General features: G+C 48.4%; 3 protein-coding genes across 3 annotated transcripts; 2 read left to right on the top strand and 1 right to left on the bottom strand.

Moving 5' to 3' along the window:
* The first annotated feature begins 12,073 nt into the window (after positions 1–12,073).
* RPS23 (ribosomal protein S23) lies at positions 12,074–15,808 on the top strand. Its single transcript, XM_044293206.1, has 4 exons — positions 12,074–12,217; positions 13,734–13,893; positions 14,058–14,178; positions 15,618–15,808. The coding sequence occupies exons 1-4, from the start codon at positions 12,214–12,216 to the stop codon at positions 15,762–15,764; spliced, it is 432 nt and encodes a 143-aa protein (XP_044149141.1). The 5' UTR covers positions 12,074–12,213; the 3' UTR covers positions 15,765–15,808.
* Positions 15,809–25,382: 9,574 nt separating this feature from the next.
* On the bottom strand, positions 25,383–50,115 carry CCDC13 (coiled-coil domain containing 13). Its single transcript, XM_044294734.1, has 15 exons — positions 49,969–50,115; positions 42,866–43,075; positions 40,849–40,997; positions 39,094–39,236; positions 38,242–38,325; positions 37,363–37,479; positions 36,840–36,944; positions 35,721–35,885; positions 35,437–35,613; positions 33,584–33,790; positions 32,954–33,081; positions 27,644–27,727; positions 26,830–27,104; positions 26,543–26,639; positions 25,383–26,292 (listed from the first exon to the last, which is right to left on the bottom strand). Exons 2-15 carry the CDS (start codon positions 43,066–43,068, stop codon positions 26,127–26,129), a joined length of 2,100 nt encoding a protein of 699 aa, XP_044150669.1. The 5' UTR covers positions 43,069–43,075; positions 49,969–50,115; the 3' UTR covers positions 25,383–26,126.
* Positions 50,116–50,120: 5 nt separating this feature from the next.
* LOC122938879 (40S ribosomal protein S10) lies at positions 50,121–59,581 on the top strand. Its single transcript, XM_044294735.1, has 6 exons — positions 50,121–50,273; positions 53,333–53,482; positions 53,643–53,814; positions 57,641–57,718; positions 57,801–57,856; positions 59,490–59,581. The coding sequence occupies exons 2-6, from the start codon at positions 53,333–53,335 to the stop codon at positions 59,532–59,534; spliced, it is 501 nt and encodes a 166-aa protein (XP_044150670.1). The 5' UTR covers positions 50,121–50,273; the 3' UTR covers positions 59,535–59,581.
* Positions 59,582–71,087: the final 11,506 nt, after the last annotated feature.

The following is a 71,087-nucleotide window of genomic DNA, read 5'->3' as shown; positions in this document are numbered from 1 at the left end:
AATACACATAGACATTTAACATCCCAAAATGGCACGAATTAGACCAGGGGTTCAAGTTAGTACAAGCCCTTTGTGAGCAATGGAAGCCTGGCTGATGAGAGGGCCCATAATCCTGGGGCAAGAGGCTAGTAGCCAGGCCCCTCCAAAACCCAGTAGCGAGGTTGGTTTCGCCACACATCTCCCCCTCCCAGGGAAGATTAACCAGATACCTGACCTCACGGTCAGTACCTGAGTTAGTCTGGCCGTCCAAACACAACCCAATACTGGACCTGTTGAATTTTGGGGCCTGGCTCTGTTCTGTATGTCCCCAGCTGTTGAGTGGGCATCTGCGACTCCTTGCTTCCTTGTGGTTCTCTAGCTTGGAGCTGTAGGTACTTGGTGGGCAGAGGCCGACTGCGCTCTGCCCAGATGCCAGCTCTTCCGCTGGGGTAGCCTGTGGGAAGTCTGGCTCTGGAGAAGAGGATAGAGGAGGGCAGAGGCCAACTGCGCTCCACCCAGATGCCAGCTCTTCCGCTGGGATGGGGTCAGGGAATCCTACCCCCAGGACCTTGTTGCGGAACAGCTGGGGAGAGGAGGGATCGCTTACCTCCTCCTCCTGGCCTTCCTGCGGGGTTGGTGGGGACTCTGTACCGGCCGTCCAGCATCCCGGTAGGCCTGGTGCAGAGACGGCGGTCCCATCTGCATCATTGGAGTTAGGGGTGCTGTTCCCTGTGGTTGGGGAGAGAGACCGGTTGTCTCCTCTCCCTTCAAAGTACTCTGCCGCTGGGAAGCAGGACCAACTGTCCCTACTCCCTGAAACTCCGGCTGCCGTTGGGGATCTGGGCCGACCGCCCAGCATCCCTGTAGCGCCGGTGGAGAGATCTCGGTCCCATCTCCACCTGCCATATGGGTTTCCCCCCAGGACCAGTCTATGAGGTCCCCTACCTCTGTAGCTGGTTGTTGCAGAGGTGAGGGACCGACTAACTCCTCCCCCTGGGATGCTACCTGCCGCTGGGAAAAGAGACCGACTGTCTCCTCTCCCTGTATAGTATACTGCCGCTGGGTAGTGAGACCGACTGTCTCCACTACCAGTGATTCTGGTTGTTGCAGAGATGAGGGACCAACAATCTCCTCTCCCTGTACTCCCAGTGGCAGTTGGGGATCTGGGCCGCTTGCCCAGCCACCCTGTTGGGCCGGTGGAGTGACTACGGTCACATCTGCACCTGCCGACTGGGGTTCCTCCCAGTACCAGTCTATGAAGTCCCCTACCTCCACAGTTGGTGAGGAAGTAGGGGATACCTCAGCTGTGACTTGCCAGGGGTAGGGCTGCAGGTCTGGGCCTGGTATCCAATGTAACGGATCTCCTAGCACCCCGACCAGGTACCTCCGTCGATAGATGCTCCTAGTGCTTTCCGAGGACTTCAAGCACTCCACTTGACACCATACGCACTGCAGACCCCACGAACCGCTAAAGCTTGGTTGAGGTCTCGCCGTCTCCTACCCACCCTGGACCTACGACAAGGCTCCAGTGGGTGAACCTCTCCTACAGAGAGCAGGAACAGCTCTTACAAGAGCTAGTAGTTATGCCAGGGGAGTATAGCAAATCTTCAGCGTATAGCAATCCCCCAGTGTCGATCAGTTACCCAAACACCAGCCTCAACTTGGTAAAGGGTAAAACAGGAACTCTTTATTTGAACACACAAGCATTGTTTTATACACATTTTCCAACAAGGTTACCACCCACAGGGTTTTGTAAAAACAGCCAATAACCACGTACAATACACTCAGACACTCCCACAAAAAATCCTCCCCTCTGCCTGTGATCCAATTACCTCACACTGGGTTGATGTAATCATCGTAGGCAGGAGAATACACACTGTCTGAGACGCAATTAACTAACACACTGGCATTGTCTGAGACGCAATTAACTAACACACTGGCATTGTCTGAGACGCAATCAACAAAATACAATTACCAAACGTAATGGGCTAACTTAATAACTCACAGACAGAGAACACACATTTTTCCCAAAACACAGAGAGACAATGGAACAGACCTCACTACTCAACGTATACAATGTCCCACCCTTTTCAATACACATAGACATTTAACATCCCAAAATGGCACGAATTAGACCAGGGGTTCAAGTTAGTACAAGTCCTTTGTGAACAATGGAAGCCTGGCTGATGGGAGGGCCCATAATCCTGGGGCAAGAGGCTAGTAGCTAGGCCCCTCCAAAACCCAGTAGCGAGGTTGGCTTTGCCACATTACCCATATAGTACTGACTGATTGCGGGCTCCTCTCCCTATCACTCAAGCCCGCCCAGGGTGTAACCCCCATAGACCCGGCTCTGATAGTATGCTGGCAGTGTCAGAAGCCTGGCCACGTAAGGGCCGACTGTCCCCATCGGGGCGAACCCATGGAGACTAACTATGGATACCGCAACTCGTTGTACGCCAGGAAGCTTTGTGCATCAGACATCCCAGAGACTATAGACAATAACCATCTGTGCCAGGTAGAAGTGGGAGACACTCTGGCAGTGGCTTTGTTGGACTCAGGGAGTCTGGTGTCCCTGGTAAGAGCTACCCTGGTGCGGCCCGACGAATATACTGGCCAAAAAATCGGGGTTGTGTGCATACATGGAGATTTAAAGGACTATCCCACCGCTCCGGGTTTTTCTATCAACGGGAGGCGGCAAGTGGACCCACGAGGTGGCCGTTGCCACCACTTTACCTTATGAACTGATAATAGGGAGAGACTTTCCGGGCTTCCCGGCCCTGTGGCTGGCTGTGAGAGTTGTTGATGCCCCTGAGTCAGGGGTAACTTTAGCAGAGTGGCCTGGCTCGGACGGGAGGCCAGAACCCTGGGAACCCGAGGCCGAAGGGCCAGCGGTATGGGTGACCGCCACTTCGATGGAAGAGGGGGAGACAACCCCGCTGAGTGTGTTGGTAGGAGACGTTGAGGACTTGCCGCCGGGTCCTGAATTGGCAGACCTCAATGTCTCCGATGAAAATTTCGGAACCGCACAACACCAGGACCCAACCCTATCCCGGGCCTGAGAGAATGTGGTAATAATTGATGGTGAACCACAAAAACCGGGGGCCGAGTCGATGTTTCCCTGTTTTGTCATTCACCAGGAAATGCTGTATCGGGTAAACCAACTACGGGGGGAGCATATTGAACAGTTGGTGGTGCCCAAGGCATATCGCAAGCTCGTATTGGAGATTGCCCATCAACATGTTCTTGGGGGTCACTTGGGGTGGCAGAAAATGCAGGACCTGATACTACAGTGGTTTTACTGACCCAGTGTATTCAGAGAGGTAGAGGAGTTTTGTAAGTCTTGCCCAACCTGCCAGATAAATAGCCCCCAGCCCCATTTCCGGAGCCCCCTGGTGCCTCTCCCGATTATCGAGGTCCCGTTCGAGCAAATCGCTATGGATCTCATAGGCCCAGTACCGAAGTCCGCTAGAGGACACCAACACATCTTGGTCGTCCTAGACTACGCCACTCGGTACCCGGAGGCGGTGCCACTGCGACATACATCAGCCAAATTCATAGCTAAGTAGTTAATGGAGATGTTTTCCAGAGTGGGTCTGCCTAAGGAGGTTCCGACTGACCAAGGGACCCCTTTTATGTCCAAGGTCATGAGGGAACTCTGTAAGTTGCTCCACATAAAACAGCTACGGACGTCCGTGTATCATCCGCAAACGGATGGGCTGGTAGAGAGGTTTAATCAAACACTAAAAAACATGTTAAAAAGAGTGGTGTCTAAGTTTGGGAGGGACTAGGACCTTCTTCTGCCCTATCTCATGTTCGCAGTGCGAGAGGTGCCCCAGGCCTCTACTGGGTTCTCGCCCTTCGAACTGCTATACGGCAGACACCCTTGCGGTCTGTTGGAAGTGGCCAAAGAGGGGGAACAACAACCCACTCCACATAAAAGTGTCATTTAGTACGTTACCCAGATGCAAGGACGGATGGAGACAGTGTTGCCTCTGGTCAGGGAGCATATGGAGGCCGCTCAGCAAGCCCAGAGTAGGGTCTATAATCGGCAGGCTCGTGTCCGGAACTTTAACCCGGATGATCAGGTTTTGTTTCTGGTACCAACCGTAGACAGTAAGTTCCTAGCTAGGTGGCAGAGGCCCAACGAGGTACTCGAGAAAGTGGGAGAGCAGGTGTACCATGTGAATTTACTTAAACCATGGAAAGATAGGGAGTCCTCTACTGAAGACAGCCCAAGGCCAGGTTTTGTAGGAGAAAAGGTTCAGGCTCCTCAGTCCGATGCAAAAAAAGCAGTTGCCACAGTAAAAATTGCTGACAGCCTCTCCTCTAAACAGGCTCAGGAGGCCAGGGAGTTCGCTAGACGGAACACGGATGTGTTCTCGGACCTCCCTGGATCTACTTCCATAATCCAGCATGACATTGTCACTGAGCCTCAGGCAAAAGTCTGATTAAAACTGTACCGGGTACCCGAGGCTTGGCGACAGGCCATATCGGAGGAAGTGCAGCTAATGCTGCAACTAGACATCATTGAGGAGTCCAAAAGTGAATGGGCCAGTCCGATAGTCTTAATACCCAAGCCAGACGGTACGTTACGGTTCTGTAACGATTTTCGCAAACTAAAAGAAATCTCCAAGTTTAATGCGTATCCCATGCCCCGGGTAGATGAGCTTATCAAGAGGTTAGGAGAAGCCCGATATTTTTTTTGGACCTCACGAAGGGCTACTGGCAGGTGCCCTTAACGGAGGCTGCCAAAGAGAGAACTGTCTTTGTCAGCCCTGAGGGGCTGTATCAGTATAAAGTGTTACCCGTTGGTCTGCATGGCGTCTCCGCCACGTTCCAATGACTCATGGACATTGTACTTCATCCACATCGTTGGTACGCGTCGGCTTACCTGGACCATATCGTCATCCACAGTACCGACTGGGAGAGTCACCTACCCAAAGTACAGGCCGTGGTGGACTCCCTTAGGAAGGCTGGACTGGTCGGTCCTGTGCGGGTCACTGGTTTTGGTGACGCCCGACATCAAGAGGGAGTTTGTGGTACAGACCGATGCCTCTGAAGTAGGCCTCGGAGCTGTACTCTCTCAGGAAGTCAATGGGGAGGAACATCCCGTTGTTTTCCTGAGCCGCAAACTCACCCCAGCCGAGACTAGGTACAGTATAGTGGAGAGAGAGTGCTTGGCCATCAAGTGGGCAGTCGAGTCTCTCCGCTATTATCTGTTGGGGAGAAAGTTCCGCCTGGTGACCGACCACTCCCCTCTCAAGTGGATGAGCCAGGCCAAGGAGAGGAATGCTCGGGTCACCAGATGGTTCTTGTCATTACAGAACTTCAAGTTCTCAGTGGAACACAGGGCAGGCCGGTTACAGGGAAACGCGGATGCCCTGTCCTGAGTACACTGCCTTGTGTTCACCCCCCCTTAGGGTTGAACAAAGGGGGGAGGTATGTAGGAAGGCGCAAGGGTTCATCGTGGAATGAAGGTATGTGTCACCGAGGTTCCTGGCCTCGGTGACGTAAGAGCCGGTATTTTTAGGTGTCAGCGGCAGCTATTGCTGATTGACACTTTGATATAAAAAAAAAAAAGAGTAAATGTGACGCACTGGACTGGCTATTGACCTAGGAGGTGCACTCAGTCGAGTGGACTCACCCAGTCCACTCAAAAAGAGAAATATAATAGAACAAAGATAACTGGGCACTCTCAGGATATCTGGACCATTTGAAATGTATTAACATATAATAGCATGAATAACTGTACTTACTGACAATGATAATATAAAAATGTAATATGAAATACCTATCCACTACACCATAAAACACAACATGCAGTAATACAATATGGCAAATGGAAAATGGTAGACTAAAAATATAAATACTAAAATTTGAGGAATAAAATAGAATGTTCGATAATAACTCGTATGAATATTCAGCAAATATTTGTATGGGAAAGTCTTGTATTTAAAAGGTTGCAATAAACCAATGTCCTTTATGTACGTCCCTTTCGGTATATATCAGGGATAGCCGAAAATAAGCAAAGTCCCAATGCGCAATGAAAGAACAAACTCAAGCGGCGTCCAGCTGATAGCATCCACCAGCGGCGTCCAACTGGAATAATAATGCAGTTTTTAAATAGCTGGATAATAATCGCTGGATAAAATCGAACGGTCTTACCGTCTCCTTTGATAAGTCGACAAAGATGCAGTTATGGTCCTCTAAGTTTGCAGACCAATATTTCGTAATAAACTCGCGCATCGGCAATTGTTTGGCACATGTAGTCAGGCCTTGCACGTTCTTTTCCAAGTATGCTTTTCGTGTGACAAATGGTTCTTTCTTTGCGACTCTCCAGTCAAATCTCCAGCTTCCCAAGTGGTCCAAATGTTGGGGTCCTGTCTAGGCTAGACGCGTTTCGGGGTTTAGCAGTACCCCTACTTTGATATTTTAGTATAGCTGATCCAGGATGGCTCCTCCTAGCAGTAGTCAAAGTGCTGTGTGGGTGACTACTCCCCACGTTCCAGGCTGGGTCTTGACTGGCCTATAAAAAACCCAGCCATTACCTCTCTCTGACAGAGGAGCCCTGGCAATCGCTGGTGTGGGCACTGAGCCCTGCACTGGGCTGAAAAGCTGAGACCTGTGTGTTGGGAGAGCAGGCCACCTAAAGCCTGCAATTGGACTGCTGGAGGCAGAACCGCCGACAAGGTGACATTTTTTTGTTACGCACAAACTTTCTACTCGGTGTGAACAAACACCGACCCTGCAAACAGTGTTTTTTGTTTGACCTTATGTGTGAATAAACACGGACATTTGAATTACGAACTTGTACTTTGCCTCTGTACTGCACCCGCTTATCCCAACTACCAGAGGGAATCCCCACATACCCTAGACCTCCAAGTGTCAACAAAATGTGAACCAATTTTTTATCCAGATATTAAAGGGGTTCTCCGGGAATTAAGAAAGGGGTACACCTGTAACATCCCAGAGTTATGTTACGAAACTCTTTTACCCCGCTACAACCTGTTCAGTGTATCTGCATTGTCATCCTGTGTAATTTAACATCACATTCTCACAAATGTGCATATTGAAACCCTTGTTAAATGTATTTGCTGTATAGAGCTGCACCATCTTCCTCTCTTACTTGTCAGGGATTATGATCCTGAATACAGGTGATAAGATCTTCAGATGAATCTCTGTAGTAATGGAGTTCATGAGGAGACATGAAGTACAGAGAGGAGGGTGAGGTGTGGTAATGAGCAGCAGCTCTTGTGTGCAGTCTCCATTACCACAGTCTGTCCTGTCCCTCCTCTGTACTTCATGTCTCCTCATGAACTCCATTACTACAGAGATTCAGCTGAAGATCTTATCATCTGTATTCAGGATGATAATTCTCGACAAGCAGAACAGAGAGGAGGATGAGGCGGCTCTTTACCTCAGTGTTGCGAAGTAACTTGTCCTCCTGTGTGATTAGGACGGATTTTGTGTGCACTAATAGGACGACGGCCATTTCATTTCTCCTAATGATTACTCCCTAGAAAAAATGAACCATTATAGCTAATGAAATGTATTTGGGAATATATTTATACTAAAGTAATATTTACGTGTTTTTATTTTCTTAATTCCCGGAGAACCCCTTTAACCACTTCTTCTACCCTACGCTACCAAAAAAAGGGGCATTAAACAGCACCACAGTGAAGAAAGTACTATCTTCTTATCAACCTTACAGCACCAGGTATCACACCTCTCTTCTACACTAGACCATCCAGGAATAAAATGTGAACCCTTCTTGTACCATAGACTACCAGGTATTTACCTGCTTCTTCTCGACCACCAGGATTAAACCTCTCTTCTACCCCAGACCTGAAGAATATAACAAATAAACCCCTCTTCTGCCTTAGATTGCCAAAGAAGGAGGCCACTATCCTAGACCACCTGGGAAGGGGGGGGGGGGGGGGGGTCATCCTATTATTTTCTGCTGGTGCGTCTTATGGTCTGAAAAATGTGGTAGCCCAGTTTAATGCAACACACATATTTATGTCATATAAAATATGTGAAATGAATATGAATGTTACATATAGTCCTTACACCTCCTTGATGATGATCAAGGGAACCGTCATGGGTGCTCCTACTACCCAATGATTATAAGAAGTCATTTTAAAGTCCTTCAGTGTCAGTCATCTCCCTCTAGATATACTGAAAAGCCCTTTTAAAGGGGACAATATCATCTTACATTGTGGGTCCCCTTATGGGAACATGACTGGCCTCTCTGCTGTGGGTTATGGCAGAAGGACCACAATGGGTGCTGACCATGGGGTCCTTTTTGGAATCACTGGGAAACAGATTAACCCTTGATAATCAGGTAACGCCAGTCATGTGGTACTGAGTAATGAGAGTGACACAGGACAGTGGGAACACAAGCGAACACCGGGTGTAAAGTCACAAGTGCGAACAGGACGTTAAAGCATTGTCGTGCTTCCCCTTCTCCAGCAGCATCACCATCTGCATCTTCAGGTCATTAGACAATGACTTTTTGAGCCCTCAAATTTATTTTTCAATTCCTCGTATTCTTTTTTAAAGGGGGTTGTGTTCTCCTTTCAACCTCTAGGATGATGTAGAACATAAGTCACTGTACATGGCGGCCATTTTTACAAAAGCGAAGTGCCACCCCATTGGTTGTCACTTCTGGATTGTCATACAAGGCAGAAGACGCTTCACCTCTAAGGTTTCTTTCTTCTCCTTCTCCAGGTTGCGGATCCTAAATAAGTTCTTGTCTTGAGCAGCGAGTCTCTTTGGTGCAGAAATGCCCAACATCTCCTCTTCTAGGCTGAGCTCGGAGGCCGGACTCCTCGCCTGTCCCAGCTGACTCTCCAGCTCCCGCACTTGGAGGAAAGACCAAGAACAAGGCTGCTAAAAGACGATGGACTCCTCGAAATGTTCTCGCCTCGGTGTACACTTCAGTATGAGCAAGCAGAAGGGTGGGGAACCGGACAGAGGGTGATGCTGCCCCTCTTCTATTAGAAGGAGGATGTGATCTGGTGATATGGACACGTGGTGCTCCAGCGTATGACTATGGGATTCGAGGAGCCCGAAGCCGCTCCCGGCCCACTGTTATGCAGAGGGCACAGCCCCCTTTTGTGAGTGAAGCACTGGCTCAGGGCTCGGTCGGGGGTGGTCCAGGCCTTTACTGGGGGAAATCTTTACATCTATGGCCAATGTGAAGCTACCATGTGTGATAATACATGAATACTATACAGATACAGCGCCATCTAGAGGCATCCTACAGATATGCAGGGGGTTCTGGATCTCCTGGTTTTGTTAGGTCCACAGGGCCCATATCACATCCCACAGGACGCTGTGTACTCCCTGTACTTACAGTAGGTGTCACTGTTCACCCGGGTACCCATGAGTAAGATGGCACTGTCCATCCTCCAGGTATCTAGTAAGCTGCTCGTTACTATGGCAACAACTATGACATATCATTGGCCCATGAACACCATGGCCTCCTAGATTCACTGGCTAGTTGTCATATAAATCCGCCATCTCCAGGAATGCGTGATATTCTGCGAACTGGCAGGAAAGGTTACTGAAGATGTGCACCTAACAGGATGAACGTGTGTGGTTGTCACTGGCTGTCTCTGTTATGGGGGTCCTGTGGTTGTCACTGGCTGTCTCTGTTATGGGGGCCTGTGGTTGTCACTGGCTGTCTCTGTTATGGGGGCCCTGTGGTTGTCACTGGCTGTCTGTTATGGGGGTCCTGTGGTTGTCACTGGCTGTCTCTGTTATGGGGGCCTGTGGTTGTCACTGGCTGTCTCTGTTATGGGGGTTCTGTGGTTGTCACTGGCTGTCTGTTATGGGGGCCCTGTGGTTGTCACTGTTATGGGGGCCCTGTGGTTGTCACTGGCTGTCTGTTATGGGGGTCCTGTGGTTGTCACTGTCTGTCTCTGTTATGGGGGCCCTGTGGTTGTCACCGACTGCCTCTGTTATGGGGGCCCTGTGGTTGTCACTGGCTGTCTGTTATGGGGGCCCTGTGGTTGTCACTGGCTGTCTCTGTTATGGGGGCCCTGTGGTTGTCACTGGCTGTCTGTTATGGGGGCCCTGTGGTTGTTACTGGCTGTCTCTCTTATGGGGGCCCTGTGGTTGTCACTGGCTGTCTCTCTTATGGGGGGCCCTGTGGTTGTCACTGGCTGTCTGTTATGGGGGCCCTGTGGTTGTCACTGACTGCCTCTCTTATGGGGGCCCTGTGGTTGTCACTGGCTGTCTCTGTTATGGGGGCCCTGTGGTTGTCACTGGCTGTCTGTTATGGGGGCCATGTGGTTGTCACTGGCTGTCTGTTATGGGGGGCCCTGTGGTTGTCACTGGCTGTCTGTTATGGGGGGCCCTGTGGTTGTCACTGGCTGTCTGTTATAGGGGCCCTGTGGTTGTCACTGGCTGTCTCTCCTCTGGGGGCCCTGTGGTTGTCACTGGCTGTCTCTCCTCTGGGGGCCCTGTGGTTGTCACTGGCTGTCTCTGTTATGGGGGCCCTGTGGTTGTCACTGGCTGTCTGTTATGGGGGCCCTGTGGTTGTCACTGACTGTCTCTGTTATGGGGGCCCTGTGGTTGTCACTGGCTGTCTGTTATGGGGGCCCTGTGGTTGTCACTGACTGCCTCTGTTATGGGGGCCCTGTGGTTGTCACTGTCTGTCTCTGTTATGGGGGCCCTGTGGTTGTCACTGGCTGTCTCTGTTATGGGGGCCCTGTGGTTGTCACTGGCTGTCTCTGTTATGGGGGCCCTGTGGTTGTCACTGGCTGTCTGTTATGGGGGCCCTGTGGTTGTCACTGGTTGTCTGTTATGGGGGCCCTGTGGTTGTCACTGACTGCCTCTGTTATGGGGGCCCTGTGGTTGTCACTGACTGCCTCTGTTATGGGGGCCCTGTGGTTGTCACTGGCTGTCTCTGTTATGGGGGCCCTGTGGTTGTCACTGGCTGTCTGTTATGGGGGCCCTGTGGTTGTCACTGACTGCCTCTGTTATGGGGGCCCTGTGGTTGTCACTGGCTGTCTCTGTTATGGGGGCCCTGTGGTTGTCACTGGCTGTCTCTCCTCTGGGGGCCCTGTGGTTGTCACTGGCTGTTTCTCCTCTGGGGGCCCTGTGGTTGGCACTGGCTGTCTCTGTTATGGGGGCCCTGTGGTTGTCACTGGCTGTCTCTGTTATGGGGGCCCTGTGGTTGTCACTGGCTGTCTCTGTTATGGGGGCCCTGTGGTTGTCACTGACTGCCTCTGTTATGGGGGCCCTGTGGTTGTCACTGTCTGTCTCTGTTATGGGGGCCCTGTGGTTGTCACTGGCTGTCTCTGTTATGGGGGCCCTGTGGTTGTCACTGGCTGTCTCTGTTATGGGGGCCCTGTGGTTGTCACTGGCTGTCTGTTATGGGGGCCCTGTGGTTGTCACTGGTTGTCTGTTATGGGGGCCCTGTGGTTGTCACTGACTGCCTCTGTTATGGGGGCCCTGTGGTTGTCACTGGCTGTCTCTGTTATGGGGGCCCTGTGGTTGTCACTGGCTGTCTGTTATGGGGGCCCTGTGGTTGTCACTGGCTGCCTCTGTTATGGGGGCCCTGTGGTTGTCACTGGCTGCCTCTGTTATGGGGGCCCTGTGGTTGTCACTGGCTGCCTCTGTTATGGGGGCCCTGTGGTTGTCACTGGCTGCCTCTGTTATGGGGGCCCTGTGGTTGTCACTGGCTGTCTGTTATTGGGCCCTGTGGTTGTCACTGGCTGTCTCTCTTATGGGGGCACTGTGGTTGTCACTGGCTGCCTCTGTTATGGGGGCCCTGTGGTTGTCACTGACTGTCTCTGTTATGGGCCCCTTACAACAAGCAGAAATATTATGTCTGATCTGAACATGTTGCACCGCTTTACACACAACCAACCCCAGTGGGCGGGGTCACAAGTGGGCGGGGTCAGCTCTAGGCCGCTACAGACGCCAAGCATCATGGGATTCGTAGTTTACTGCCGGCGCCAGGCACCTATTGCCGGTGTCGTGACAATGAAATCTCATTATTTTAGGGATAACATCATCCGCTATTCATCTGCGTGTAATATTATCATTATACTGCGGATATCTCACATCCAGGGTTCACCTAACGAGAACTGCCGGCCGTAACCTCTGTATTACGGGGACAGGCACACTGCAGGACAGCCTTCGTGGGGTCCTCTCGGCGCCTGGGTTTCTCGGTGGCTTCTGGGAATCGATCTTTCCGTAGTCGGCCCTGGGACAGACAAGATGGGTGAGTGCGGCTCTGCGGCGTGGCGCGGGACCTGGGCGGCTGGAGAGCGGGCTGGGAGGTACCAAGGGCTCCGGTGGGGCCCGGCATCTTTCCGGCTGGTCGTCAGCAGCGCGGCCGGTGTGAGGAGAGACGTGACGGCGTGTCTGGTACACCATGAGGCCGCGGTGTGAGGAGCGGGCGCCATGACAGGCGGGACTCCCACAGCAGGCGTCTGTCCTGTCGTGCTGCAGAGCCCCCCCAGGATCGTGTGGTCTGTCCCGAGTCCTCCCGCGCTCCTCTCTGTGGTCTCTCCCGTGTACCCCTGCGCCCTGCACAGTGGTTTCTCCCATGGCATTGTAGAAGCTGCGGTCTACTACTAATGTGAACGGCTCCTACAGAGCGGAAGGCGTTATTAACCCGTTCTGACATTTTCTGCAGCTGTTTGTGCAAATTTGAGGGTTGAATATAGACGTTTTCTTTGCCCTTGTCTTTAGTTTTGCTACTTTTTATGTTCAGGTTATTATAGATGTGTACATACTGAGTACATAGCTTATGTTCTAGAAGGCCCAAAAACTAGTAATTCTCTATTTTTACATTAATCTTGCTATATTTTTATTTTTATTTTTTTTCACCTAGTAAATTAGGCTAGGCCTTTTTTTTTTTTTTTTTTTAAGAATTATTTTATCTCCCCCCCTCCTACCGGGGGAATTGAACCTGCGACCTCTGATGCGGTGCGTTATGGCTGTCGGTGTAACGCTAGCGGGCATCCTTTCAGTTGGACTATGATGGGGGGCATCGTCCGGCCTCCAGCTGATGGGGTGACAGGGGCTGAATGGCAGGTGTACGTCACCTCTGGTGCTAGCTGGAGCCTGGCTGTGTATTATGACCAGCTCCTGGTGCGGATGATGGTGGTTCTCCTCCTCCGCTCCGTAGCAGATTGCAGGGATCCTGTATTATGGTGGTTGCTAGGATCCTGGCGGAGAGCCTTCTATCTGAAGCTGGCCCATCTCCGGGGTTAGGCTGCCTGCACACGACCGTATTCTGGGCCCATGTCAGATCTGCACTTTTTGGGTGGGGATTGCACACAAACCCCATTCCTTTCTATTGCGGCCGTTCCCCAAAATCTAGAACATGTCCCGTGTCTGTTTTGTGGATCTGTGGTTTTTGGGTGCAAAATGGATACCTGTGTGGGTATTTGTCCTTAGGGGAAAAAAAAACAATGGCTATTCTTCTAAAAACAGCACCACGGTTGTCTGGTATTGTAGCTTGGTACCATTAGTCAATGGAACAGAGATGCAGTACTGCATGCAACCTGTGGACAGGGGTGGTGCAGTTTTAGGAAGCAAGCCCCATGTTCTAAGTCTAAACAACCCCTGTAAAAATAGTTGACGGCCCCGTACCAGTCAGTCAGCTGTAGAGGGTCACTGATTCCTGGTGGACGTAGTGCCTGGGATTGTTCCGTCGTTAGTGTTTGGGGCCCACGGATGAACCTCGGTGCAGACACTTACCTCCTCTAATCTCTTATTTCTCCTCTCAGGCAAGTGCCGAGGTCTTCGTACAGCAAGAAAGCTGCGCAACCACCGGCGTGAGCAGAAGTGGCACGACAAGCAGTACAAGAAGGCCAACTTGGGGACCGCTCTCAAGGCCAACCCCTTCGGAGGCGCTTCCCACGCCAAAGGAATCGTCCTGGAAAAAGTGTAAGTGGGTGGGGGGAGTCTATGACTTTCCTGTCGCTGTAGATACTGTGCAGTGTGTGACCACTATCCTGATGGGGAGCAGTGGACATGTGAAGGTGCGGTCCGTGCTGATGCGTTGTATACGGGGTGATCTGGAGTCTTATGGAACCCGTCTTGTCTTCCAGAGGTGTTGAGGCTAAGCAGCCCAATTCTGCCATCAGGAAATGTGTCCGAGTGCAGCTGATCAAGAACGGCAAGAAGATCACCGCCTTCGTCCCAAACGACGGCTGCTTGAACTTTATTGAGGTAACTATAATGCAATATTTATCCGCTTAGGCCTAGTTCACTCTGGGCAGATTTGATGCAGAAAGTTTGACATTTGATCTTGGGGGGACGAAAAAATTATTTGCTTCTTGGTGCTCTCGTGCTGAGGCTTCCCTGCTCGCTGCCTGTGTCTTTAGCGCATGTTGATGCGTGACTTCAGAAGCCTGTGATTGGTTGCAGTGGTCACGTGTTGATGCCGGAAGGGGCCAGGATGAGCCAGGCCTCTCCATGGGAGCAGCAGGAGACTGGGGAGGTGAGGTATACAGAGCTACTCCATCTCCCCTGCCCCTGTGGATGTTCACTTCTCTATTGAAGGTGGTTGGGAGGATCCACAACAAGTCCTTGCATGGACCACGGCAAACGTCAGGTGGCAGATCCGTTCCCTGAATCGGTTTCCGTGTGGATGAGGTTTTACCTAGTGGATGCTGTCATCCGCTGTGGATTTTCTGTCTCAAGATCCAGACCAAAAATCTGCCTCAGTTCCTACCAATGACGGGTCCGTAGCGATGGCCGATCTTTTTCCTATATGACGGAGGGAGTCTTGGGGGTCTGTCTGATTACACGTCGGTGGGTTGTACAGGATAAGAAAAGAGAACTTGCGGTTTTCACTGGTGCAGCCCATGGACAGAATTGTTTTACAGCTATTGATGGGGTTGTCCTCTTAAACTTTGGTGTTAATAAATTAGTGCACTTTGGGGGGGGGCGGGGTAAAAAAGGGACTCTCACCACTTGAATGGTAACACTCACTCTGCACTGATGGCGGCAGGGCCTGACGCTCCCAGTGTTATGACCTCATGTCTTCATGTAGAGAACGTCAGGCCCTACTGCTTCCAGTGCAGATAGCGCTCCTGTAAGTCCTGGGGAGGTTTATGTATAATGAGGACACTGCAGTGGTTGGGATATTGGGGGGGGGAAAACAAAAAATAAAAATGAATTTCCTTATGGCCATTTTTGTACCCCCCCCCCCCCCACTTGTGTGTACGTACCCTTATAAATCAAATTTGATTCCAAATCTGGCTTCTGGAGCTACGTCCCCTTCCTTCGATTTGACTATCGCACAACTTGCCTTGCTTTGGCAATCTCGCCCCTTTGCCATTGCTCTGGGTATAGTGCGTGCACAGGCCATGTCGGGGTATATTTGGGAGCTGAGGTGGTGTTCCTCTGTCTGAACCCATTCCCATATGTCTGCATTTGCTCATCTCTACTGATGACTGAAATGTCCAAAGCACAACGCGCTTATGGTTCCTGTATTGCATTTTAGAAGACATTTGTTTGGTTACGGCGTTCTGCGTTAGTGAGCGGCGCCCGTGTGTCTTCACTGGCCGCCTGTAGCCTCTGCTCTGTGCTGGGCCTACAGCTCTCCCTGATGTACAGCGACCGATTCTGTCACTCTAACAAGTCTCCTTTTTTCTTCTACTAAGGAAAACGATGAAGTTTTGGTTGCTGGATTTGGTCGGGCTGGCCATGCCGTTGGTGACATTCCCGGTGTCAGGTTCAAGGTCGTAAAAGTAGCCAACGTTTCTCTGCTGGCCTTGTACAAAGGCAAGAAGGAGAGACCAAGATCCTAGACGTCTTCTGCCCTCCCCTCCTTCAATAAACAACTTTCACAAACTCGGGCCTGTCTGCTGTGGTTTACTGCTCCTGTCTGTCATGGAATACAGTCCACGTGGCTGTGAGGTCATCCCTGGATATTGGTAATAGATTGGGCAACATGGCTGCCCCCATGATGTGCAGAGAAATGTAAAAACATAGGTGCTAATAATGCCATTAAGTAAAGACCTCAAAGGTGTGCATTACCTTCAAGTATTTGGTGTCACACAGCTACGAGACCCTGGTGTATTTAAATCTCATTTAGCCTGTCTTTCAGAAAAGTTTCTCCTGGGATTCGAACTCGCATCCTTTCACATCAGAGGCAAGGCATTTACCCACACAGCTGTGAAAGCTGTATTGCCTGTAACTTAAAAAAAAATATAAGACTTCTACTCTAGGTAACTTTGATACCTAGTGTACATCCATACACATGACAGCTGCCCCAATGCACCCAGCTCTGCTACATCCATAGTGTAGTGTACTGGGGCAGCTGTCATGTGTGTGGATGTACACTAGGTATCAAAGTTATCTACAGTAGAAGTGCATATACATACACACACTTTTTTATGTATGTATGTATGTATGTAGCAACACATACATAGCTGTGTGGGTAAATGCCTTGCCTCTGATGTTAGGTCATGAGTTTGAATCCCAGAAGAAACTTTTCTGAAAGTTTAGTTTTATTTTATTTTTTTAAATATTGGACTGTTACTTTACTTTTTAAAAGGGGTGGGTAAAAGGGTGTGGTCAAGGGGGCGGCAAAATTGGCTTTTGCCTAGGGTGGCAAAAATCCTTGCACCAGCCCCGAGGTTGGTGATGATGGCATCCCAGCTGGTCTCATAAATGCTGGATTGGCAATAAATCCGGTGACTGGGCAGCCCAGGAAGTGTTGTAATCTGAAGGAGACATCCCTGGGAAATTCTTGCTGTGTGCGGGCGAGCATTTCCCGGCCATGAGAGGAACCCGTGTGGCAGCAGGACCTCCTGCACGTATCGCTGAGCTGTTAGTGTCCCTCGTATCACTACTAGGGGTGACTTATATCATGGTTCCTCAGATCATCACCAGCAGAGTGTTGCTCTACAGGCAGGATTAAAGTTCTCGCCGCGAGGTCTCCATACTCCAACCCGACCATTGTTGGATCCCAAACAACCTGCGTTTATCACTAAAGACCATACAGTTCCAGTCCATAGCCAGGTTTCTAATTCATCGCATTGCTGCAAACGAAGGCTGGCTGTCAATGGGCAGGACACGTAATGGGTGCTGTGGCACCAAATTTATTTCTGTTAAGCCCCTGGAAATGGCTCCAGGCACAGATGAGGGGGCTGCCTGTGTCTGGATAGTGAACAATGAAACTGGAGGCTGCTCAGGCCTGTCGGTGGAGCAAAACATCCTCTACTGCGGCCTGTTCCCCACGTGTGCGTGCCCTCACGTAACCACTGCTCCCAATATCTAATAGCAAGGTCGGAACTGCCTGGATGGCAGCAATTTATAGCAACCACCATCCTGCTTCTCTCAGTTCAGTGATGTACCCCCTCTGTGAACTGGATAGTGTGTCGTAGAGAGCCTAACAGTCTCGCCAAGAGGTACACCACCCAAACGTAGCCTCTGAGAGCCTTTTTATAGGGCACTGGAGGATGAACTCTTACACCCTCTTTTGGCGAGACTGAATGGCTAAGACCACATCTTTAACCACTTCAGCCCCGCTAGGTGAAACCCCCTTCATGACCAGGCCACTTTTTACACTTCGGCACTACACTCCTTTCACCGTTTATCGCTCGGTCATGCAACTTACCACCCAAATGAATTTTACCTCCTTTTCTTCTCACTAATGGAGCTTTCATTTGGTGGTATTTTATTGCTGCTGACATTTTTACTTTTTTTGTTATTAATCAAAATATAACGATTTTTTTGCAAAAAAATGACATTTTTCACTTTCAGCTGTGAAATTTTGCAAAAAAAACGACATCCATATATAAATTTTTCGCTAAATTTATAGTTCTACATGTCTTTGATAAAAAAAAAAATGTTTGGGCAAAAAAAAATGGTTTGGGTAAAAGTTATAGCATTTACAAACTACGGTACAAAAATGTGAATTTCCGCTTTTTGAAATGGCTCTGATTTTCTGAGCACCTGTCATGTTTCCTGAGGTTCTACAATGCCCAAACAGTAGAAAAACCCCACAAATGACCCCATTTCGGAAAGTAGACACCCTAAGGTATTCGCTGATGGGCATAGTGAGTTCATAGAACTTTTTATTTTTTGTCACAAGTTAGCGGAAAATGATGATGATTTTATATTTTTTTCTTACAAAGTCTCATATTCCACTAACTTGCGACAAAAAATAAAAAATTCTAGGAACTCGCCATGCCCCTCACGGAATACCTTGGGGTGTCTTCTTTCCAAAATGGGGTCACTTGTGGCGTAGTTATACTGCCCTGGCAATTTAGGGGCCCATATGTGTGAGAAGTACTTTGCAATCAAAATCTGTAAAAAATGACCGGTGAAATACGAAAGGTGCACTTTGGAATATGCGCCCCTTTGCCCACCTTGGCATCAAAAAAGTGCCACACATCTGGTATCGCCGTACTCAGGAGAAGTTGGGGAATGTGTTTTGGGGTGTCATTTTACATATACCCATGCTGGGTGAGAGAAATATCTTGGCAAACGACAACTTTTCCCATTTTTTTATACAAAGTTGGCATTTGACCAAGATATTTTTCTCACCCAGCATGGGTATATGTAAAATGACACCCCAAAACAAATTCCCCAACTTCTCCTGAGTACGGCGATACCAGATGTGTGACACTTTTTTGCAGCCTAGATGCGCAAAGGGGCCCAAATTCCTTTTAGGAGGGCATTTTTAGACATTTGGATCCCAGACTTCTTCTCACACTTTAGGGCCCCTAAAAAGCCAGGGCAGTATAAATACCCCACATGTGACCCCACTTTGGAAAGAAGACACCCCAAGGTATCCAATGAGGGGCCTGGCAAGTTCATAGAATTTTTTTTTTTTTTCGCATAAGTTAGCGGAAATTGATTTTTTTTTTTTTTTTTTCTTCTCACAAAGTCTCACTTTCCGCTAACTTAGGACAAAAATTTCAATCTTTCATGGACTCAATATGCCCCTCAGCAAATACCTTGGGGTGTCTTCTTTCCAAAATGGGGTCAGTTGTGGGGTGTTTGTACTGCCCTGGCATTTGAGGGTCTCCGCAATCATTACATGTATGGCCAGCATTAGGAGTTTCTGCTATTCTCCTTATATTGAGCATACAGGTAATGAGATTTTTTTTTCCGTTCAGCCTCTGGGCTGAAAGAAAAAAATGAACGGCACAGATTTCTTCATTCGCATCGATCAATGTGGATGAAAAAAATCTCTGCCAAAAAAAAAAATGGAGGGGAAAGGCGTCTGCCAGGACATAGGAGCTCCGCCCTACATCCATACCCACTTAGCTCGTATGCCCTGGCAAACCAGATTTCTCCATTCGCATCAATCGATGTGGATGAATAAATCATTGCTGGGGATTTTTTTTTATATATATACACATACATACACAAAGTGTTTGCCAAAGCATAGGAACGCCGCCTCCTCAGCTCGTATGCCTTGGCAAACGTATCTGTCACTGCAGAGTAGAAATCTCGTCTTGCAGCGCCGCATACACTGACTTGCGTGTAATCTGACAGCAGCGCAATGCTTCTGTCAGAATGCACATCGGTGCTGCAGCTGGTCGATCGGTTGGTCCACCTGGAAGGTAAAAAGACAAAAAAAAAGAAAAAACCAGGCCACAACGCAATAATTTTATTAACTTTGGAACAGAACGTGTAACTTTAACTTTTGGAACTAAACATTAACCTGTTTGCTTACCTGTTTTTTTTTTTTTTTTTTTTTTTTTACCTTTATAGAACAAACCTCTCCTTCCCCATGGGTCAATGTGCAAAGCGCAAATCGCCCAAAGATGTGGCGAAGTGCGTTATGCACTTTGTCCCATGTGAAAGGAGACGTTTGCAGCAGCAGTGAGTGAATGGGCCCTAATAGCCCTGTGTGCCTGTCCTGGTGAGATGATCCCTATGCTAATAGTGTACCTATGAGTGGTACTTCCGGAAACACTCTCCAAAGCATAGGGCAGGGTGGTCCGGACAGTCAGGACAGAAATAGCGGGTGTCACGCCTTATTCCACTCCTGCTACAGACACGACATCTTTTTCGGGGTGACGGGTGGGTTGAGGTACCAGGAACGACATTGGGGAAATGTCGCTCGTGTAGACGGCTAACTACACTGGTGGTTGGGGCCACGGAACCTCCTGGATACAGGAGGTTCTCGATGATCTCTTCCTGAAATTTGAGGAAGGATCCAGTTCTCCCAGCCTTACTGTAGAGAACAAAACTATTGTACATCGCCAATTGAATTAAATATACAGACACCTTCTTATACCAGCGTCTGGTGCGTCGGGAAACTAAATACGGAGACAACATCTGGTCATTGAAGTCCACCCCTCCCATGAGAAGGTTATAGTCGTGGACTGAGAGGGGCTTTTCAATGACACGGGTTGCTCGCTCAATTAGTATTGTCGTGTCTGCGTGAATGGAGGAGAGCATGTAAACGTCACGCTTGTCTCTCCATTTCACCGCGAGCAGTTCTTCGTTACACAGTGCGGCCCTCTGCCCCCTTGCAAGACGGGTGCTAACGAGCCGTTGGGGGAAGCCCGCGCGACTAGTTCGCGCGGTACCACAGGCGCCAATCCGTTCTAGAAACAAATGCCTAAAGAGGGCCACACTTGTGTAAAAATTGTCCACATAAAGATGGTACCCCTTGCCGAATAAGGGTGACACCAAGTCCCAAACTGTCTTCCCACTGCTCCCCAGGTAGTCAGGGCAACCGACCGGCTCCAGGGTCTGATCTTTTCCCTCATAGACCTGAAATTTGTGGGTATAGCCTGTGGCCCTTTCACAGAGCTTATACAATTTGACCCCATACCGGGCGCGCTTGCTTGGGATGTATTGTTTGAAGCCAAGGCGCCCGGTAAAATGTATCAGGGACTCGTCTACGCAGATGTTTTGCTCTGGGGTATAAATATCTGCAAATTTCTGGTTGAAATGGTCTATGAGGGGCCGAATTTTGTGGAGCCGGTCAAAAGCAGGGTGGCCCCTGGGACGGGAGGCGGTGTTGTCGCTAAAGTGCAGGAAACGCAGGATGGTCTCAAATCGTGTCCTGGACATAGCAGCAGAGAACATGGGCATGTGATGAATCGGGTTCGTGGACCAATATGACCGCAATTCATGTTTTTTTGTCAGGCCCATGTTGAGGAGGAGGCCCAGAAAAGTTTTAAGTTCGGAAACTTGGACTGGTTTCCACCGGAAAGGCTGGGCATAAAAGCTTCCCGGGTTAGCGGTGATAAATTGTGTGGCATACCGGTTTGTTTCGGCCACAACTATGTCTAAAAGCTCCGCAGTCAAGAACAGCTCAAAAAATCCCAGGGCCGAACCGATCTGAGCCGTCTCAACCCGAACTCCAGACTGGGCGGTGAAAGGGAAAACTACAGGTGCGGCTGAAGTTGGGGACTGCCAATCAGGGTTTGCCAGCACCTCTGGGATTCTAGGGGCTCTACGGGCACGTCTTTGCGGTGGCTGCGACGGGGTCACTACTGCACGTGCCACCGTACCAGCTTCAACTGCCCTTCTGGTGCTCGCTACTTCACCAGGTTGTACGGCAGTGCTGGTACTAGGTCCAGGGAGGGCTGGGCTGCTGGTGTATGCCTCACCACGTAATCCGACAGCACCAGCCCCACTCTGCTGCTCTTGAAGCGGATCCTGCGCAACCTGCGGTCTAGCGACACGGGGCCGGGTACGCCTGGTGGTATCAGGGACCTCAGCCTCCTCGTCCGAACTTTGGGTCAGAGAGCCACTGCTTTCTACAGGTTCGTATTCTGACCCGCTGGATTCATCAGATGAGGGCTCCCACTCCTCATCCGACTGGGTCAGAAGCCTGTAGGCCTCTTCAGAGGAATACCCCCTGTTAGACATGTGGGCAACTAAATTTAGGGGTATTCCCTGAGACTACCCAAGAAAAAAAAAGCAAGCCTGTCTTACAAAGGGGAGGCTAGCGAAGTACCGGAGGCCGCTGCGGTTGATAAAAAATATCAAAACTGATTTTTTTATCGCCGCAGTGCGTGTAAAGTGAATGTGCAGTGATCAAAAAAAAATTTTTTTTTTTGTCACTGCGGTGGGGCGGGCGTGGGTGAACGCACGTGTGGGCGAGCGATCAGGCCTGATCGGGCAAACACTGCGTTTTGGGTGGAGGGCGAACTAAAGTGACACTAGTACTATTATAGATCTGACCGTGATCAGTTTTGATCACTTCCAGATACTATAAAAGTACAAATGCTGATTAGCGATACGCTAATCAGCGAATAACGGACTGCGGTGCGGTGGGCTGGGCGCTAACTGATCGCTAACTACCTAACCAAGGGACCTAAACTATACCTAAAACCTAACGGTCAATAACAGTGAAAAAAAAAAGTGACAGTTTACACTGATCACTTTTTTCTTTTCACTTGTGATTGACAGGGGCGATCAAAGGGGTGATCAAAGGGTTAATTGGGGTTCAGGGGGGTGATCAGGGGCTATAGTGTAGTGTTTGGTGTACTCACTGTGAAGCCTGCTCCTCTGCTGGATCCAACCGACGAAAAGAACCAGCAGAGGAGCAGGCAGCCATATAACAGATCATATTTACAAATATGATCTGCTATCTGGCACTTTGATTGGCTTTTTTAAAAATCAGCAACCTGCCAGCCACGATCATTGGCTGGCAGGTTGCTGACGAAATACCTCTCGATGAAATGCCGGCGCGAACTGCGCACGCGCGGGCGCATACTCGCGTCATCTCGCGTCTCGCGAGATGACGCGTATATGCGTGACTGTGCGCAGCGCTGCCACCTCCGGAACGCACATGTGCGTTAGGCGGTCCGGAGGTGGTTAAAGGGAGTCTTTCACCTAAAATCATCATTATAGAACACTAACATCATGATCTCCATTATATTCCCCATATTAGAATGCTACCTTCCATATTGCTGTCCATTGCCGATTTTCTCAGAAAAACACTTATTCAATATTTAGTTTCTGAAGGGGCCCAGGCCCCTCGTCGCTTTTCATATGACCCACCCTTGGTTCTTCTGATTACGTCCTCCTCTTAGTGAGAAATTCAACGCTGTTCAACAGATTCGCCACGCCTGCGCACTTCATTCCCCCATTATGGGCAGAGGCACAAGAGCGTTTAATGCACCGGCCTTGTGCCTCCTCTGCCCATAATAGGGAATGAAGTGCGCAGGCGTGGCGAATCTGTTGAACGGCGCTGGCGTGGAATTTCTCACTGAGAGGGATGTAATCAGAAGTACCTAGGGCGGGCCAGAAGCGTTTCGTATGAAAAGTGACATGGGGCCTGGGCACTGGCCACATGAATGCCTCCCCGGGCACCTTCAGAAGCTAGTCAGGTCCATAACTATTGGGACATTGACACAATTCTAACATTTTGGGCTCTATACACCACCACAATGGATTTGAAATGAAACGAACAAGATGTGCTTTACCTGCAGACTGTCAGCTTTAAAGTGAGGTATTTACATCCAAATCAGGTGAACGGTGCAGGAATTACAGCAGTTTGCATCTGTGCCTCCCACTTGTTAAGGGACCAAAAGTAATGGGACAATTGTCTTCTCAGCTGTTCCATGGCCGGTGTGTGTTATTCCCTCATTATCCCAATTACAATGAGCAGATAAAAGGTCCAGAGGTCATTTCACGTCTGCTATTTGCATCTGGAATCTGTTGCTGTCAACTCTGAAGATGAGATCCAAAGAGCTGTCACTATCAGTGAAGCCATCATTAGGCTGAAAAACACAACAAACCCATCAGAGAGATAGCAAAAACATTAGGCCTGGCCAAAACAACTGGAACATTCTTAAAAAGAAGGAACGCACCGGTGAGCTCAGCAACACCAAAAGACCCGGAAGACCACGGAAAACAACTGTGGTGGATGAGCGAATAATTCTTTCCCTGGTGAAGAAAACACCCTTCACAACAGTTGGCCAGATCAAGAACACTCTCCAGGAGGTAGGTGTATGTGTGTCATAGTCAACAATCAAGAGAAGACTTCACCAGAGTGAATACAGAGGGTTCACCACAAGATGTAAACCATTGCTGAGCCTCAAAAACAGGAAGGCCGGATTAGAGTTTGCCAAACGACATCTAAAAAAGCCTTCACAGTTCTGGAACAACATCCTATAGACAGATGAGACCAAGATCAACTTGTACCATAGTGATGGGAAGAGAAGAATATGGAGACGGAAAGGAGCTGCTCATGATCCTAAGCATACCACCTCATCAGTGAAGCATGGTGGTGGTAGTATCATGGCGTGGGCATGTATGGCTGCCAATGGAACTGGTTCTCTTGTATTTATTGATGATGTGACTGCTGACAAAAGCAGCAGGATGAATTCTGAAGTGTTTCAGGCAATATTATCTGCTCATATTCAGCCAAATGCTTCAGAACTCATTGGACGGCGCTTCACAGTGCAGATGGAGAATGACCCAAAGCATACTGCAAAAGCAACCAAAGAGTTTTATAAGGAAGTGGAATGTTCTGCAATGGCCGAGTCAATCCCCGGACCTGAATCCGACTGAGCATTTCACTTGCTGAAGACAAAACTGAAGGGAAAATGCCCCAAGAACAAGCAGGAACTGAAGACAGTTGCAGTAGAGGCCTGGCAGAGCATCACCAGGGATGAGACCAGCGTCTGGGGATGTCTATGCGTTCCAGACTTCAGGCTGTAACTGACTGCAAAGGATTTGCAACCAAGTATTAAAAAGTGAAAGTTTGATTTATGATTATTATTCTGTCCCATTACTTTTGGTCCCTTAACACAGTGTTTCCCAACCAGTGTGCCTCCAGCTGTTGCAAAACTACAACTCCCAGCATGCCCGCACAGCAAGGCTGTGCGGGCATGCTGGGAGTTGTAGTTTTACAACAGCTGGAGGCACACTGGTTGGGAAACACTGCCTTAACAAGTGGGAGGCACATATGCAAACTGCTGTAATTCCTGCACCGTTCACCTGATTTGGATGTAAATACCTCAGATTACAGCTGACAGTCTGCAGGTAAAGCACGTCTTGTTAGTTTCATTTCAATTCCATTGTGGTGGAGTATAGAGCCAAAAATGTCAGAATTGTGTCCATGTCCCAATATTTATGGACCTGGCTGTAAATATTGAATAAGTGTTTTTCTGAGAAAATCGGCGATGGACAGCAATATGGAAGGCAGCATTCTAATATGGGGAATGGAGATCCTGATGATAGTGTTATATAATGGTGATTTCCGGTGACAGGTTCCCTTTAATGATTTACATATCTGCAGGGTGAGTTTTGCAGCAGTCCAACATTTCTATTGGTGTTGTATTTTTAACCATTCTGATGGGATCTGTCCCCATTTTTGATGGATTGTAATAATACAGCAGAGCCTGTGAGACGTAACTCCAGAGTTATACATAGAACATGCATCGGAAAGTCTCGGCCGGGTCCGTGAAGCTGCCCTTATTTATTTATTCAAGAAATTACATCAACATTAGAAATCTTGATTTCCTTCTACACAACAGATCAGAGGCTCTGGCAGTGCAAAGAAGCGTTCTGTCATCGCCATATAACTGCCACTAAGTCACATGAAGCCTCGTCAGGACTTCTATGAATGTGTCGGGTGACTTTACAGGTGCTGTTTATGGCAGCCTGTCCTCTGTCTGCAGAAGCATAGCCTGCTGACTGACGCAAAATGTCATCTCCATTGAGGGATTGATTCTGATATATTGTATATATTGTACAATTGGCAGTCATGCGATTTTCTAGCAGTCAGTCCTGTCATATAATGTAGGTCACTGACCTGTGTATTACACACCGATGATGCCAAAAAAAAAAAAACCATAAAAACACACCCAGGACCATGCAGAGCAGAACATGCCATCCCCTGGTTAGTGACCCCTCTATTCTGTGGTGTTCCCGAGTTTCAGGAGGGGGAGAGAGGATCTTGCCGCTCAGGGGTAACCAGAATAGGGCCAACCAGAGCTGGGGCCACTCATCAATCATGTGGGGACTGTGACTTATAGTTGTATCGCCCCCTTTATTGGGAACTGCCCTGTGCGAGAGGGGGCTCCCAGCAGTCAATGATGTCACACTGTCCTGTCTACGTCTAAAGCGCTTATATGGGTTCAGACACCGTACGCTGATGTGAGAGGTCCATGGATACTTCTCAGGGAACTAGACAAGTCCTGAACATCAGCATCCGGGGGCGGTCACCTTCTGGGACGCTAGAGGGCGCCGCGTTCCTGCTTGTACTGCCGCAGGGCCTGGAGAAAGATCTGCTTCACCTGGGTGATCATGTCATGGTAGAGCCTCAGGTCGTCCTCCTTGGTCTTCAGCGCGTTCTTCAGGGCCATTTTCAGAGCGTCATTTTCATCGACTTGTATGGCGAGCCTGGAATAGAGTGTGTTTAACGGCATGCCACTAGGGGACCCTCACAGTACCGTGGCACTGTGCCCCCTGGACCATGGCACCCCAGGCTATCCGCTATACAGGGACCTGAAGAACAGGCTCATTCAAGTGCATAGAGCTGGCAGCTGTTACCTGCACAATGGGGTGGCGGGAGCAGCGTCTGCAGCCCCTTCTCTCCACACGTTAGGGCACTCTCATCAGATGCTACATGGCGACTGCAGAGGGCACTTACTTGGTGCTGAGCTCCTCTATCTGTGTCTCCGGGGGGACATTAGATGATAATTCGCTCCATTCATTCAGGAAGTGTCTGGAGGTGCTTAGAGACTGAGCTGTGGAGAGAAGACAGGGTGTCAGGAGGGACACCGCAGAATATAGCAACCCTCTGAAGAGGGAAGGTATGTTATGGTATACTGTGAATCAGGGCTTCCTCAGATGACCATACTGCCCCCATAGTAACCTCTGGGGTCCCGAGGTCACTTGTATGTACTCCAGTGGAGAGCACTGATGTACTGAACGTACCGGCCTTGCCGCGAGCAGACAGCTTTTGTGTCATTCCGTTCTTGCCTGCCTCCATTTTCAGCTTCTCCAGCTGCTGCTCCAGGAGGACTGAGCGTTTCCTCTCCTCCTGAAGCTTCTTCTCGGCCTCTAGGGCTTTTTTGCTGCTTTCTTCCGCCCTCTTCTGCAGGACGGACACAAACTCCACCAGGCGGTCTCTCTCCACCTCGGCGGCCTGGCACAGCGCTCTGAACTCTGCAGCTTGTGTCTGCCAAACCCTCAGCTCCGAGCTGTCACACCTGAGAGCAAAAATTAAGTTACAGTCTGGTATGCCATCCAGTGTACTAGTAATGCCTGGTGTGCCATCCTCTGTACTAGTAATGGCTGGTATGTCATCCTGTGTACTAGTAATGCCTGATCTATCATCCTCTGTACTAGTAATGCCTGGCATGTCTTTCTGTGTACTAGTAATGCCTGCTCCGTCATCCTCTGTACTAGTAATGGCTGGTATGTCATCCTCTGTACTAGTAATGCCTGGCATGTCTTTCTGTGTACTAGTAATGCCTGGCATGTCTTTCTGTGTACTAGTAATGCCTGCTCCGTCATCCTTTGTACTAGCAATGTCTGCTCTGTCATCCTCTCTACTAGCAATGCCTGCTCTGTCATCCTGTGTACTAGTAATGCCTGGCATGTCATCCTGTGTACTAGTAATGCCTGGCATGTCATCCTGTGTACTAGTAATGCCTGGCATGTCATCCTGTGTACTAGTAATGCCTGGCATGTCATCCTGTGTACCATGCTTAGCATGTCATCATCATGGCCATTATTGATACTCTACCTGCGTGGTGAGGATCGCGTGCTGATGACCGCAGATGAGGCCGTCGCTGTCTCCACTAGTTCATGCCCCAGTTTTGATACCGTCCTGGTTTTGAGGATAAGATGAGAGAAGACATAAATAACATCAGTATCTAATAAAGAAGGGATTTGTTCATCTCCCCAGACTCCTAGTGGACACAGTTCATGACGATGCTCATCTGTGGAGTGGTGCACGCCTCCTCCGGATCGGTGTCCGGTTTTCGTCCAGCAATTGTCTCCGGTAAAAACTGCAATCTTTATTCCAAAACTCCATAACTGCATGCAGCGATGTGTAAAAAAAACTAAATGTTTTGGACATCTATCGTGGCGGCCCTACTCCGGCTTTCTATATATGACGTTCAGTAACTGAACTATCCCTTATAATCTGGAGAGTAATCAACGTCATGCCTGCAACATACACAATAAGGGCCTCGGGCACATGGCCGTACCATGTTTTGCGGTCCGCAAATTGTGGATCTGCAAAACACGAATACCAGCCGTGTGCAGCGGGAATGTCCCGTCCAATGATAGAAATGCCTATTCTTGTCCGCAAAATGGGACAGCACACGGAGTGCTGTCCGGATCTTTTGTGGCCTCATTGCAGTGAATGGATCCACATCCAAACCACAAACAACGCGGCTCGTATGCGGACCAAAACTACCGTTGTGTGCATGAGCCCTAAAGATGTGGTATAACACACGCAGAAAACATCTCACACGTAAATGAACATTTATTAGTGACGACTGAAGGTTTGCTTTTAGGGCTGTTTCATAAGATTTGCGGGAATCGCGCTTCGTGTGTGAGTGTGATCCTCCATTCTGGACTTGCAGGAGCGCATGGCATTATACTGATCTATAATGCTGTGTGCCTCTGCTTGACCTTACTTGTACAGCAGGGGTAGGCAACTTCCGGCACTCAAGCTGTTGTGAAACTTCAACTCCCAGCATGCATGCTCTGCTCTTCTCAGAACTCCCATAGAAGTGAATGGAGCATGCTGGGAATTGTAGTTTTACAACAGCTGGAGTGCCGGAGGTTGCTGATCCCTGTTGTACAGGATCATACTGACCGCTTTATGTCGCTATGATTCTGTAGAAGTAAGCTGAAGCAGAGGCACACAGCATTATAAATCAGTATAATGCCATGCACTCCTGCAAGTCCAGAACGGAGGATCACACTCACACACGGAGCGCGATTCCTGCAATGGACTTGCTTGTGTGAAACAGCCCTTAGGTTCCCTGCACACGGGTGCAGGTTTACTAACAGAAAATGTGCGCAGATTTCTGAGCATTTCTGCACCAAATGCCTTAGGCTACATGCACATGAACGTTGTTTGTTTCCGTGTCCGTTCCGTTTTTTTGCGGATAGGATGTGGACCCGTTCATTTCAGAGCGGCACACCGTGTGCTGTCCACATCAGTATGTCCGTTCCGTAGCCCCACAAAAAAAATAGAACATGTCCTATTGTTGTCCATTTTAGGCATTGTTACAATGGATCCACAATTTGCAGACCGCAAAACACATACGGTCGTGTGCATGTAGCCTTATTCACACATCAGTGATTGAGAGCTAAAACCAGGAATGTACGCTACACAGAGATAAGGTATAAGGCCTCATGCACACGACAGAAGCCGCCCGTGTGCCTTCCGCAATTTGCAGAACGGGCGGCCCATTGAAGAAATGCCTATTCTTGTCCGCAAAACAGACAAGAATAGGACATGCTATATTTTTTTTTGCGGGGCCTCGGAACGGAGCAACGGATGCGGACAGCACACGGAGCGCTGTCCACATCTTTTGCAGCCCCATTGAAGTGAATGGGTCCGCACCCGAGCAGCAAAAACTGCGGCTCGGATGTGGACCCGAAAAAACGGTCGTGTGCATGAGGCCTAAGGGAAAGATCTGCTCCTGTGTTTAGACCGACACCTGGTTTTGGCTCAAAATCACTGACCAAATAACTGAAGCGTGAACTCAGCCTCAGGGCTCATGCACACGACTGTATGTATATTGCAGTCCGCAAAAATACGGATGACATTCGTGTGCATTTCGTATTTTGCATAACGGAACAGCTGGCCCCTAACAGAACAGTACTATCTTTGTCCATATTGCGGACAATAATAGGACATGTTCTATTTTTTAGCAGAACGGAAATACGGAAACTAAATGCACACGGAGTACCTTCTGTTTTTTTTGCGGACCCATTGAAATGAATGGTTCTGTATACGGTCCGCAAAAAAAACTGAATGAAAATACGTTTGTGTGCAAGAGGCCTTAGGCATAACTTGTGTTTTTTTATGTGGACTTGCCGCATATCTCACCCTTGCATTGCGAAAGGTGAAATCTGCGAACGGAAAAAAAAAAATGACACAAACAAAATCCGGATGGCAGGTTAATTTCCACATAGAAGAAACAAGCAAAGTGCACACGAGGCTTTGTTTAATCTCATACACTTTGGCACTGTACTATGGAAAAACCATGCGTAATCTGCACTGTGTGCAGGTAGCCTAGGCCCTAATGACATGCCCATGTCCATTTTGCAGACTGCAAACCACGGATCCATAAAATACAGAAACCTGATGCGGAAAAAATATATACGGTTGTGTGAATGGGGCCTTACTCTGAGGCTGAAACATCTTCAAGATTATCTATCTGTATAAACTATATATGAGGTCACCTCCATATTCCACCTCCAGGAGCTTCTGTGACCTCCCATTCTAGATCCCCTGGAGTCGGCCCTCTGCTCTTCTGGGAAGGATTTCTACAAGATTTTGGAGGGTTTCTGTGGAAATCTTTGCCCCTTCATCCAGATGATCATTTGTGAGGTCAGACCCTGGTGGCTGGAGGAGAGGGCCGGGCTCGCAGTCTGTGTTCTGGTGTTGGATGGGGTTGAGGTCTGGACTCCACAGCCGGTCAGGTTCTCCCAGACTCCCTCATATCTTTATGGGACTTGCTGTGTGTACTGGGTGCAGTCATGGAGGAACAGAAAAGGGTCTTCCCCCAAACTGTTCCCACAAAGCTGTCGCCATATAATTCTACACAATGTCTTGTCTGCTGAAGTATTAAAAGGGTTGTCTCATCACAGACAATAGGGGCATATCGCTAGGATATGCCCCCATTGTCTTATAGGTGGGACCTCCACCTGTAACGAGAACAGAGCCCTGAAAGTGGTGGAGGGCACAGTGCACATGCGCAGTCGCTCTCTCTTTATTTTCTATGGGGCTATCGAAAATAGACGAGCACTGGATCGGCAAGTTCCATCAGGCCCATAGAAGTGAATGGGAGCTGTGGCTGGTCATGCGCGGTTCACTTCTATGGGGAGCACGCTTGGTGGTGGCCAGACTGGAGTCCTCCAGCCACCACTTTTGCGGGGCTCCGTTCCTGATCTAGGTGGGACATGGGACCTGCACCTATAAGACAATGGGGGCATATCCTAGCGATATGCCCCCCCATTGTCTGTGATGAGACAAACCCTTTACTGCATGGATGTCAAACTCATGGCCCTCCAGATGTTGCAAAACTACAACTCCCAGCATTCCCTGATAGCTGCAGTATGCCCAGGCATGATGGGAGTTGTAGTTTTGCAACAGCTGGAGGGCCACGAGTTTGACATCCCTGCTTTATTGGAACTAAGGTTTCAAGGCCGACCCCTAAAGACCCCCATAGCATTACCCTCCTCCATCAGACCTCACAGCCGGAACAATACAGTCAGGCAGGTAATGTTCTCCCGGCATTCACCAGACTCGTCCATCAGACCGCCAGATAGAGAAGTGCGATTGGTCACTGCACAGAAAACATGTCCACTTCTCCAGAGTCCAGTGGCATCATGCTTTACACTGCTCCATCCCAGGCCTGGCATTGTGCCTGATGGAAGGCTGGCATGCCACGAAGCTCCTGGCACAGCACAGTTTCTGTGCTGGTGTTAATGGCAGAGGAGGTCTGGACACCAGTTATGGAGTCTGCACAGCATTGGTGACTTTTATGCAATTTCTCCTCAGCACTTGGTGACCCCGCTCTGTAAATTTACGTGGTCATCACTTTGTGGCTGAGTTGCTGTGGTTCCTTTAAACTTTACAGTAATACCACTCACAGGTGATGGTGGAATATCTAGGATGGAAGACATGTCATGACTCCTATTAGAGGACTAAGCTCGAATTCAGGGAGCTGTTTACAACGAGCCATTTTCGTCACCAAAGTCTGTAAAGGCAATGTTATACACCTGTGGTAATGGCAGACTGCATGGCTGGGGCTGGATGTTATACACCTGTGGTAATGGCAGACTGCATGGCTGGGGCTGGATGTTATACACCTGTGGTAATGGTAGACTGCATGGCTGGACCTGGATGTTATACACCTGTGGTAATGGCAGACTGCATGGCTGGACCTGGATGTTATACACCTGTGGTAATGGCAGACTGCATGGCTGGGGCTGGATGTTATACACCTGTGGTAATGGCAGACTGCATGGCTGGGGCTGGATGTTATACACCTGTGGTAATGGCAGACTGCATGGCTGGGGCTGGATGTTATACACCTGTGGTAATGGCAGACTGCATGGCTGGGGCTGGATGTTATACACCTGTGGTAATGGCAGACTGCATGGCTGGCGCTGGATGTTATACACCTGTGGTAATGGCAGACTGCATGGCTGGCGCTGGATGTTATACACCTGTGGTAATGGCAGACTGCATGGCTGGCGCTGGATGTTATACACCTGTGGTAATGGCAGACTGCATGGCTGTGGATGGATCATATACAACTGTGGTAATGGCAGACTACATGGCTGGGGCTGGATGTTATACACCTGTGGTAATAATGGACTGCATGGCTGGGGTCTGGATGTTATACACCTGTGGTAATGGCAGACTGCATGGCTGGGGCTGGATGTTATACACCTGTGGTTATGGTAGACTGCATGGCTGGCGCTGGATGTTATACACCTGTGGTAATAGCAGACTGCATGGCTGGACCTGGATGTTATACACCTGTGGTAATGTTAGACTGCATGGCTGTGGATGGATCATATACACCTGTGGTAATGGCAGACTACATGGCTGGGGGTTATACACCTGTGGTAATAATGGACTGCATGGCTGGGGTCTGGATGTTATACACCTGTGGTAATGGCAGACTGCATGGCTGAGGTCTGGATGTTATACACCTGTGGTAATGGCAGACTACATGGCTGGGGTTTGGATGAATCACCTGAATTCGAAGATCAAAGTGTGGGGCCCGATACTGAACCCCATATAGCCAGTCTGTCTTTCTATCTATACATCCACCAGGGGTAGGTTATATGTTACCTGGCTGAGTTGAGGGAATCCCCACTGTCTGACAGTGACCGCAAAGGCCCCAGGATCTCAGATCTCCTCTCCTCTGATGCCGTTTTGGTGTCAAAACTTTTACTTCTCATTTGCTTTTCAGGAGGGCTCTGCAATAAAACATGATATATGACATATCAGACAGCATGTAAATATATTGCTCCATACTTTAAGACAGATGAGAGACAGACAGACAGACAGACAGACAGACTAGGTCCCAAGTGGTGAAGATAACTGGAGTGAGGCCTCTTTCACATGAGCGTGACGGATTAGGGCCGGACGCGTTCAGTGAAACTCGCACCATTTTACAAGCAAGTTCAGTCAGTTTTGTCTGTGATTGCGTTCAGTTTTTTCCGTGCGGGTGCATGCGTTTTTCACGCGCGTGATACGTGATAAAAAACTGAAGGTTTACAAACAACAGTGAAAAACGCATCGCACCCGCACTTGCTTCCGGATGCAATGCAAAAATTAAACGCTCATGTACACAGACCATTTGTAATGAATGGGTCCGGATTCAGTGCGGGTGCTATGCGTTCACATCACGCATTGCACCAGCGCGGGAAAACTCGCTCGTGTGAAAGGGGCCTGACAGACAAGCAGCAGACATCTCACCTTCAGCGTCAGCTGCTGCACCTCCTCCTCCAGCTCCTTCACCTTCGCCTCCCGCTCGGCCACCATCTGCTTCAGCTGGGTCACCAGGGAGTTCTGTTTCTGGCTCTCGCTGTTCAGCTGCCCGCTCAGGGTTTGCTGGGAATCCTGCTGCTTTTGCTCCTGCTGACTGAGGCGGTTTAAGATCTCCTGCAAGTTCTTCTGCTGGCCCTGGAAGGACATGACAAATGACTATTTCTAATATAAAATGCACTAAAGGGTTTCTGTGTCTTACAGACTGGAGTCAGGTGGGCACCAGATGACTGCCTCCTAAATAATCAGACACATCACTCACCAAGCGGTCTGCCTGATCATAGACATTACCGTGTAGACCCCCTTCTATCTACCATCAAGTGTTAAAGGGGCTATCCGACCCCTAAGCTAGGATGAAATAGGGGCAGAATGCCCTTAAAATTAAAAAGAAAACCACTCACCTGTTCACTGGCGCTTTGTTCCAGCACCGACAGCCTTGGTCCTGCTGCTTCTGGCCCCCTGTGGATCAGAAAGGTGAGGTCCTGTCCATGGTCATGTGCACTGCTGCAGCCACTCACTGGCCTCAGTGCTGACGTGTCCCTGAGCGTCATGTGACCACAGAAGCTCAGTGGTCACATGTGCTTGGGTATAAGTCACCACTCAGGCTAGTAAATGGCTGCAGCAGTGCACGCGATGATGGACGGGGCTTTACACTTTGGTCCAGCAGGGTTGGGATCCTGACTGCTGGAAAACAGTATGTGCTAATAGGTGAGTGACCGTCTTTTATTTTAAAGGGGTTAGCCAACCCCTGATATGCCCGGGCCCCTCACACACAATGTACTTACCTCACTCCCCGTCACTTCTGAAGCCCGCGCGGCTGCCGTTGCATCTGCCTGTCGCGTGGAAGAAAACATCTGGTGATGGGGGGCAGCCAATGGCAGGCGGTGACGGGAACGAGCCGCCCTAACGTCACCCGCGATGCTAGGGAGGCTCGTTCCCGTCACCGCCTGCTATTGGCTGCCCCCCCGACGTTGGATGTTTTCATCCGCACGACTGGGAGATGCAGAGGCGGCCATGCGGGCTTCAGAAGCAACCCGGGTGCTAGGGAGTGAGGTCAGTACATTGTGTGAGGGGCTCGGGCATAACCCCTTTAAACGCATTCGAACTCTTATTTCATTTTAGCTTGGGGGTCTGAAAACTCTTACCCTAAATAACCAGGGAATAAAATATTAACCCCTCTACTACCCCAGGACACCAGGTGTTAAGCCTCTGTTCTACTCAAAACCACCGAGGAATAGAATATGAACCACTTTTCTACCTGACCCAACCACTTCTTTTACCTTAGACCACTAGGGACTTTATTGACTCTTCTACTCCAGACTATAAAGGAAGGGAGAGTTGCCCTAGACCGCCAGGGAATATGATATTTAACCCCTCTCCTACTCTACAGCATCAGGTATTAAACCTCTTTCTTATCCTACACTACCAGGGAATAAAATATAACCCACACCTCTACCCTAGACTATCCGATATTGGGCCAAGTCTTTAAGTTATCTATTCGGAGGGGGTCCGACCAATAGGATTCCCACCAATCCTCACAAAGGGGTCCCATTTCCCCATCCTGATGGAGCAGCAGGTCTAGTGTGCCACTCCTTTCATTCCCTATGGGGCTGCCGTACAGCGCTCTAAGTACAGCGCTTGGCTATTTCCGGTTACGGGGTCCAAAACAGATTAACCCTTGATCATCAGGTAACGCAGTCATGTGGTCCTGGGTAATAAGAGTGACTCAGGACAGTAGGAACACAAGCGAATTCTAGCCGTACTAAGTGTGAACAGGATGTTACCAGTAGAGCATCGATCAGCTCGTCGTCGTGCTTCCCCTTCTCCAGCAGCGTCACCATCTGCATCTTCAGGGACTTCAGGTCATTAGACAAGGACTTGTTCCTGGCTTTTGAGCCCTCAAACTTCTTTTTCAGTTCCTCGTAGTCTTTTTTAAGAGCGTCGTGCTCTCCTGTCAGCCTCTAGAATAACACAGAGCATAAGTCACTGTACATGGCGGCCATTTTTGCAAAAGCGAAGTGCCACCCCATTGGTTGTCACTTCCGCATTGTCATACAAGACGCTTCACCTCTAAGGTTTCTTTCTTCTCCTTCTCCAGGTTGCGGATCCTAAATAAGTTCTTGTCTTGAGCAGCGAGTCTCTTTGGTACAGAAATGCCCAACATCTCCTCTTCTAGGCTGAGCTCGGCGGCCGGACTCCTCGCCTGTCCCAGCTGACTCTCCAGCTCCCGCACCTGGAGGAAAGACCAAGAAGGAGGCTGCTAAAATACGATGGACTCCTCTGAATCTTTTCATATTGCATCCCACATATTCTGCTGATGTCCTTAAAAGTAACTGCTAGCCCCCCCCCCCCCCTCCTCATTACAGGAGCTCAGGTGATGTAAGCTGGCAATATTGCTGACTGTTTCCCATAGCATTTATTTTATTCATTTATATAGTGGCAGCGCAGAGATTGCCTTCACTCACATCAGTCTCTGTCTCTTGAGGCTCCCAAGGTTTCCAGCAGAACATTGCCCAGAGCCTCACACTGCCTTCATCTTCTCCCCCAGGTAAGTCACCCCCCCCCCCGGCCATGCACATAATGTGACATGATTCATCGGACCTCGCCATCTTCTTCCATTGCCCAGTAGTCCAGTCCCGATGCTCCAGTGTCCATTGTAGGCACTTTCAGCAGTGGACCGGGGTCGGTATGGGCACTCTGACCGGTCTTTGGCTACACCGCCCCGTGTCCTGTATGTCATGACTCTTCTATGGGATTGGACCAGACTGTCTGGAATACCCCTACACATGAATGAGCCTTGGGTGCCCATGACCCTGTCACCAGTTATAATTCTTGGACCATTTTTGGCAGGTTCCAACTAGGAAGACCCCACAAGACCGTCCATTTTGGCGATCTTCTGACCAAGTCGTCTACACCATTATTGGCCATTATCGCGCTCGCCCTTGTCTCCTGACAGACGCTATTGTCACTACATAATCAGTGTTATTCACTTCACCAGCAGTAAGTACAACCCATATGGCTTTTTGACTTAGTTTATACTGAGCCATATCTGCATTGGCTATGACCACACTGACCCATACCCACGCAATGCTCGCTGGTACAGGCTGCAGTACACATTACAGCCAGCAGGCGGCCGCTCACACACAATATCCTCGTTACTTGCACGCATATTTCGGATTGTACTCACCCTGCCTTGTAACACAAGTATCTGTTGTGCTCGCCCCCTCCAGCCGCCCGCTGAAGACAGCAGCTGCAAAATGTTCACATCCTCGCCAACCTCGCTGACCAACACCTGTAGGCACATGTGATAATATAAGCCTTTCACCCTGAAGACGTGCACATATGAAGGGGGGTTGACCCAAGATTTCAACTTATCCTCAGGAGGGAGTCCGACTGCTGGGACCCCCACAATCATGAGAAGGGGGTTCCCGTGCCTCTCCCCTTTAACGCTTGACTGCTGCTTCGTTCATCTCTATGGGAATGGGTGCTGTACTGAGCTTCTTTTTGGTAATTTCATAGAAATAAATGAGGCCTCTCCGTTCCTATGGGGGACACAGGAGCCCTGTTCTGGCGATCAGTGGGGGACTCACAGGTCGGACCCTCCAAATGATCAGACACTAAACCTCTACTCTGTGGAACGGTGATAAGTTTAAATCTTGGAATAACCCCTTTCAGTGACATAACGCATCTCTACATTGCGGGGTCAGAACCTTGTGCGCCATCTTCATCTCCTGCCGTGTGGTCTGGATTTGGTTGCGATATTCGGTCAGTTTAAGGTTGGCAGCCGCCAGCCTGTCCTGTAACGCTTTCATCTCTGCGCCGTCCGTCTGCAGACGTATAAAGTTAGACTATGTATTGCATTATACATAGAGAATACAGTTGCCCCCCCATTTCTCTTTTTTAGTTTTTCTGTTACAGAGCTCCAAATCCCCTGCTTGACCTAAGTCATAAACTAAAGTGAAGAAATTGTGCCTTTTTTACAGCCACCTCTAGGGGGAGCTCACTGCATACAGATTCATATGGGTACTAATAGGAGATGTAAAAATCTCTGTGCAGGGAGCTCCCCCTAGTGGTGGCTTCAAATAAATGCTGTGACTACAAAGTACAGGGGGAGCAGTTCAGTACCTGCCCCTATTTCAACACTGGTCCCACAACAGTCGTGTGAACAACCTCTATGGTAATGACTAACTGATCACTGAGCTCCCCCTAGTGGTGGCTGCTGGAAGCCAGAATTGTATGCTTTAAATCTATGCCTAGGCAGGGGATTTGGATCTCCATATCAGAAAAACTAATCTCTGACCACTATGAAGATATATTTTAAGAAACTAATCAGGAAAGAATGATGAGAAAAAAACTAAATGGTGTTCAAGGGCGGACATTCAATGGCAATGTAATGTATATGAAGTCTTGGCAGATGTTGGACCCATGGTGTAGTTGGCTTGGTTGACCAGACATCTCATCTGTATGGGGAACGCTGTAGTTTGTGATCACCACTGAGTAGTGCCAAAGGGGTATAAACTCTCTAAAGGACCCTTGACCCTGAGATCACAGATTGATCTCTAACATATGAGCAGATCCTGTAAACTCACCGGGGTTCCTTCTGCAGAGCGGGAGACTTTCGGCTCAGATCCCGAGTCTTTCCCGGAGTATTCAGGATCATGCGAGTTCTGAAGCTGCAAAACAAATTCACAAAGGCCAAGTGAAATCCCCCGTATGTGTTCTCCCCTCATCGCCCTCTGTTTTGTGGGGGTTAGATATTTGGGGAATACTGCACAGGATAAAACAGCACAATGTGCACCCCCCGCCGGACAAATCAAAGGGCAAGTACAATATTGTTTATCACTCTACAACTCTTCTGCCGTTTGTGTACGCAGCTCCAATGCAGACCGATGTTTCTTCACACGTGCAGATTACAAGTACCTTATACCGTCTGATCCTGCAGTTGTCTTACTCTGCTCCCTCTGATATCACAGATAGAGGAAGTAAAGCACAGGAGCGGTACACACAATACGGTAGAGTCATATAGATTGCCTACAACCGTGTCCTGTGATTTACTGCCTACTGCAGGTCCGGCCAGGCGCACAAATCCCCCCCCCAATGGTCTTTGCTTAATTAAATGACAACTTATCGCCGATCCACAAGATAGGTGGTGTCTGATTGATGGGGGTCCAACCACTGGGACCCTCACCAATCACAAGCGCAATGTCCTCCACTGGAATGGAGGGGCTGTCAAGCAATATGGCACTGAATGGGGCGACAGTGAATATCCTTGGCAACCACTCCATTCAAATGGGGCACATTTGAAACGGCTCTTGTGATCTGTTGGGACCCCCACTGATCAGACACTTATCCCCTAAGATGTCACTCAGGGACAACCCCTTTAACTGTGACTGGACAATGGTCTCCCTGTGTGACGCCATGCCTCTGTCTCCATCCGTTACCTCTCTCTCCAGCTCCTTCACTCTGTTTCCCAGCTGACGCACTTTGCTTTTCTCCCTCTCCATTTCAGCAGTCAGCTCCCGATTCTTTTTGGACAATTCTACGATTTTTGTGGCTGCCACATCTCCAGACAGGCCAGCCGTCCCTGCAGAGATACAAAGGTGTATTACGGCACAGCTCCTAAGGACAACTACTCGTTTAATCTACTTTCTACATGTACTACATCACCTACTTTACATACAGAGGTTTTGGGGTAGTAGTCCTGGTAATATCCCTGGTGGTCTAGAGAGGTGTATGGGCTATTACCAATACTACTGGTGGTCCCGGGTGGTAAAGGAGTTAACAGCAGTAGATGTGGTGCTTTAGGGTGGTTTTAGGTTAATATTCCAAGAGATCTACGATGGGTTAGAAGTTCAGGATGTTGTGGTCTAGATTAAATGGTTACTGCTTAACGTTGCTGTACTGCAGCTCCCAGCCACCCACAGCAAGGGGGCCACGGCTCTAAATCAATGCTTCAGCCACTTCATTCTCAAGATGAAGGGGGCATCTCACAGGGTCTCCCCAGCCCGATATAGAATACACTCCTCACACTGAAATCACAACACCAGGAAGGAAGTATCAGGTGCCACTAAGATCTGCAGATGATGAAATTTTCAGCACCTAGCTCCAATCTGTGAAATGTATGTGAGACATAAAGCCAGATTGAAAGTAAAAGTTTATTAGCCACATGAAACCTCAAAAATCTGATCAATTTGTGTGGGATGATTGTGTGAAGCCTCCTGTTCATCGACACGCCAATTATCACAGAATGAGACGTTCTGAATCCTTGAGCTGAGAGACCTTGGTTTATCACTCCGGCAGATCGCTATGTTCCTCGACCAAGATGTCAGCGATGTTCAAAGTTGCCTGTCTGGTGGTTGGGAGAACAATGACAAGACAGCAAGAGGAGCACAGAGGAGAACCTCTGCCCGGACGGATCGCCTGATTAAAAGAATGGTGCGTAGTCATCCATTCTGTACTGCAAGGGAAAGGGTCATATCCCAAGCCTAGGGCGGCAAACGTGTACTATCATGAGGCGTCGCGCGACACTGGGCTATGAGCCACATGTCTAGTACAGGTGTTCCACTGACCTCGCGCCACTCTCAAAGGCTATCATGGTGCACAGCAAGACAGCAATAGAGGCTGGAATGAAGGTCTGTCCTCTCCAGCGATGAGTCCTGCTTTTGTCACAGACACAATGATAGCTGGAGGTTGGTCTGGAAACCATGTGGGCAACGCCATGAAGAGGCCTTTACAAGGGAACATCACACAGGTCCTACACCTGGGGTTGTGGGGTGGCATTATGCACAGTGCCCAGACAAATTGTCCCAGGAGCCATTTTTCATCAGGACAACATCAGGCCATATGTTGCTGGTGGTACTGTGAGCAATCTGCGCGACCTAAACGTGCTACCATGGCCCACAGGGTCTCTGGACTTGTCTACTATCAGGCACATCTGGGACGCCATTGGTCGGCAATTGTAAAGGTTGCTGCCAGCAGCAGATCTTGATGATTTGTGTGCCCAAGTGCATTCAGTGTGGCAGAACATTCCTCAGACAACCATCAATAGCCTCACTGATGGCAGCCAAGGCGTGAAAGTGCGTAGATTTCTGCACGTTTAAAATATTTTGTCTATTCCTATGACTTTTCCTTCTCGGTGTTGCAATTCCAGTGTGGAGTGTATCCTGTCTAAGTCATTATGGTCGGGGGGCTGTCACCTGCCAGCGCTATCTTGTTGTCTTCTACTTTCTTTCTCAGATGTTTAATCTCAAACTCTTTCTCCTTGAGGAGTTTGTGGAGCCGGCCGTTCTCATCCTGCAGCTCCCGGATCTGGCCCTGCAGCTGCTCGTTCTCATCTTCCAGAAGCCTGAAATGTGGGAAAGGGTTAAAAATGGAGCTGAAGACGATTTTAAATGATACGGACACCCCTGCCCTGAATTGTATTATTCTTCATTTGCTTCCTAAATGCAAAATGAAATGAAGTAATATTCTCAATAGTCTAACATTTCCTACCATTTTGCTTCTGCAGAGTGTGAATAAGTCCTTCACCTACTTTCACACTTCCGTTTTTCTTTTCCTGCATCGAGTTCCGTCACAGGGGCTCAATACCGTAAAATAACTGATCAGTTTTATCCCCATGCATTCTGAGTTGAGAGAAATCCGTTCAGGATGCATCAGGACGTCTTCAGTTCAGTCTTTTTGACTGTTCAGGACGCAGAGAATACCGCAGCATGCTACGGTTTTATCTCCGGCCAAACAAACTGAACACTTGTCTGAATGCCGGATCCGGCATTTGTTTTCCATAGGAATGTATTAGTGCCGAATCCGGCATTCAAAAAACCGGAATGCCGGTGCGCAGAGCGAAAAAAATATGAGAAAAATAAATGCTGGATCTGTTTTTCCGGAAGACATCGGAAAGACGGATCCGGCATTTTAATGCATTTGTAAGACTGATCAGGATCCTGATCAGTCTTACAAATGCCATCAGTTGGCATACGTTTTGACGGCTCCGGCAGGCAGTTCCGGCAACGGAACTGCCTGCCGGATCACTCTGCCGCAAGTGTGAAAGTACCCTAAATCCGTCATAGATCTCCTCCAGTTACTGGCACCAATGACTGTGCTCCATCCGGGAAACAAGGCCTGCGTGTCAGCTGCATCTCCCGGACTGACTATGGCTCCCCTGACCAGAACTGACGGCATCATAGTCATGACCTCCTATGTAACTGTGGTTCTATTGTACTACACTCACGTCATCATATGAGCACAGTACAATAGACCTGCAATCAGATAGGAACTGACTGTATCATAAGACACCGTGATGCCATCAGTTCTGGTGGTCGTTTTGGGAGATGAGGCCAACACATGGGCCATGTTTCCCAGACCAAGCACAGTCATGTGAATCATCCCTTAGAGATAGCAGTGGGAAGTTGTACATGGCAGATCAGAGTGTGGAGAGGTGGTGAGAAGATTGAAGGAGGGCAGCATACAAGCTTTAGACAGGGAGGAAAGCAGACAAGGCAGTTTGTAAGGGGTGAATCTTGTAGACTGTGTACAAGTGTAGAGAGAAAGCAGCAGGCTCTGCAGGAGGCCACACAGTCCTCAGCGACTGTGAAAGTGAGCTGTATGAGAAGTCAGTGCAGGAAAGACGCTGACACATGAGAGCTAGGAAAGATAGCAGCATCCCGGACACACAGATCACACTCAGGAGGTATTACTGGGAGGGTCATGTCCATGTGAGAAAAGTCTGAAACTAGGAGCAGGTGGAAGGAATGAATATTCAATCCTGAATCTTAGTGCAATTTTTATTTCATGCAAATTATGCACTAAAAATATTTTTTTTTCATGTCAAAGTGCCTGTAAATTTACATTGATATTGTGGAGACAGCTTTGCTGTAGATTTGGTTTTTGAACTCCTTTTCTAATACCCTGCATGGACATGTTCTGCTGGTAGCTAATGTCCCCCACAAGTACCACCTCTCTGTTCACAACACATTTGGTATTATGGGCACCAAATCTCCCAGGTGTACGGAAGTGTATGCCATCCAAAGGGCATCAAACAAGGTGTGACTGTAGCCTAGCAGCTAAGCTATATGTGGCAGGTCTGCAGGCTACGAGGCCTTCTTCTTGGACATCACCACCCTCAATACCTACAGTAAGAGTCCATCAGAGGTGACCCTATGAACATCTGTCAGCTGCACTGGGGGAGGTGATGGAAAAGTCACCGGCGGCTCCCACCTGCTTCCTGTCTCCTGGGAGGCCTCGGTGGCAGTCTGCAGCAGGTTCAGCTGGTCCTGTACACCAAACGCGTCGGGCTTCCTGTCGCCCTCGTACTTCTCTCTCTTGCGCTCCATCAGTCTCTGCAGACGCTTCTGCTGCTGCTCCTGCAGCGCTCTGAACTGCAGCCTCAGGTTCTCGTTCACTGCGGCGTCTGACTCCATGATGACCCTGGAGGGGGAGGGAAAAGATTCACTATTCACTTCCATAGACTCCAGGATAGGGGGGGGGGGTTAAATGACAGAGGGACTACCGTATGGGGCCCTGATAAAGGGGTATATATATATAATACACAGAATGGGGAGGGGGCAGAGGGACTACCCTATGGGGCATATATTATATATATATTAATGGGGTTTTGCTCTGGTAGGCAGGTCAGCGGACGCAGTACAGAGGCAGGGAACCAGGTTGTAAATCAACTTCAGTGTTTCATTCACACTTAGCAAAAACACAACAGTCTTTGTGCTTGTTCACAGCAAGACAAAACAATGGTCACCGGGAATCCTAGGCGTCGGTTCACACCCGGCTGAATGCTCAGCCACAGAAAAGTCCACTAACCTCTTCCAGGCGGCCTGTTTGCAGCCTTCAGCACAGACGCTCCACAGCTTCACTGTCAGATGGAGGATAATCCACACCCTGCTGAGACTGCTGGCTGGTTTTTATATCCCAGCCAAAACCAGGCCTGGAGCGTGGGGAGTAGCCACCCACCCTGCACTTTGGCTGCTCCCAGTAAGAGCCGGCCCGGATCGGCTTTACAGCTACACTAAGTAACAAATAGTGTCAAACAGCACTAACTGCTGCTGACACTTAAAATTACCGGCTCTTACCTCACCGAGGCCAGGAATCTCGGTGACACATACCTTCATTCCACAACGGCTCCTTGCACCTTCCTACATACCTCCCCCCTTTGTTCAACCCTGAGGGGGTGAACACTTGCCAGACAGTGGCCCCGGGACATAGAAACACAACATAGAAACATAGAATGTGTCGGCAGATAAGAACTAGGGATTGACCGAAATTGATTTTTTAGGGCCGATACCAATAATTTGTACCGATATTCTGGGAATTTTCATTTTTGAAAAAAAATAAAAAATTCCTACACAAATCTGCTGAAAATTAATGTTTATTGTTAACGTGTAGGTTTTTTTTTAAAAAAATATTTCTTTCATTTATACTTAATATGTTGGTGTTTTTTTTTTTTGTTTTTTTTTACTATTAGCCCCTTTAGGGACTAGAACCCTTGTCCTATTCACCCTGATAGATCTCTATCAGGGGGAATAGGAGCTCACACTCTCCCTGCAGCTCTGTGCACACAGCAGCAGGGAGATTACCATGGCAGCCAGGGCTTCAATAGCATCCTGGCTGCCATGGTAACCGATCGGAGCCCCAGGATTACACAGCTGGGGCTCCGATCGGAGGAGCAGGGGAGAGGGGATCCTGTGGCCACTGCCACCAATGATTAATACTGGTGGGGGGGGCACACTGCGACACCAATGTTTTTAATACTGGGGTGGGGGTCGCACTGCGCCACCAATGATTAATACTGGGGGACTTGGGGGGAGGGGGGGGCACTGCGCCACCAATGAAAAGAAATCTCTCATTCATTCATATACAGGAGGCGGGAGCTGGCTGCAGAATCACATAGCCGGCTCCCGACCTCTATGAGCGGTAGCTGCGATCCGCGGCACCTGAGGGGTTAACTACCGCGGATCGCAGCTACTTGTCATAGAGGTCGGGAGCCGGCTATGTGATTCTGCAGCCAGCTCCCGCCTCCTGTATATGAATGAATGAGAGAGGCATCTTCATTGGTGGCGCAGTGGCCAAAGCCCCTCCCCTTCTCTTGTCCTCCTTCCTCTTATTGGCGGCAGCAGCGGCGCTGGGGGGAGGTAGACGCTGCTTCCTTCTCCCCTGTGCTGCAGAGGGAACACGGAGAGCGCTGACAGCAGCGCGATCTGTGTTCCCAATAAGTTATCGGAATATCGGCAAAATAGATGCAGATACCGATAATGGTCAAAATACTGAATATCGGACGATAATATCGGTAAAACCGATAATCGGTCGATCCCTAATAAGAACCATTTGGCCCATCTAGTCTGCTCAATATACTGAATACTATGGATAGCCCCCGGCCCTATCTTGTATGAAGGATGGCCTTATGCCTATCCCATGCATGCTTCTGCGTTTCCCTGTAACCTGCCTGCCCCATGTTCTACAGAAAACTTGAAGTTTTGTAAAGATAAGAACCACCTGGTGACCCGAGCATTCCTCTCTTTGGCCTGGCTCATCCACTTGAGGAGAGTGGTCGGTCACCAGACGGAACTTTCTCCCAAACAGATAATAGCGGAGAGACTCGAGTGCCCACTTGATGGCCAGGCACTCTCTCTCCACTATACTGTACCTAGTCTCGGCTGGGGTAAGCTTTCGGCACAGGAAAACAACAGGATGTTTCTCCCCATTGACGTCCTGAGACAGTACAGCACCGAGGCCTACTTTAGAGGCATCGGTCTGTACCACAAACTCCCTCTTGAAGTCGGGCGTCACCAATACCGGGGACCCACGCCGGGCAGACTTCAACCCGGAGAAAGCCTTTTCCGCCTGCTCATTCCACTGGACCGTCACTGACTTGCGTCCCTTCAAATAGCCTGTCAATAGTGCGGCGACTGTAGCAAAATTGGGGACAAACCTCATATAGTACCCCACCATACTCAGGAACGACTTTACTTGCTGAGTAGTGACAGGTCGGGGCCAATTCCTAATTGTCTCAATTTTGTTCACTTGGGGTTTGACAGTTCCGCGCCCAATTACATACCCCAGGTACTTGGTCTCTTCTAACCCTATCGCTCACTTTTTTGGGTTAGCGGTTAAGCCAGCCTTCCTAAGAGAGTCCACTACAGCCTGTACTTTAGGTAGGTGACTTTCCCAGTCGGTGCTATGGATAACAATATCATCCAGGTACGCCGAAGCGTACCGACGATGTGGACGGAGTACAATGTCCATTAGCCTTTGAAACGTGGCGGGGGCGCCATGTAGACCAAAGGGTAATACCTTGTACTGATACAGCCCCTCTGGCGTGATGAAAGCCGTTTTTTCCTTGGCAGCCTCCGTCAAGGGTACCTGCCAGTACCCTTTGGTGAGGTCCAACACAGAAAAATACCGGGCTTGGCCCAACTTCTCAATAAGCTCATTTACTCAGGGTATGGGATACGTGGCAAACTTGGACACCTCATTAAGTTTGCGGAAATCGTTACAGAACCGCAATGTCCGTCCGGCTTGGGTATTAAGACTATCGAACTGGCCCATTCACTTTTTGACTCCTCGATGACACCCAGCTGGAGCATTAGCTGCACTTACTCCAAGATGGCTTGTCGCCTAGCCTCAGGTACCAGGTATGGTTTTAACCGGACTTTTGCCTAAAGGCTCAGTGATAATGTCATGCTGGATTATGGAAGTGCGTCCAGGGAGGTCCGAGAACACATCCGTGCTCCGACTAATGAACTCCCTGGCCTCCCGAGTCTGTTTAGAGGAGAGGCTGTCAGCAATTTTCACTGTGGCAGCCGCCTCTCTTGCTTCAGACCGAGGGTCCGAAACCGCTTCCCCTAGGAACCCTGGTCGTGGGCCGTCTTCCGTACAGGTTTCCCTATCTTTCCAGGGTTTGAGCAGATTCACATGGTACACCTGCTCCAGCTTTCGTCTCACTGGCTGGGGGTACCTTGTAATCTACCTCTCCAATTTTTACCTTGTAGGGCCCCTGCCACTTGGCTATGAACTTACTGTCTACGGTTGGTACCAGCACCAATATGCCATCACCAGGTTAAAGGTCCGGACCCGAGCCTGCCGATTATAGACCCTACTCTGGGCTCGCTGCGCTGCCTCCATATACTCCCTAACCAGAGGTAACACTGTTTCCAGCCGTCCTTGCATCTGGGTGATGTACTCAACAACACTTTTGTGCGGTGTGGGTTGTTGCTCCTACGCCTCTTTGGCCACGTCCAACAGATTGCGAGGGTGCCTGCAATATAGCAGGTCGAAGGGCGAGAACCCAGTAGAGACCCGGGGCACCTCTCGCACTGCGAACATGAGATAGGGCAGAAGGAGGTCGCAGTCCCTCCCATCTTTAGACACCACTCTTTTTAACATATTTTTAAAGAGCTTCTGTCAGCCCACTAAACCGTTTTGTTTTTTTGTTTACTAATAATCCCTACACTGCGAGCTCTGCAGACATAAGCTAAATAATCATTTTGGTTCAGTAGAATTTGATAAAAAGCTATTTTTAAAATATGCAAATTACCTTGCTACCAGCAAGTAGGGCGGCTACTTGCTGGTAGCAGCCGCATCCTCCAATCCTAATGATGCCCCCTCCGCATTGTGATTGACAGGGCCAGGGAACGGGATCGTTCTCTGCTGGCCCTGCCTGTTTGCATTCAAAATCTGGCGCCTGCGCCGCGGCCGTACCTGTCTTCAATCTGTGCAGGCGCACTGAGAGGCGGCCGCTCCATCCTCAATGCGCCTATGACATCACATCTACACCCGGCGCAGGCGCATTGAGGATGGAGCGGCCGAGCGAGCGGCCTCCTCTCAGTGCGCCTGCGCAGATTGAAGATAGGGACGGCCGCGGCGCAGGCGCCAGATTTTGAATGCAAACAGGCAGGGCCAGCAGAGAACGATCCCGTTCCCTGGCCCTGTCAATCACAATGCGGAGGGGGCATCATTAGGATTGGAGGATGCGGCTGCTACCAGCAAGTAGCCGCCCTACTTGCTGGTAGCAAGGTAATTTGCATATTTTAAAAATAGCTTTTTATCAAATTCTACTGAACCAAAATGATTATTTAGCTTATGTATGCAGAGCTCGCAGTGTAGGGATTATTAGTAAACAAAAAAACAAAACTGTTTAGTGGGCTGACAGAAGCTCTTTAAAAATATGTTAAAAAGAGTGGTGTCTAAAGATGGGAGGGACTGCGACCTCCTTCTGCCCTATCATGTTCGCAGTGCGAGAGGTGCCCCGGGTCTCTACTGGGTTCTCGCCCTTCGACCTGCTATATTGCAGGCACCCTCGCGATCTGTTGGACGTGGCCAAAGAGGCGTAGGAGCAACAACCCACACCGCACAAAAGTGTTGTTGAGTACATCACCCAGATGCAAGGACGGCTGGAAACAGTGTTACCTCTGGTTAGGGAGTATATGGAGGCAGCGCAGCGAGCCCAGAGTAGGGTCTATAATCGTCAGGCTCGGGTCCGGACCTTTAACCTGGTGATGGCATATTGGTGCTGGTACCAACCGTAGACAGTAAGTTCATAGCCAGGTGGCAGGGGCCCTACAAGGTAAAAATTGGAGAGGTAGATTACAAGGTACCCCCAGCCAGTGAGACTAAAGCTGGAGCAGGTGTACCATGTGAATCTGCTCAAACCCTGGAAAGATAGGGAAACCTGTACGGAAGACGGCCCACGACCAGGGTTCCTAGGGGGTTCCTTATGTATGCAGAGCTCGCAGTATAGGGATTATTAGTAAACAAAAAAACGGTTTAGTGGGCTGACAGAAGCTCTTTAAATGTTTGATTAAACCTCTCTACCAGGCCGTCCGTTTGCGAATGATACACGGACGTCGGTAGCCGTTTTATGTGGTGCAATGAGTTCCCTCATGACCTTGGACATAACTGGGTCCCTTGGTCAGTCAGAACGTCCTTAGGCAGACCCACTCGAGAAAACATCTCCATTAACTCCTAAGCTATGAGTTTGGCTGATGTATGTCGCAGTCTGGACTCCGTTCCTGGAGTCCAGACTCCAGGAACGGAGCAACGACCTCAGCCCATTGGTCTCGGGGTAACTTCTCCTGCACGGCCACCTTTTCGAACACCGCCAGATAAGTCTCGACGTCGTCCGATTGGGTCATCTTGGGGATCGCCGCACTAACAGCTTTCCAGGCATCGTGGACGTTCTGGGCCGCTCGTAACACCATCACATGCTGTAATAGCAGCTGGTTAGTTTCCCGCTGCTGCTTGTTAGCCTCCATGAGGGTTTTTACGACGGCCTCCATTTTGTCAGAGGACACGGATCGTAACCTTGCCGCCTTGATAAGACATACACCCGTGCCCGGGAAGAAAGAAAAATAAATAATAATAACTTTTCGGCCTTCAGGCCAGCGTCACTACATTTATCCGCATCCGACAGCAAATGTGAGGTTTTGCTCTGGTAGGCAGGTCAGCGGACGCAGTACAGAGGCAGGGAACCAGGTTGTTAATCAAACTTCAGTGTTTCATTCACACTCAGCAAAAACACAACAGTCTTGGTGCTTGTTCACACACAGCAAAACATAACATAATGGTCTTTGTGCTTGTTCTCAGCAAGACAAAACAATGGTCACCGGGAATCCTAGGCGTCAGTTCACACCCGGCTGAATGCTCAGCCACAGACATGTTCACTGGCCTCTTCCAGGTGGCCAGCCTTCAGCCCAAAAGCTTCACTGCCAGATGGAGGTAAAAATCCCCTCAGCGGAGACTGCTGGCTGGTTTTTATATCCCAGCCAAAACCCGGCCTGGAGCGTGGGGAATGGCCACCCACCCTGCACTTTGGCTGCTCCCAGTAAGAGCCGGCCCGGATCGGCCATGTAAAATAACCAATAGTGTTAGTCAGCACTAACTGCCGCTGACACTTAAAATCACCGGCTCTTACATCACCGAGGCCAGGAATCTCGGTAACACATGCCTTCCGTCAATGACGGCCCCTACAATATATACAGGATGGGGGGGGGGGGGCTGTTAGTGACAGAGGGAGAGACCCTGTGGGGCCCTGATAAAGGGGTATATATATAACCATACAGGGTGGGGGAGGGGGTCAGAAGGACTACCCTGTGGGGCCCTGATAAAGGGATATATATCTAACCATACAGGATGGGGGAGGGGCTACCTTAAAGGGGCACACAATTATTACAGGCACTCTGGCGTACAGTATGGGGGAGGGGGGCAGATCCTGTATACTGTGTTACAGCCATCACTGAGCCGAGCCCTGAGGAACTGTCATAGAAATGAGTGAGTGGGGGGACTACAAGTGTCAGCAGCTCCGCCTCTATTACCTGAGAAGTACGCCCGGTCACTCGTCCCTTCGGATCACTTTACCGGTTCACTCCGTCCTTTAGAAGGAAGAGGACGCGTCACCAGGGTAACCAGCTCCATGGAAACGGCGCTGCCGACGTCATCAGGCGGCGCCCGACAGAGGCCGCGACTCCCAATAAGCTGGAGAATTCACGGTCACGTGCTTACCAGCGTGTACAGGCACTAACGAGGACACCACAGCTGGGGTCCTCCCCGTTGAAAGAAGTAGGTGCGTTCTGCGCATGCTCCTTCCTTTCCTGTTCAGGCCTCCGAGAAAGCTGCAGAGGTGAGCGTCCACCGGCGCCTGTGAATCCGCCTGAGCCGCCGGCCATCCGGTGCCGCGCGGGGCTTGTGTATAGCTCGCTGTGTAGCGGAGCTCCTGAGGGAGCGGAGCCGCCGGATATCTCCGTGGGGTGGCTTATAATGAGGCGGTGGTAGTGTCGGTGTCCCGGGGAGGTCTGCGGCCTAGTAGGCGGGAGGTTCCAGTGCTGTGCCGGGGGTGCAGGACGTAACGCATTGCTGGGGTGTTAACCCTTTATGGACGTGTAGCTGGTTTGGCCTTAAAGGGGGTCCCCCTACTGTAGGGATACAGCGGGGCCCCAACATGTCTGAGTGTGGCTCCCACCCTGGGCATCATACTGGGCTGTAGACTGGGGCGACTGGTGGTGTCCGGGGTTACGGAACCAGTCGAGCTCGCCGTGCCACACGGTTTCCATGGCTTCCATTGATTGATGAATTTCTTTTTTTTTCGCCGTTTACTGCGTGAAGGAGACTGATTTTGGGTCACGGACGCGGAGAGGGTTACGGTTTTATCTCCGTTATTCAGAGACTTAATCTGCTGAAGTGACTTCAGTCTAAAAAAGTGACTTGTTATATTTTTATTTATTTTTCCTTAAAGGGGTTGTCCAGCCTTTGGGACTTCCTTTTTATAGGAGTTCTCAGACAAGCCCTGCGACCCCCGATCTCTGTGGCGCTAGTCCGGCTGCGGTGTGACATGCAGGTATATGGCGCATCATCGCTGCATGTACTTGCATGTAAATGAGCAGCCGCAGGAGGACTGGCAGGGAATGGGGTAAGAATTTTTCTTTAAATTTTAAGGGCTTGGCTGAGAAATGTATTTTGCACAGCCCCTGTAACTGGCAGTGTGTTCTGCCTCGTGAGAAAATCCAGCCAACAGTTCAAGAGGCACATCCGGCGGCCATTGTATAGCGCCCTGCCCTCATGGGGTGACAGAGGAGTCCTCTGCCCCTCTGTGTAGCAGTCATTTACCCAGGCAGAGGGTTTGGGGCAATTTCTACAGACACTCGCTGCTCCCTGTAAATTCGCCTGGCGTGTGAGCAAAACGTTCCCTTGTTTACGCAGCGCAGGAAGTTGTCGCTAGAGCTTCGCTCTGTAGGAACAGGAAAGATGAATGTGAATTGAGGCGAACGATCGTAGCTCCCATACTGGTGCAGAGGGGATCATTGCTGCCTGTAAACACAACTGAATGGATCCACAGCTAGGGCTGAGCGAACCGAACTTTACAGGTTCGGGCGGTGTAATAATTCCGTTATAACGGAATTCGTAGACGGAATGCAAAGCGGAAGTCTTTAAGAGGCGTCCTGATTTGGCCGAGCACAACGGATCCGTCTGGTTTCTGTCCTGCATAACGGATGCCAGAGTAAAGTTTGGGTTTGCTCATCCCTATACACAGCAGAAATCCAAGGGTTTGACCACTTAATTTTTTTTTATTTTTTTTTATTTAACGAGGCTTTGAAGCGGATCTGCCGGATTTTTAGCCAAAGCCAGAAGTGGATCCTCCAGGAAAGAGAAGCAGAAATCCCTCCTTTTTATGTTTCCAGTTTCTGCAACAAAAGTCAGAAAAATGCTGTGGTCGTACTGTTAGGGTTTCTTCCATGTGATGATGGCCTAAATGAGGGATCAGGAGGTTGTCAGATGTTTCTGCGATAAAATTCTGAAGAGCAGAAAGTGCTGCTTGTACCGGATTTATGGCGTCTCCTGGCTTCAGTTATCATTGGATTTTTATTCTAAGTGCTCATGCACACGACCATTGTTTTGCGGTCCGTTTTTCACGGACCCGTTTGTCCGTATCTGAGGGTTTTCTTCTGTTTTAAGTCCTCTTTCATTCTGTTATTCCCCGAAACATATCCGTATGGTTTCCGTATTTGATCAGTTTTTTTGCGGATCGGAAACATTAACTTATTAATCACCAAACACCTGAGCGATGTGGGCTAGGCATAGCATTTCTACAGTATGGATCCGCAAAATACGGATGTGTTTCGTGTGCGTTCTGTATCTTTTGCGGACCCATGACTTGATCGGGGCCTCGGACCGTGATTTGCGGACGATAATGGGACACGCACTACTTTTTTTTGCATACAAACGGAATGCACACGGAGTAACTAAAGTATTTTCTACAGCCCCATTGAAGTGAATGGTTCCGCATACGGTCCACAAAAAAAGGAACATAAGCGGAAAGAAAATAAGTTTGTGTGCATGAGCCCTAAAATTAATACCCATCAGTGTGGTCGCCTTGGTCAGATGCGATTATGCCTTATTTTTTTATTCAGATTGACCCCCTTCATTGCGCCGCTTATCCCACTGCTCTGCTTCTGGTGCCCAATATGCAAAAAAGCAGCGGAGGAGACCTCAGCTCTCCTCAGTGCACGTTGTCTGATCGCTGTGGATCGGGAGCAGACGTTCTGATCTCACGAGATTTACCGAATCTGGAGAACTGCCTATGGAAGCAAGTAATTCTGACTGACGACATTTTGACCTGAGGAGAGGAACCAAAGATCCGGCACTCTGATCCGAAGCTCTAATCTTGGGTTCCCCTTCTCTTCTGCCTGTTACGTCGTCTCAGATCGGCGTCGGTCAGGAATTCCTTCCTTCTGCAGGCTGTTCTCGTGAGACTTCGTAAATCTTGCGAGAACAGCATGTCTTCTCCCGGACTGTGAAGCGCTCCGCAGTGAATGGGCAGGGCCAGGAGCATGCGCTCGCTGAAGAGAGCTGAGCTCTCCCACTCCCTGTGCCTTTGCTCCCCATTTTCATATTGGGGGTGATGTGGCCAGCAGAGGGGCCAATCTAACAAAATAACCTGATGGCATTTGATGAAGGCGGACCACAGCAGAAGAGATTAGTTTTACAATAAAATATCCAGTGACCGGTCCTCTATAAGGGGTCGGAGCAGATCTTTAATGTCTGTCAGGCTTCTTTTACTCCTATAGTTTGGAGAATGTATGTGCTGGATCGTTGTCTAGGCCTGATTTCTTCTTATCCCTCCTGTATGAATTGTAGGATACCGTCTATCATACAGATAAGTAACTTCTTCCTGTTCCTCCTCAGATGCTGATGCCCAAGAAAGATCGCATTGCCATCTACGAGCTCCTTTTTAAGGAGGGAGTTATGGTGGCCAAGAAAGATGTACATATGCCAAAGCATCCGGAACTAGCTGACAAGAACGTGCCCAACCTCCACGTCATGAAGGCCATGCAGGTGTGTCGCAGTGCAAGCGTGCAATTAGATTGTGTTCTAGGACTAAAGGTTTCTGGGTAATGGTAGAGGCATTGTGTGTGTGTGGGTGGGCACCCTCCTATTACTCCTGTCTGTAGCCCCCCAGTTTCATGTCCTGAGATTCTGGTTTCTCTTCCCATAGTCTCTGAAGTCCCGTGGCTACGTCAAGGAGCAGTTTGCCTGGCGTCACTTCTACTGGTACCTGACAAACGAAGGCATCCAGTATCTGCGGGATTTCCTGCACCTGCCCCCAGAGATCGTCCCTGCTACTCTGAGGAGGAGTCGTCCAGAGACTGGCAGACCACGACCCAAAGGTGAGTGTCTCCTGTCATTCTGCTGCCAGGCTCTTTGGCAGTGCCAGTTATGAGCCAGTGGGATTTCCTTGGGCAAATGCTAAAGGAAAACCGGGCTGAAGGGGCTCTTGCATTTACAGAACACCAAAATGGATTCTTTTTGGGGGTCATAAAGCTGCTTATACACATTCAATAACTGTCGGCCCAGCATGCATGTGTTCTGAATTGGGAGTGAGCTGCTACAGATGCCTAGTGGTGGCTTATCTTCCCTGGAGAACAAATCTGGCATTGAGTCCGGGAGGCCCCCCTTTCAAGTTGTCTCTGTGGGTAACCTTAAAGTTGCAGTGTTAAAAGGGGTTTCAGTGATTTTTACAGTCTGCTATTCGAGGGTCTCGCACTGAGCTGATATTGATGGTGTATATAGAAATACCTGGCAGAAGGCTCCATACACTGGGTACCAGCGTCACTGCTGCCCGAAACAGAAGATCAGTGTCAAACCCCAACCATCTGATATTGAAAGGCAAAAAATCAATGGCCAGCTCGCCACTCCAGTGTGCCGTAACCCAGCGTCTTCCAGGACGCTCCATGTCAACAGTCCAACTGAGATCCAGCGCCATTTGTCATAAATTTGATATCTGTATTCTTATCCATTAAAAACAAACCTGGCTGACAAGTCTGTAGGAATCACAGTTGAATATGCATGTTGGAGGTCATTTATGAAAGACTGGTATATGATAGTCGGGGCGCTGCCGGAGCATGCACCTAATTTATGGCGAGGCACATTCTTTGTGCTTCTGCATTGAAAACTACTCCAGTCCCTGTCAGACCCCTGCAGATCTTATACCTCGGACTCTCATTGATCTAATGACCTCTCTAGGGATGAGCAAATCTACTTCGGATGAAACATCCGAAGTCAATTCGCGTAAAACTGTCAATACTGTACGGAGCGAGCGCTCCGTACAGTATTAGGATGTATTGGCTCCAATGAGCCGAAGTTATTACTTTGCGAAGTCTCGTGAGACTTCACATAACTTCAGAAATTGATTTAGGCCTCTTGCATTGATATAGGCATTTTTGCGTTCCATGGCAGCCAGGAGTCACGCTACTGAAATCCTGGCTGCGATGGCATGTTAGTGAGCAGCATTATATTCACGTGCGCCGTGGCCGCCGGTCGCTCCTTCTTCTGTCTGTGCGGCGGATGGCTAATGCTTACAGCATTAGCAATGCGCCGCACAGACCTATGAGAAGGAGCGACCGGCGGCCACGGCGCACGTGAATATAATGCTGCTCACTAACATGCCATCGCAGCCAGGATTTCAGTAGCGTGACTCCTGGCTGCCATGGTAACCGATCGGAGCCCCAGCATTACACTGCTGGGACTCCGATCGGAAATGCCCACTGCCACCAATGATGGGGGGAGGGGGGAGAAGGGGGACCCTGTGGCCACTGCCACCAATGACTAATACTGGGGAGGGAGGGGGGGTGGGTTTGCGTTACCAGAGGGGGCGGATCAGAGGCTGGCGCCATGGTCAGCTCCCTGCTGTTGTGTGCACAGGGAGAGTGTAAAGTCCTTTTTACCCTAATAGAGCTCTATTAGGGTTAATATGACCAGGGTTCTAGCCCTTAAGGAGGCTAATAGTTATTAAATAAAAAGTTTAAACACCCCAAATATAGAAAACAATATATCGCAATATATATCGCACATGCTTAAAATTATATCGCAATATAGATTTTAGGCCATATCGCCCACCCCTACTTGCCTACATATCTTCATTCTGTCCCTCACTATTGTGTGTTGCTCTGTGATTTATACAGGTGTCAGCTATGGTTCATTTTTAATGGAGAAGGATCAAAAGACTGAATTTTAACAAAAATGGTGCTGGATCTCTATTTGATCTGTTATCCAATAGAGATCCAGCACTAATTATCCTGAGAATCGGTTATCAATATCTGTAGCCCAGAGAACCCCCCCCCTTGCACACAGTCTCTCACCCAGATTTAATGTGAAGAGGTTCCTGTTGATAGAATTTAAAGGGAATGTGTCATCAGGAAATAACCTATTTAACTTACATTTTATGATTTAACACTTGGCCACTTCTTGGTCTGTACATATCGCCTTACTGCAGTTACCTGCTTATCTCTTATTCTAAGGGCGATATTACACAAACAGATCATCATTGCTACTAACGCTCGTTAGTGATCATCTGGCAGTGTAATACTGCCGCAGATTATCTGAACAAGCAAATGCTCATTTATTGGGTAATCAGGATCTTTTGACATGTAAAAAAAAAAATCCTCATTGTTTGCCGGCAGATTGCGCCGTGTAATAAAAGCTCTGCTGAAGGGGAACAATGCGACAGTATAGGGAGAAGATTGCGGCATGTGATAGCAGCAGCCTCTTGCTCTAGCAAGTAGGCAATTGCCGGGAGGGAGCGCGTCGCTCCCGACAATCGTCTGCTACCTCTGCCCGTGTAATAGGGCCTATATCCTGCCTGTGTACAGATGAGACAGGATCCTCCATTCACAATAGGTGATTGTTTCCTTGTACAATGTCCTCGGCACAGATCAGAGAAAATGCCCAGAAAACTCTCCCGTAGAAGTCAGAGGTCCCCTCCAGATCACTGTCTGTGGCCCATGGGGCTGCTGTAAAGCAATTTTCTTAATACTTTCTAAATGCTGTTAAGCGGCGCTCGGGCAAGATGGCCGCCCCCATAATCACGTTCAGGAAATAGATGAATCTAATCTGGAAATAAACAGGTTATAAAAATAAGATCTGTTGGGGCTTATTCACACAAACGTGTGGCCCATGCAGAGGTCTGCAATGCACGGGCTCCAGCCATGTGCCTGTTTGCAGATGCCGACCCATTCACTTCTAGGCGTCTGCAACCCGCAAGATTGTGTCCGCACCACCATAAAATGACCGTGGGCTTCCCATGCTTGCCACCGCTCCATATCTGGCGGATTGCGGACCCGGTCAAGTCAGTAGGCCATCATCCGTGACACGGCCGGTGCCTGTATATTGCGGACCCATGATTAAAACAGTAGATCAGTTTCTGGTGACACATTCCCTTTAAGAACAGCTCAGGTGACCTGGCCGACCACATAATCATGTTCAGGAAATAGAATAAATTTGCAATCCGAAAATAAGATTAGGGAAAAAAGGATGTCGCTATTTGGTTTTAACTGCAGATAACATTTTTGACACACTTCCTAAGGAAGCAGCAAGATTATTGTGAAAAACACTCCTTGTCCTGAGATCTCTATTGGCGGGACTATGATCTCAAGGACTCAATTAACTCCATCACAGAACCATGATACATCTGTGTGCTGAGTAGTGGGGGGATAGGCCATCATTTGTAGACTGTTGGGCAACCCCTTTAAAAGGGCCTCTGTCAGCGGATTTGTCCCTATGACACTGGCTGACCTGTTACATGTGCGCTTGGCGGCTGAAGGCATCTGTGTTGGCCCCATTTTCATGTGTCCCTATTGCTAAGAAAAGCTGTGTTTTTAATATATGCAAATGAATCTCGAGGAGCAATGGGGGCGTTGCCGTTACACCTAGAGGCTCTGCTCTCTAGAATTCCATGTGTGGTCCAAGAACACTGCTCTTGCTGGGCCCCTGTTGGTCTTTCCAGTATTTGCTGCCGCCGTGTGAACAGAGCATCAAATGTGTGCAGCTTTTATCAGCGGTTCTGGTATTTAATGCAATCTGGTTCTGCGACCCCCGGCCACATGTGCAGGGAGCAGCAACACCCCAGCAATAGTTCTGGCCACTATCGCTATGAAGTGAATTTACTCATGTTACCCAGAACCGGAGGGATGATGGTTTTTCTTTGCTTTCCTTTAGGTTTGGAGGGTGAGCGCCCTGCCCGCTTATCCCGAGGAGAGACAGACAGAGACACCTACAGACGCAGCGCTGCTCCACGTAAGCATCCATTGAAATGAAAGTGGTTAAAGTCACATGACTGCCCTTGCCCTGCTAATCCTGGTTTATTTTCCCTTGACAGCTGGTGCCGACAAGAAGGCCGAGGCTGGCGCTGGAGCCGCTACAGAATTTCAGTTTGTAAGTTTTTAACAATCTCCGGTGATGCATTTCCATCTCGGGCGGCATTTACATTGTGTGTTTGCTGTTTAACCATGTAAATTGGGAACGATCCTGTCTTGCATGCTTAATACGCCTAACAGAGGAGAAGTTATCTCCTTCATTGCCATACAGTGAATGGAGAGGTGCGGCTTTCCTCTCCGTTCCTACCAGGGGCCTTTATTTGTGATTGGGGTCCTAGCAGTTTTACCCCCCACTGAGCACATTCTGTGAATAGGTGCCCCACAAAAAAATGTATCATCTGGCTTGAAAGCTTATCCAGTCCGTCTATATTGATGGCCTATCCTAAGGGTTTGGTCTGCAGGGGTCTAACACCCTGCACCCCTACCAATCTGCTGTCCAGCTCTGTCCATTATCAGAGCTACTCGGATACTGATGGGGTGCAGGTTGTCAAACATCGCCAACCACGATAGGCCATCAACAACAAAGTGCTCAACGAACCCTGCAGCTTTCCTCAGTAGACAGAAGATGCTCCGGTACTCTGTGCTGCCTCCATGTTCCAGTCCCCGACTTGTTTGCTTCTGATGCAGCATGGCTCTGGTCACATTCATTCCTCTGTGGCCAATGACTGACTTCAGCGGTGACGTGCAGTTTGTGGTCACGTCACTGCTGAGGTGGAACCTTCTGTGCCAGAAGTAAATCAATATGGCGTGGAGGCCAGGAGCAGGTGACCATGAATCTTCTGTCTACTGAGGCAAGCTTCGGGCATTTGATAAAAAGTAATTATTCCCATTAAGGCTCTGTTCACATCTGCATTTACAGTAGTGCCGGGTCCCTCGTACAATAGATCGCACTAACGCGCACTACACTGTAAGGGCTCATGCACACAACCGCGTGCCCCCGCCGGGCCTGTATTACGGGCCGCAAACGGCGGGTTCCGCAAAATATGGGCCCTGGCCACTCAGGCACCGCATCACGGATGCAGACCCATTAACTTGAATGGGTCCACAATCCGTAAAGTCAGAACGGAGAGGTTTCTGTCCATGCCTTTGCACCGCAAAGAAGTAGTGCATGCACTACTTTTTTGTGCTGCAGACCATCTGATGCGGATCGCGGACCCCACTCATAGGAATGGATTCGCATGCAGCGGCCCCACGGTCAGTGCCCGTGCATTGTGGACTGCAATTTAAGGCTGCAGCACGGGCCTGCCCGGCACGTGGTCATGTGCATGAGCCCTTAGGCTGGGTTCACACCTGAGCGTTTTACAGCGCGTTCCTACGCGCTGTAAAACGCTCAACAAGGAGAAACCAATGATTCCCTATGGGAATGGTTCACACTTGGGCGTTTTACAGCGCGTACGATCGCGCTGTAAAACGCCCGACGCTCCAAAAAGTACATGAGCGACTTTTGGGGCGTTTGTGGCCATAGGACACTGTAGTGAATCACACAAACGCGCGTCAAACGCGCGTTTACTATTACAAAAACGCGCATAAAAATGCGCGTCAAAAACGCGCGTGAAACGCGCGTTTGCGCGACGCTCAAGTGTGAACCCAGCCTTAGTGATGCGAGCCTAAGCCCTGCTTCCAATAATGAGCCTTCTTTTCTTGCACTTGCCTTTCGATCGTCACTAAGTCATTGCTTTCGTATTTTGCAGAGAGGAGGCTTCGGACGTGGTCGCGGACAGCAACCTCCACAATGATGCGGCTCTCGTTCTTTTGTCAATAAAACATATTTGTGACATAATGACCTTTTCTGCCTTATTGTCTTTCTCATGTACCATATCTTAGTTGCAGCGTTAAGTATTGGACTAGTAATACATGCGGCCCCTTGAATGGTATGTGATAGATGGTGGTTTAGATAACAGCTGGTAAAAAGGGCTTAAAGTTGTTTGTTTGTTTTTGACTTGCTTACATTGACTTACTTTGGGGATCTTGCTCCACATCCCAGGATGGAAAGCAAGCTACAACATGTTGCGGTTTGCTCTCCAGTATGGGAACGCAACTGAACGGAATGCATTTTAGAAGGATTCCGTTCTGTTCAATTTTGTCCTTATTGACAATGAATAGGGACAAAACTGAAGCGTTTTATTTTTTCCTGTATTGAGCACCTATGATGGATCTTAATACCGGAAAACTAAAAGTGCATTTTGCAGGTGTGTGATAAACTGATTGTGGTACCTAGACCCGAACCCGGCCTTCACTGAAGTTTGGTGTTGTGTAGATGTTTTCCCTTATAACATGGTTGTAAGGGAAAATAATAGCGTTCTGAATACAGAAAAATAAAAAATTAACTCTCCTCATCCACTTCTTCATGCAGTCGGCATCGTCTTCTTTAAGGACCTGCAAAAGAACCTTTGACGTAATTGTGCTCATCACGTGGTGAGCGCGGTGACGTCAGCGCAAGTGCTGCTGAATGACTATAGAAGGATCTTCATTCAGCAAGACCTGCGCTGACGTCACCGCGCTCACCACGTGTTGAGTGTAATTATGGCAGGTCCTTAAAAGACTATGCCTGCTGTGTGAACAACAGGATGAGGAGTTACATTTTTTTTTTTTAACCCCTCAAGCAACATTTTACCGTAGTAAGCATTCTGTATTAAGAATGCTATTTTTCTTTAACATGTTATAAGGAAAATAATACAGTAAATTAACTTATCAATTTACTAATCTAGCAACCATATACGTGAAAATCGCAGCATGTTCTCTATAATTTTTTTTTTTTTTTTTTTAACAAGTGATGTGTGAAAATTACCGCTCATCTGCACAGCCCTACTGAAGTGAATTGGTCCAGATTCAGTGCTGGTGCAATGTGTTCACCTCGTGCATTGCACCCCTGCAGAATTCTCGCCCGTGTGAAAGGGGCCTTACTGTAAGTCTTCAGATGTGAACAGCAAGTGGATAGGCAGTTGAGAAAACGACTGAAATTTGTCACTGGAAATGCAAGCGCTTGTACAGTTGGGTGTTCAGGCTGGGCCACTCGCATGTCCGAAGATAGCCACATAGCGCTACAATAATCGCATGGTGACCTGCAGTTCATGCACTTTACTCTAAATCATGTTCTTGTAATCTTCTACATAGAATGGCTTGGCGTGCTCATACACGGTGGGGCTGAAATTTGCGCGTGTTTGGTACCCGGACTTCACGGAAGTTTGGGTCTGGGATCGGTGTTCTGTAGATTGCTATTTTCCCTTATAGCATGGTTATAAGGGGAAATAATAGCATTCTGAATGTATAGTAGAATAGCACTGGAGGGGTTAAAAAAATAATAATTTAACTCTCCTTAGTCCACTTGATTGCGCAGCCGGCATCTCCTTCTGTCTCCTTTGCTGAACAGGACCTGTGGTGACATCACTCCGGTCATCACATGATCCATCACCATGGTAAAAGAACATGTGATGACCAGAGTGATGTCACCCCAGGTCCTGTTCAGCAAAGAAGACGGAAGAGATGCCGGCAGCGCGATCAAGTGGACTAAGGTGAGTTAAATTATTTTTAACCCCTTCAGCGCTATTTTACTATGCATTCTATATTCAGAATGCTATTATTTTCCCTTATAATTTTTTTATAAGGGAAAATAATAAAGACCGGGTCTCCATCCCGATCATCTCCTAGCAACCGTGCGTGAAAATCGCACCACATCCGCACTTGCTTGCGATTTTCATGCAACCCCATTCACTTCTATGGGGCCTGCGTTGTGTGAAAAACGCACAAAGAGGAGCGTGCTGCGATTTTCACGCAACGCACAAGTGATGCGTGAAAATCACTGCTCATGTGAACAGCCCCATAGAAATGAATGGGTCCGTATTCGGTGCGGGTGCAATGCGTTCACCTCACGCATCGCATCCACGTGGAATACTCGCCCGTGTGAAAGGGGCCTTGGGGGGTTTTCTGGCATTTTAAATCTTGGCTTTCAAAGGTCATCAATAGATTGGAGTCCACTCTTTGGCTGTATGAGCACGGACCCATTCAAGTTGTTTTTTATTTTATTTTTTTTGGTTGGTTCCGCATACAGGGCACAATTCAATTCAATGCGGCAGCAAAATAAAACAAAATTACTCTATGTCCACAAGTACTTTACGCAAAAAATAGAATATGTTCTATTCTCGTCTGTTTTGTGGACAAGCATTGTTACAATGGCTCTGCAAAAAATCGGATGTAACACTGATCATTATTATTTTGTGGATCTGTTTTGCAGACTGCAAAATACATATGGTCTTGTACATGAGCACTGAGATTCTGCATATTAGGATTAACCCTTTCCCTTACGCCCATGACAGCACCCTTGAGAGACCGCCTCCATCCAGGATAGGAAGCAGGAACTTTTGTGGAGAGCTCTTAAGGAGGGTCACTGCCCCTATACCACCAGTTCCTGTTTCCTGTCCTATGAATAGGATGGTATTTTGTGGAGAGCAAATTTTAGGCTGCAGGAGCCCCTGAAGACACTTTTTTTTTAATAGGGGTTATCTGGTGCGGCGTAAGTCTCCACTAGGAGCCGCCTGCAAAGTCTGGGGTTCTCCTTCTGGGTCCTGGATTCAATATGGTGCCGCTATTCCTGGGCAGTCCTAGCAGTACCGGGAGCTGATGCTGTCACACCGGATCTTCCTGGTGGTGTTCAGGAAGTCTGGGTCCTTTCTCTGCCTGGCAACTTACAGAGGCAGGGGGCGGGAGGAGAGTTTTGGTCTGGAAGTTGCGCTGGCGCAATTTCCGGTATTTGGAACGCATGCGGTGAGCTTTCCAGAAGTGGGGGAGGGATTTCTCCTACTCAGGCTGCATGGGAGCATCGGCAGGGACCCGACTTGGTGTATATATTACCCTTCAGCACGCGGGCAGAAGGAGCCCAGCCAGCCTACAAGCATCAGTGGATCCCATATGGAAGACGCTCTAACGCTGTCGGAGTAGTCCGCACGCAGATGTCCAGGAAGTTCACGATGCAAGACCAGTACTCCTGGTGGGGTAAGGAGGTCAATCCCCAACTTTTATATTTCCTCTGTCCGGTTTCTAATGGGGGCCTGTTCTCTTATTTTTAATTGTAGAGTGTCAGAGGGCCTTAGCAAAGCTTCCCCAAAGACCAGAGGCAAAGAGTGCTGTATGCAAGAAAAAGATCGCCCCCTTCCTGGTCCAAGTTATGTCAGCATTGTGTCGATAAGGTGGTAGAAGAGGAATCCCCATCTCTGCTTCAGAGCATTAAGGATATTGTCCAATCTGAAGTTGCTGATTCTATGAAAATGTTTAAGAAGTGCCTCCCTTCCTCAGGCAAACAGGGTCACTCTGCCATGGTATCTGATTCAGATTCTTCAGTCGAGAACGAGCAAGGAGAAATCCTAGAGAGTTCAAACTCTTCTTCGAATGAAGAAACCATGGGTAGACCCTTATTTTCTGCTGAGGACACAGAATCTCTGCTGAAGGCTATTAGAGCCACTATGAAAGTGGATGAATCTAGAGAACAAAGGTCGGTCCAAGATATAATGTTTGATGATCTGGGGCACAAAAGATCGAGTATTTACATTAAATGAAAAGATGACTTTTTTATTCCTAAAAAATGTGGGGGGGAAAATACCCCTTTGAGGCTGAGTCCTACTGCTGGGGTAGGCCTCCTAAATTGGATGCCCCAATTGCTAAGATCTCTAAAAAAAAAAATCTGCTTTGCCATTTGAAGATCTCGGCGCCTTAAAAGATCCTATGGATAGATGAGCAGAAGTTTACCTCAAAAGTATGGGAGGCCTCTACCCAGGCATTTAAACCAAATATTGCCACTACTTCCACTGCCAGGTCGTTAAAACTATGGCTACAAGAACTAAAGTCCCATATCCAGAATAAAACCTCCAGAGACCAATTATTAGCAGTGTTCCCCACCATCCTTAACGCAGTGGACTTCATCTCAGATGTTTCTGCGGATGCATTAAAATTAAATGCAAGGTCAGCGGCTCCATCTAATTCTGCAAGGAGAGCTATTTGGCTTAAGGGATGGTCTGGTGACACGGGTTCAAAGAATAAACTCTGCTCTATTCCGTGCCAGGGAGATTATCTCTTTGGACCGGTTTTGGATGACCTAGAGAAAAAGGTTCTAGTTCCTGTGCCGGACTCGGAGAAAGGGAGGGGGTTTTATTCGTCCCTTTTCATTGTACCCAAGCCAGACGGAACATTCAGAATGATCATAAACCTGAGAGACTTAAAGCAGTTCCTAAGATACTAAAAGTTGAGAATGTAATCTATACAGTCCGCAATAAAACATCTATTCAAAAGCAGTTTCATGGCCACCATAGACCTAAAAGATGCCTATTACCACATCCCAATTCATGCAGAATTCCCAAAATATCTCAGGGTGGCAGTTTCCATGGAAGGCCAAGTCTATCGTCTACAATACAGAGCACTTCTGGTTGGAATATCTCAGGCTCTTTACAAAGTTGATGGAAGAGGTTATGGCTCACATAAGGGAAAGAGACATTTTGGTTATCCCTTATTTGGATGATGATCTAGTGGTGGCAGAATCAGAAAACCTTTTAACCTCTCATCTCCAAGAAGTATTGCAAAATTTTGAATAAACTAGGGTGGCAGACCAACTGGGGAAAATCAAATCTGACCCCTTCCCTAAGTTGTGTATTTTTAGGACTGATTCTGGACTCAGTAAACCTGTGTTGTTTGCTTCCTCAGCACAAGATATCCCGATTAAGAGAAGATGTGTGGTCCCTAGTAGCCTCAAAAGATCGAACTATCAGACAGGGAATGGCAGTATTAGGCAGGATGACCTCCACGTTACCCTCTGTCAATTGGGCCCAGTTTCACTCCAGAACCCTTCAATGGCAGATTCTAAAGGAGTGGCAGGGATCACCATCTCCATTGGATGCTATGCTTCCTCTCACCCCTCAGGTGATACAATCCTTAATCTGGTGGCTGGATCCTTCAAGTCTATCTCAGGGTCTCCCTTGGGACCTACAGGAGCAGATAACCATCACCACAGGCGCCAGTCCGACAGGGTGGGGCGCCTATTGTCTGTGGGGTGTTCGACAGGGGGTATGGAGAGTCAGGACTCCCAGAACATGAGAGAGCTCAGAGCAATTCTATTTGCCTTAAGAGTATTCCTACCCATAATACAAGGAAAGGGAATAAAAATCTTCTCGTACAATGCCACAGTGGTATCTTACATAAACTGACAAGGAGGGACCAGATCAAAAAATCTTATGTCCTTAACCACAAACTCTTTTACCCCTAATTATTCCTTATGTTCCCTTTATCAAAGAAAACAAGCTTGCAGAGTATCTAAGCAGAAACCTTCTAGACCAGGGAGAGGTGTTTAAACCAAGAAGTCTTCAATTAGATAAATCAGCTCTGGGGCTGTCCTGAAGTAGACCTATTTGCAACCAGGGAAAACAAAAAATGCAACCTATTCTTTTCCCTAAATCCGAAAGATTCTTCGACTGGGATAGACGCCTTCTCCCTTCCGTGGCTGAATCATCTTCTGTACGCCTTCCCTCCTCTAAGTCGTCTTCTTCCGTGAGTGTTGCAGAAGCTGAGGCAGGAACAGACAAGGCTCATTTTGATCGCCCCCTTCTGGCCAAGGAGAACATGGTTCACCTGGTTGAAGAAGCTTTCTTTAACAGATCCTTGGATTCTTCCAGACAAACAGGATCTGTTGTTTCAGGGTCCTGTCTTCCATCCATCCAGAAGTGAGACACCTTCATCTAACAGCCTGGTATTTGAAAGGGAAATCCTAGAATGCAGAGGTCTATCTAAGGAAGTTGTATGTACCCTATTATGTAGGAAAAAAGTAACCTCTACCATTTACCTCAGAATATGGAAGACTTTCTTAAACTTATCTAAATACCCGGTAGATTCCTTAAGTTCTCCTCTTATGTCTAAAATTTTAGATTTTTTACAAAGGGGTCTTGATAAGAACCTAAGACCTAGCACTCTTAAGGTACAAGATTCTGCCCTTAGTGCTTTTTTTTATTTTCCAATTGCAAATCATCCATGGATTAGGATAATTTTTTAAAGCAATTAGTAGGATTAAACCTGTGATCAGACCCTCAGTTCCCCTGTGGGATCTTAATCTAGTTTTGACTAGAATAATGGAACCTCCTTTTGAACCAATACAGGACTTGACTATTAAAAATTTGTCGTTTTAAAAACTCCTTTTTGGTGGCAATTACCTCTGCCAGGCGCTAACATCTTGGAGGATAGAGTGCTCATTAAACCAGATCCTTATTTTCTTCCTAAAGTGGTCTCCCTGTTTCATAGAACCCAAGACATTGTTCTTCCATCCTTGTCAGTCCCCAAAGAACGAGAAAGAGGAGGCTCCATTGTCTAGACGTAAAAAGATGCCTGCCTGAATACTTGAAAGTCACTGGTCAATGGAGGAAATCCTCTAGACTTTTTGTACAACTTGAAGGTAGAAACAAAGGTCTTAAAGCTTCTTATAGAACACTTTCTAGATGGATAGTGGGTGCCATTACCTTAGCCTATTCCTCAGCGGGGGAAACTCCTCCTTTGGGTTTTGGTGCTCACTCAACCAGATCCATTTCTACCTCATGGGCAGAGAGGGCTGATGCATCTCTAGAACAAATTTGTAGAGCTGCTACCTGGAAGTCTCCATGTACTTTTTTTCGCCACTACAGGTTAGATTTAAACTCTAAAGACCGGCTAAAGTCCTCCCGGTAGTAGTTCATTGGAGTCTATGATAATGACAATCAAATGATTGATTGTTATAGTTCCTTATGGGAACTATAAAAAGAAAAAGAAAACTTTTACAAGTAAAAAAAAAAAAAATACATAAGTTCAAATCACCCCCCCTTTCCCCAAAATGAGTAAATGTAACATAATGAATAAAAAAATAGATGGGTATCGCCATGTGCAAAAACACCTGTACTATCAAAATATAAAAGTATTAATCCCATACAGAAAAAGCGAAACAAAGAAAAAAGGGTCAAAATGGACACTTTTCCATTTTCTTGGTTGCTTCTCCTCCCCCAAATAAAAGTGATCAAAGATGGTCGCCCTGCAAAAAAATTAGCCCTCACACAGCTCCGTGCACAAGTACAGGAAAAAAAAAAACCTTTTGGAATTTTTGTTTCCCAGTTTCTATGCAATATTAAATAGTGGCATTGGAAAGTACAACTTGTCCTGCAAACAGTAAGCCCTCATACGGCCATGTAAACGGAAAAATAAAAAAGTTATGGCTCTGGGAGCGAAAAAAAGGAGACGCAAAGTCAAAAAATCCTTTGGGGGTAGAAGGGGTTAATGATGTAGTTTTAAATGTTCTAAAATGTGTACTTTAAAAGGAATGTGTCATCAGAAAAAGCCCTATTGTTTTCATTTTCTCATATTAATAACTAAACAAAAAAACGTTTTTGCCCTGGCCACTAATCCTAGTAGCAGGTATTACTTCGTGGTCTGTCCAGGTCATGTTACTGCAGTTATCTCCTTATCTATACACAGAGGTGATATCGCTACAGGCAGGATTCACAATCGGTGATATCTCAGCTTAGGGCGGGTTCACGTCAGCGTTATGTATTCTGCTATAACATGGTAATAACGGAATTCATAAGACGGAAGCCTTCAAGAGGAATTCCATTTTGATCCGTCATAATAGAAGTCTATGGGAATCATAACTGATCCGTTTGGTTCCTGTTATGCAAGACGGAAAACAAAGTACAGGACTTTTTTTTGTCCGTTCTGCATAACGGGAACCAGACGGATCCGTTATGCTTCCCCATAGACTTCTATTATGACGGAAAGCAAAACTGAATGCCTTTTGAAGACTTCCGTTTTGCATTTCGTCATAATACAAGTCTATGGGCAGAAGAACGGATCCGTCCTGGTTTCTGTTATGCAGGACTGGACTCCTGCCCATAGACTTGTATTATGAATGATCAAAACGGAATGCCTCCTAAAGGCTTCCGTCTTATGGATTCCGTTATAACCATGTTATATGTGAACCCGGCCTTATATGCTCCCTCCTGACCTCAACACAGGTCACAGAGCAGGCCTAGAGAACACTCCCATAGAAGTCAGCGGGGTCTGTTCCAGACAATGGACCATGGGGCTGCCGTAAAGCAATTTTCTTGATGCTTTGTAAATGCTCTTAAAGGGAACCTGTCATCAACGTTATGCTGACCTCACTGCATAAAGGGGATGACAGGTTCCCTTTAAGAACAGCTCAGGCAAGATGGCCGCCCCCATAATCCTGTTCATGAAAATAGAATAAATAGCTCTGCAATCAAATAATAAAACCAGATATAAAATATAACGGGATGTTCTGTATCTGGTTATAACTTCAGATAACATTTTTGCTGACACGTGTCCTTAGTTTCCGACTAGCACTACCCGTGTACATAAGGTCACACAGTACAAATGATAACATTTACCATGTTTCAGAATTACAGTTAAAGGGGTTCTTCCAGGACTGATGTGAAAAATGAAAATCGGACATCGCATAGTACATGACGATACAAAGCTAGAACCGGCCGTGCACCTGAGATCTCCACATTCATTGCTCTGCTAGATTTTTTTTCAAGCTGGTAGTTTAAAGGGTGTGTCCTTTCTGCTGCAGCTGGTGCCAGTTGAAGGATGGAACTAAAGGGGGATTCACATGACCGTTATTTTTCCGCTCTTCTGATCCTTCAGAGCAATTGAAAGATAAATAAATAAAAAAACAGATCCTGTAAAAAAAAACTGGACCCTGTGCGTCAGTTAGGGTCCATTCACACGTCCATGTGTGTTTTGCGGATCCACGGATCCGCAAAACACAAACACCGGCAACGTGCATTCCACATTTTGCGGATCGCATTTTGCCGGCTACTTAATAGAAAATGCCTAATCTTGCGGACAAGAATTGGACATGTTCTATTTTTTTCGGGAACGGAATTGCGGACCAGGAAGTACGGATCCGCAATTTCCGGATGCGGGCAGCACATCGTGTGGCCCCATAGAAATGAATGGGGCCTTAGGCTGAGTTCACACTTCAGTTATTTCCGTCAGTGATTGTGAGCCAAATCCCGTACTGAAGCCGAGATCAGGTCTAATGGGAAGATCTGCATCTAGCTTGGCTCCCAATCACTGACGGAAGTAACTGTAGTGTGAACTAGGCCCGAGGGCTCGTTCAAACAAACGTATTTTTGCATTCCATATACGGAACCATTCATTTCAATGGGTCCGCAAAAGTTGCGGACAGCACACAGAGTTGCCCCCGCAAAAATTATAAGTCCTGTCCTATTCTTGTCCGTTTTGCGGACAAGAATAGGCATTTCTATAATCGGCCTCCTGTTCCATTCCGCAAATTGCGGAAGGCACACGGGCGCCTTCCGTGTTTTTCAGATCCACAATTTGCGGAGCACAAACAAAACGTCACGGTCGTGTGAACGAGCCCTCATGCAGATTTGGCATCCGCTTGAGCCCTTCCCGTCGGAGATCAGCAGGTGGCGCTATACAGGTAGATTTCAGTGAGTAACACAGTAGCAATAATACATTATTACCCTCATTACTTGCAATTACAGAAGTGTTCAGACCAGAGTACAGCCCTGTCAGTGTCCGGTATGATACTGAATGCACTTGTATGGTGTGATCCTGAGGAACGCTACAAGTGAAATCATTTAATATTTGATTTGTTGCCTAATACAAGATCCTAAATACCGTTACCCAGGTGAGGACTCTCTCACACCAGCGTTACGGATTCTCTCGGGGTCTGTTCAGGAAAAAACTGACGGTTTTACAAGCAAGTTCAGTTCGTTTTGTCTGTGATTGCGTTCAGTGTTTCAGGTGCAATCAGTTTTGCGTGAAAGAAAATGGAAGATTTTCAAACATCATGTCAATGAAAAACGCATCGCCCCCGGACTGCATCCAGGTAACATCCGGATACAATGCGCTTTTCCCTGAGGCCCCATTCACTTCTATGAGGCCAGGGCTGTGTGAAAAATCGCAGAATATAGACCCTGCTGCGATTCTCACACAACGCAGAAATGATGCGTGAAAAACAACGCTCCTGTACACACAACCATTTTAATAAATGGGTCAGGGTTCTATGCGTTCACTTCAGGCATTGCGCCTGCTCAGAAAACTCGCTCGTGTGAAAGGGGCCTAAGGCCCCTTTTGACACGGGCGAGTATTCCGCGCTGATGCGATGCGTGAGTTGAACGCATTGCACCCGCACTGAATCCCGACCTATTCATTTCTATGGGGCTGTTCACATGAGCTGGATCTATTTTGTGTGTTTTTCACGTAACGCAGGCCCCATAGAAATAAATGGGGTTGCGTGAAAATCGCAAGCATCCGCAAGCAAGTGCGGATGCGGTGCGATTTTCACGCACGGTTGCTAGGAGACAATCGGGATGGAGACCCGATCTTTATTATTTTCCCTTATAACATGGTTATAAGGGAAAATAATAGCATTCTGAATACAGACTGCATAGTACAATAGGGTGGAGGGGTTAAAAAAAATATAAAAAATAATTTAACTCACCTTAGTCCACTTGATCGCGCAGCCGGCATCTCTTCTGTCTTCTGTGCTGTGTGGAGGAACAGGACCTGTGGTGACATCACTCCGGTCATCACATGATCCATCACCATGGTAAAAGATCATGTGATGACCGGAGTGACGTCACCACAGGTCCTGTTACTGCACAGAGCTAAGATGAAGACAGAAGGAGAAGCCGGATGCGCAATCAAGTGGATTAAGAAGAGTTACATATTTTTTTTTTTTTTTTTTTTTTATCCCCTCCAGCGCTATTGTACTATGCATTCTGTATTCAGAATGCTATTATTTTCCCTTATAACCATGTTATAAGGGAAAATAATACAATCTACAGAACACCGATCCCAAGCCCGAACTTCTGTGAAGAAGTTCGGGTTTGGGTACCAAACATGCACGATTTTTCTCACGCGCGTGCAAAACGCATTACAATGTTTTGCACTCGCGCGGAAAAATCGCGCATGTTCCCACAACGCACCCGCACATTTTCCCGCAACGCCCGTGTGAAAGAGGCCTAAGTATGAGTCACTTTTGGAGCCTGCTGCATGTACCCATGTAGTATTGAGGGCTCCCTGTATTATACTCCAGGCATTGCGGGTGGACAAACGTCTTCCACCTTATCAGCGTATGTACCTGGATCCTTCCACCTGTTACTGTTCATGTAATGCTTCCTGTAAGAACCGGCCTTTCTAAAGGACACATCTATATATTATGTATCATTTCCTATAATTGTATACATTTTCATAATGATAGTCTATGGTGACATACTGCGACAGTACCACAAAATCCATCC

The sequence above is a fragment of the Bufo gargarizans genome, chromosome 5, assembly GCF_014858855.1.
Source record: "Bufo gargarizans isolate SCDJY-AF-19 chromosome 5, ASM1485885v1, whole genome shotgun sequence".
NCBI lineage: Eukaryota > Metazoa > Chordata > Amphibia > Anura > Bufonidae > Bufo > Bufo gargarizans.
Note: the sequence above shows the minus strand (reverse complement) of the source record. Positions and strands in the feature narration are given on the sequence as shown.

Excerpts from the sequence above, each read along its gene's own strand:
- LOC122938879 (XM_044294735.1), top strand. The coding sequence starts at position 53,333 with ATGCTGATGCCCAAGAAAGATCGCATTGCCATCTACGAGCTCCTTTTT. Across the intron at positions 53,815-57,640 it reads TGGCAGACCACGACCCAAAG|GTTTGGAGGGTGAGCGCCCT; the intron begins GTGAGTGTCTCC and ends GCTTTCCTTTAG. Across the intron at positions 57,719-57,800 it reads CAGACGCAGCGCTGCTCCAC|CTGGTGCCGACAAGAAGGCC; the intron begins GTAAGCATCCAT and ends TTCCCTTGACAG.
- CCDC13 (XM_044294734.1), bottom strand. The coding sequence starts at position 43,068 with ATGGAGTCAGACGCCGCAGTGAACGAGAACCTGAGGCTGCAGTTCAGA. Across the intron at positions 39,237-40,848 it reads CAACAAGATAGCGCTGGCAG|GGACGGCTGGCCTGTCTGGA; the intron begins GTGACAGCCCCC and ends GTATCTCTGCAG. Across the intron at positions 35,614-35,720 it reads AGAAGAAAGAAACCTTAGAG|AGGCTGACAGGAGAGCACGA; the intron begins GTGAAGCGTCTT and ends GTGTTATTCTAG.
- RPS23 (XM_044293206.1), top strand. Across the intron at positions 13,894-14,057 it reads GGAATCGTCCTGGAAAAAGT|AGGTGTTGAGGCTAAGCAGC; the intron begins GTAAGTGGGTGG and ends CTTGTCTTCCAG. Across the intron at positions 14,179-15,617 it reads GCTGCTTGAACTTTATTGAG|GAAAACGATGAAGTTTTGGT; the intron begins GTAACTATAATG and ends TCTTCTACTAAG.